Source organism: Schistocerca piceifrons, chromosome 3, assembly GCF_021461385.2.
Source record: "Schistocerca piceifrons isolate TAMUIC-IGC-003096 chromosome 3, iqSchPice1.1, whole genome shotgun sequence".
NCBI classification, from domain to species: Eukaryota; Metazoa; Arthropoda; class Insecta; order Orthoptera; family Acrididae; genus Schistocerca; species Schistocerca piceifrons.
In genome coordinates, this window is record NC_060140.1 from 532,212,094 (window position 1) to 532,284,182 (window position 72,089).

Here is a 72,089-nt window from a genome sequence, read left to right on the forward strand (position 1 = left end):
CTTCTAGCCTGTGATTTCATTGTTTGTGTATTCGTATTTCTTTGTGTGTATGTACAAATGTGTTTGACTAGCAAGGACTTCTGCAATAGGAGAATATGAATATGGAAAGAGGAAAAAAATAGTTAGGTCCTCAAAAGAGAAGTAAGAAAGGAAAAAAATAGAAATGGTTGCTAATATTGAAGAAGAGAAAGAAGACAGCCCCAAAGACAGGAAACCCTTCTCACTCCCCTTCCCCAGTATCCCTACCTCACCAGTACTTGAGTGAGAAGCCAGAGCAGATATGGTGTTAAATTGTACCTACAGAACGGGCATTCCCACCTTCACCCTTGAGATCCCCAAAGAAAATCTTAGCAACCCTATGGAGATGGCAAATGGTGAAGAACCAGTGTTAGCCATGATTTATCTGTTGGTGTAAATCATGCTCTTATTTACATTACCCACCCCTTTCAAAATTAATACAAACCCTCCCATCTACATCACATCTCATAAATGGTATAAAATATTGTATACAAAATAGAAAATTGTATGCTATAGTATCATCATATTGTAATTACTCATCCAATATTATATGTCCTGCTAACGTAATATTCACTTCTGTTCATTAAGACAAATATGCGTTAGGAAATATAAGTCTGAACTCTGGGCCGACTATGGCACTACATTTGTCAAAGAATAATGCAGGTGTCCTAAGGCCAGCTTAGCGAGGACAGAAACCTCGTGCAGAGCAAAAAGGCAAAATCTGGCTTGACTATATTACATTCTGCATGAGAATAGTATTCCCATGACCGAGGGAGATAAGATTAAGAATTGACCAGGCACCTAATATATCCTGTCCCAAGGCTATGCCAAATGACTGAGATTGGAGACAACATGTGTGCAATTCTCTGGCTCATGCTGCAGCCGAACAAAGTCGGGACATCTAACTGACTGGAACCAGAAAATCTCTTACCAGGAGCAATTTTGGGTGATGTAATAATAAGAATTGACCAGGCACCTAATATATCCTGTTCCAAGGCTATGCCAAATGACTGAGATTGGAGACAACATGTGTGCAATTCTCTGGCTCATGCTGCAGCCGAACAAAGTCGGGACATCTAACTGACTGGAACCAGAAAATCTCTTACCAGGAGCAGTTTTGGGTGATGTAATAATAAGTGCTTGCTGGTATGTTTCTCTCACAACCAAGGACGATGCAACCAAAAATTCATAGGAAGTTAGAGCTTGTTAGTAGCCTAAATGACAGGAACAAGTAAATCTCTTACCAGCACCAATTTTGAATGATGTAATAACAAATTCTCCCTGGTAAGGTTTTTAGCAGTACCTCTAAGTGTGGGAGGATAGAATAGTTTAAGAGTTTGGGGGAATTCAGTGCAGGAAAATTATTGCAGAAGAAACACTGAAAACAACTCGGGACCTGACGGTCATCACTCCATCCGTTAACTAAGAATGTTAACGTCCCTGGGGAATATGTGACTCCACCCAGATCCCTTGGATCTGATATTAAATTCACTTGATCAAGTGCAGACCAGTACTTCTCATTACATTTTATTTGAAAGTCTCCCCAGTTCAAAACAATCAACACTTCACTAGGTAATACAGTATTAGGTGAAGCTATTCATTTTTCTACTTGTTCCTGGATAAGTTTGACTTCCCTCCAGAGTTCGTCTATGCTCTTCCTGGTATCAATACATTTGGAAGAAACAAGAGGCGATGTGTTCCTGGATGTTATTCTCTCCGTGACTTTTCGATCTATAATTCCTTCAAATTGTTCTTCCAGGCTACTTATATTTACTGTATCAGAGTTAGCTACCCTCTCTTGGGAACTCCTTTCTACATTTTCTACTCATGTATTAACGACTGTAATTTTCGATTGGATTATTGGTATTAATTCGCCATTCTTATCGCTCCCTTTTAAAATATGTGGTCTCTGTTTTACATCATCAAACTTAACATAAAACAAATTTTCAAATGATCCTAACCTTCCACTAAGTTCAGATTCCAGATTATTACATTTATCTTCAATATCAAATTCTAATTTTTTTTATCAAATCCTGAATTTGATCATTCTGTTTCTGACTAAAGTCAGTGAACAGTTGATTTACATAAAGGGTTAAATAGTTAGTTACTTCATTCTTTAATTTTAATTTCAAATCCTTTACTTTATTATTTAAATTGTCAATTTCAATCCTTCAAGCCCCCATGCTTTTGCATTGACTACCAGATTCTTTGCTTTCAACTCTGATTTGACATTTAACAAATTTAATTGAGAATTTACTGAGCCTCATTCTTACTTAAGGTTTCATTTTGAGCAGCTGAAGCTGCACTCCGGGCATCCAATTTAGCATTTTGAGCTTTGATTAGGTTTATTAATTCAGACAAGTCTGACCTTTGTTTACTAATTTTCTTAGCCATGCCTGGTACTGACATTTCTCCAATTTGCTGTTCCTGATCCATATTCTTATAATATTTAGACCTAGTAATCACTTTACAAAATTCAACTCTGAGTATAATAACTACACCAATAAAAGGCACTCTTCTGTTTGTTTCACTTCTTGCTAAGGTACTGAAGTTCTGTTTTGCACTCACCCAGCGTAGAATTCTTGCAACGCAGATAAACTGATGTGATGGCAAGTCAGCACCATTGAACAGCAAGCCAGTGGCGTCAGACATTGGTGTCGAGGTCAGCATCGGTAGACAGCTGTGGAAGCAGGTCAGCACCGGTGAACCACAACTGGTGCCGGTGGTGTCGGATTTTGTTTCCATGTCAGCATCGCCGCAATGCGTGTGAGAGCTGTACACTACCACCACTGCATGTTCTTAGTTGAATTATTCAATTCTTAGTCTAATACGTCGAGGGCTTCTCTCCATCCTTTTACCATTAATTATTTCCTTACGTCTTCCCTTTTGTTGCATCCACAAATTTTTCAATTTGATTTTTGGACTAATCCAATTACACAAAACAGTTCTCTTGTCTTGTTATATCTGGTTGCTATGGCAGCACATCATATCTTCTTCGATTTCTTCTCAAAATTCCCATTTTTTCGAGTCCTTTTCCCTGGTCGCCAGTCTTTAAGGCTTTTTGACAATAGAAAATGTGGAGTAAATATACAAACTTTACGTTTTCACCAATTAACGATGTATTGTATTGTGCAGAATAACATTCTCGCATTTCACATGTAAATACCTCCGTCTTCTTGTATTTCACTCGTATTTTGAGCTTTAGAAAAGTATTAAATTGATATTCATCAGCGAGTTGGTTTAAGAACGACTCGTAATTTATGAACATGTCTTGCTTCTAGCAAGTCCAACACGTGAATTACTTAAAAGTCTAATCTCATTTCTTCATTTGTCCTTAACAATCATCACAGTCATTAAAATCACAGAATAATACATTAACACTCCTTGATCTACTCTACACATACACTGAAACTCTATGGATGGTACAGCAGGTACCTGTCAGCCTCCACGTCCACATTTTGCTCGTGACTGTTTTTAGACCTGCACACACTAACATGCAATGTGCAGTAGGTTGGATTCGTCTCTCTCACACTTCTGTTTAAAATATTGTGTGTTCAAGATGGAGGAAGGCCAAGTGGTTCTAGAATTTATTCAGAAATTCTTGAAGCACTACAGTTGTTGCACAGAGTGGCACGGTTTGAGGGCCACACCAGTAGCGCCGCACTGCACTGGACCTGTTTTCTTGGTTTTGCACCGCTTAACAGAGGTGTTAAAAAGCAACGTCCTCGTAGAATCATGAATAACTAATGAACTGTAATACAGTAGTACTGTATAGGCTCTTTTCCACATTATAGAATGAATTATTTAGTATATTCTATGATTTACTTTCCGTTTCCGCATTAGGCACGTTCCGCTTTATACAAAAAATCAGCATATAAAAGTGCACTGAATGTGTCGGGACTGAAATATTTGTACAGTTTGGGTGGATTTCAAAATTATACATGTGGTGATTTGAGCAAGTTTTACTGTAATATAGAGCAACTACATGGCAAACTTCGTAAGGACAAGCTGAAACAGATGTTAATTGAAAGATGTTTATATGCAGTTAAATAATTCTGAGCTACAATACAGATAGTTCTACTTTTATATGTTGCAGTGTATTATTAGTAGTAAACATTTATACAAGAGTATATAACTTGATACTTGATGTGTAGGATAATTATATGTGTGGCATGATATCATTGCTATAAAAGCACGAAAATTATAATGTCCAAGACTATAAAGTTAAGACAGATGAATAAATATTATTATTATTATTATTATTATTATTATTATTATACGCTGCTACTCACGTATTTGACTGTGTGTGGGATGCCCACCAGGGATTTTGGATTAGGTTACGAATAATGAACCAGAATTATAAGGATCTTTAATCAGTAGTAGATTACAATACTGGTCTAATTTACAAAATTTGTTATTCCATTCTTTTTTTTCAGCTATGCCTTATCTAAAATTGCAAGTCTGATGTTCAAAAGGGGAGCTGATAGGGTCAATGTATTGTCTGGAAATATTTATTTCAGTGTTTCTCTGTTCCAGGTCTGCTGGAATGCTTTAGTATACCATTTTTATATTTGATTTTAAAGAAGTTAATTATCCTATAAATTCCATTACTTTCATTTGACCACAATTGACATATATTTTGCATTTTGCAATACTTGGTTACTTAATTTCTTCATAACATTTTCCTTTCAATTAAATCAAGAACTATTATAATTTTCCATAGATATTAGCCACGTAAAATATAAATGTTTATCAATATAGCAATGCGACATACTCTGCAAACCTTCCAAAGCTATAATTCAAAATTTTGTTTAATAATGTATAGTTATCTTTAATTGTGCAAAGTTTACCAAACTTAAGTGTTGTGTCTTCTTTGTTATATTTCACTTATGTACATAGAAAAATATGTACAAAAATTACTTTGATCTTTAATTGGTTCTGGAACAATCTCAAACTCCAAGCTGTAATATATTGTTGTGATACATGGCCAAAGCAAGCCAGCCGATGCTTGGAGTTCAAGTAGCAGAGTCTTTGCTGCAGGCAAAAGTAGGACAGTTTTTGTTTTATAAGTTTCGTAGTATGAGTTGTCCTGGTACCGCGGAAAGAGTATGCATCATTTACAATTCTTTTATTGAGACTGTGATTTACAACTGAAACTGCATGTGATATGTGTTACAATGATGTCAACTGGAGGGCATTGTTTGTCCCGAAACCTATGGAATTTGGGGAAAAACTCTTTTTAGTAATGAGCAAAAATGGTGGTGCCTGAATTTCATTGTTTGCTATCTTCAGATTGGAATTAAACCACAATGATAAGACAATCTTTGCTTAAGCTTTAAAATCTGTACCGAAACATCATCTGCTAGATGACAAGAAGATGACATGTGGAGCTATGAGTATATCAGTGAAAACTCATTGCAACCATTTGAGAATCGTTTTTCTATATTACTGTTTCCCACAAATACAATTATGCATTTAAATAGCTGTTATTAACTAGCTGAAGAACTGCAATACGTTCTAATCAAGTTGCATAATAACGACTTTTGAATAGAACATAGGGAATGGTAGTGTTAGAGACTCTCCATCTAGACTAGCTAATGATAGCTGTAGGAGCCATGGAAGTACCAGTATAAGAAACAAAGACATGGCCCCATAGGCAAGAGGTAAATCCTTGTAGTTGACTGCCAAATTATTCACAACAAAGTTCAAGAACTTGAAGTGCTTTTAAAAAGCAGTGAATCTCATGTAAAACTAGGTACAAAAAGCTGGTCAAGACTGGAAGTTGACCTAGTAAGATTTTTTAGGGAACATGTAAGTTTGTATTGAAAGGTTTAGGTTAATGGGAAATCACGAGATCGTTTAGGCAAGACTCAGTGTGAGGGATGTGCATAAAATTATAATTGGGTCCTTCTATCAACCACCAGACTCGCCTCCTGATACAATCTAAAACACTGGAGAAAACCTCAGTTTGCCAATTATACTGTAATCACTGGAGGAGACTTAAATCATTCGACAATCAACTGGACAAATAAAGTTTTATTAGTGGTGGGCATGACAAAACATCCTGTGAAACGTTACTGAATGCCTTCTCTCAAAACTACCTAGAATATTTCTTTCAGAACCCTACCCATTATAGAAATATATTACATCTAATGGCAATAAATTTACCTGATCTCTTTGGGATGTTTGTATTGAAACTGTTATCAGCGACCTTGAAGCAGTTGCAGCATGAATGCTTGTCAAAGTAAAAAAAGAATGTAGATGTAAATGATAAGCAAACTAGATAAAGAAGCATTAATGTTTTATCTCAAATAGTACCTTGAAACTTTAATTCAGAACAGGAGCATGTATAGGAACTATGGCTCAATTTAAAAAAAATTAATTGACCAAACACTGAATAGATATGTACCCAGTAGAACTGTTGGTGATTGGGGGGACTTTCATGGTATACAGTCACTGTAAACAAACTCCTAAGGGAACAGAAACTACTGCACACCAGCCGTAAGATAACCCAGAAGGCTATAAATAGAGAGATGCTGAATCAAGCGTGTTTGGCTGTCAAGAAAGCAATGCGTGAAGCCTTCAATGAATTCTGTAGAAGAATATTGGCAAATGATCTTTCACAAAACCCAAAGAAATTCTGGTCATGTGTAAAGGCTGTTAGTGGCATGAAAGTTAGTGTCCAGTCACTGGCGAATAAAGCTGGAATTGAAATTGAGGGTAACAAAGCAAAAGCAGAAGTGCTTAACTCCATTTTCAAACGTTCCCTTAGAGAAAATTCTGGACCGAGCTGCTGGAGTTGGTTGTCATGTATGCTTGCGGTGTGCTTGCTTCTGTATATGAGTGGAGGGTGCTTCTCTTTTGCTGATGAAGGCTGTGACTGAAAGTTTTGTATAAGTGTCTTTTAACTGTGCCTGTCTCCAACTTAACCTACTTTTTTTATGGTAAGTAGCAATCTATCTGTTGTGACAGTGCCACGAGATTTAAAAGTGCTGCTACGTCAGTACACGAACATGGCGATAGAGGCGATCCGCAGCTCAGCTGAGCGCGGGAGCGCCACCTGGCTATGAACGGCGCTGGCCGCATGTCACGGCACGGCAGTCGAATGACAGATACAAAGTTAGTAGCATGTAACCCGCTATAGTTTCTACTTTTGTATATCCACGCAATTTTTTAGTGATTAAAGGTTATAACACTTTTTGGCGACGAGGATGGGATATTTTTTTTCCTGCGTTGTGGGATTGTGTGTTCGTGTCGGGGCAGACGTGGAACAGCTTCTGCAGGCGCTTATTGAACAACAAACACAGCTGACGGCTGCTATTCAGGTGTTGTTGACGTCGCTTACTCATCATCTGTCTTCCTCTTCTCCGCCTCCGTTCCCTCCTTACGACGAGGCCGCTGAAGATTGGGAGGATTATGAGAAGCGTTTGCGGCAACACTTCTTGGCTTTCGGCGTTGTCGACACTCCTATGTGTAAGTCGTTATTTCTATCTTGGATTTCTCCACGGATCTATCAGCTGCTATCTCAGTTAGCCCCTCTGCAGGAACCTGCCTCTCTGTTCTTCCAGGAAATGTGCGACTTATTGTCTAACTATTACCGAAAAAACACCCACGTCGTGGCTGCCCGCGTGGCATTCTACCGGTGTCGTAAACAGCCCCATCAATCTTACCGGGCTTGGGCGGCAGAACTACACGGTCTGAGTAGGAAATGTCAGTTTGTCACGGACACTCATCATGAGTCTTATGCTAATTCAATGGTTCAGGATGCTATTCTATGGCTTGCTCCTGATAAAGAAGCTCAGCAACGTGCCTTACAACTGCCAAACCTGTCATTGTCTGAAGTTCTCAGCATCGCTCAATCTTTTGAAGTGTCTCATGCTGCTGGTGCACAAATAGACGCGTGGTGTGATGTAGGCGCCATACAGACCACTTTCGACGCAAACAATTTGCCTGTTTCACAGGGGAACGACGATGTGGCGGCAGTTACCTCCAGCGAAGGGGCATCGCCAATCATGGTGGTTTCTAAACCAAACGGGAGTCTGCGATTGTGTGGTGATTTTAAAGCCACTGTCAATGCTCAGAGCCTCATTGACACTTATCCTCTTCCCTGTCCTGAGGAGTTATTTACCAAGCTCGCTGGGGGCCAGTTCTTTTCCAAACTTGACTTATCGGAGGCGTACCATCAGTTGCCGTTGGATGCGTCTTCCAAGGAATTTCTCGTCATCAACACTCCTTGTGGGTTGTATCAGTACCAGCAGTTACCATTTAGCGTCGGTAGCGCGCCGGCCATTTTTCAGCAGTTTTGGAACAGCTCACGGCTTCCGTTCCCGGCTGCATCAACTACCTGGATGACATTGTTGTCACAGGGGCCTCCACTGAGGAGCACCTTCGCAATTTGCATTCACTGTTTCGGGTTCTGCATTCAGCTGGGTTGAAGTGCAATCTGGACAAGTCACAGTTCTTCCAACCCTCCATTGCGTATCTTGGTTTCCACTTGTCCCGTGAGGGTATACGTCCTCTACGACAGCACGTTGCGGCCATTACCGCTCTACCCCGGCCGTCTATGGTCAAAGAACTTCAGGCGTTTCTAGGCAAGATTGCTTATTATCACAAATTCATTCCATCCGCAGCGGCGGTGGCTCATCCTCTGCATCAACTGTTACGCAAAAGCGTTCCTTTCTGTTGGTCTGACGAGTGTGAGCAGGCTTTTGTCCACCTGAAGGCTCATTTGCAGTCGGTGCCTTGTCTTGCCACATTCCGTCCGGGTCAGCACTTGGTTCTGGCGACTGAAGAGTCACAGTATGGCCTAGGGGCTGTTCTCGCCCATCGGTATGAGGATGGGTTGGAACGACCCATCGTCTACGCTTCCAAGACCCTCAACGATGCCCAATGGCGTTACTCTCAAATCGAAAAGGAGGCGCTCGCTATCATTTATGCTCTAAAAAAGTTCAGTGTTTTTTTGTATGGTTCTAAGTTTCACCTCAGCACTGACCACAAGCCGCTGGTCTTTCTGTTCAGCCCCTCGGTGTCGCTTCCGGATAAGGCAGCTCACCGCCTGCAACATTGGGCCTTATACTTGTATCGTTTTCACTATGAGATCCAATATCACCCCACGGCCCAGCACGCCAATGCTGATGAGATGTCGCGTTTGCCGATGGGCCCCGACCCGGTTTTCGATCGTGATGAACTACTCTGTTTCCACATTGATGAGGAAGAACGTTGTGCAGTCAAGGGTTTTCCACTTACAGGTTCGCAGGTCGCGTCAGCTACTGCGCGGGACCTGGTCCTGCGTCAGGTGATTGGTTTTGTTCAACAGGGTTGGCCGGACAGGACCAAGGGCCGGGCATCGGATCCCCTTCACAACTACCATGCCTTGTGCCTTCGTCTGTCTGTTCGTGAGGGTGTTGTTCTGCTGGCCACGGATGGCGCATCTCCACGGGTCGTGGTGCCAGCCTCTCTTCGCAAATATGTTCTCGAACTATTGCATGAAGGCCATTGGGGGATTTCTCGGACTAAGCCCCTGGCCCGCAGGCACGTTTATTGGCCCGGTATTGATTCGGACTTCGCCCACATGGTCGCTGCGTGTGGTCAGTGTGCTCAACAACTGGCTGCACCCCATACAATGCGCTCTCCATGGCCTGATCCGGTGCAGCCGTGGGAACGGGTGCACGCTGACCTTGCCAGCCCCTTCCTCGGCACTTATTGGCTGCTGTTGATTGATGCCTTCTCAAAGTTTCCGTTTGTTGTTCGATGTCCATCGCCCACCACTGCGGCGACGACACTGGCTTTGTCCAAAATCTTTGTGCTCGAAGGTCTTCCCTCCACAATTGTCATGGACAATGGCCCTCAGTTCCCTTCACAGGCCTTCTGTGATTTTTGTACTGGACAAGGGATTCATCGTGTTACAGCACCGCCCTTCCATCCGCAATCGAATGGGGAGGTCAAGTGCCTTGTCCGCACTTTCAAAAGCCAGATGAAAAAATTCCTTAGTGATTTTTCCACAGATGATGCTCTGTTGCAATTTATGAGTTCTTATCACTTCCCGCCTCTGGGTGATCGCAGCCCTGCTGAACTCTTGCATGGCCACCAACCGCGCACTCTACTGCACCTGCTTCACCCTGTCAGGCCTTGTACTGTGTCCCCTTGTGCGGGAAAATACTCGGTGGGCGCCGACGTGTGGGCACGAGGGTATGGATCTCGACCTAAATGGATTCCAGGGGTGGTCCAGGCTCTTCGCAGCCGCCGGCTTTGTGAAATACGTACGGACAACGGCATGGTTGTTCGCCATTAAGACCAGATACACCCACGAGTGGTGGCCACGCCGGTGCCACTGCCCCTTCCTTTGCCTTCACCAGCCCGAGAAGCCAGTCCTGTCACTGCTGCGGATCTTCCGTGCATGTTGCTGCAGCCGATGTCGCTCCCGCTTCCGAGTACGTCGGAACCGGCCCCAGTCGCGACGCCGCCTTCTCCGTGATCCATCTCGCTGGAGCACACCCTCAGGTCCACGACACCTATGGATGCTGCTCTGGAGTTTTCACCCATCATCTCGTCCAGGAGGCACGTTCCACGCGCAAGCTTCCGTCCTGGACATTTTCGACCATACTCTCGTGTTTCTCCACGGGATCTTCTCGGGGCCTCCCACGAGGCCATGGATGTCTCCGCACTGTCCGTGTATCCAAGGAAGTGAGTGTTTTTTTTTCAAAGGGGGGAAAAATGTTGTGACAGTGCCATGAGATTTAAAAGTGCCGCTACGTCAGTACGCGAACACGGCGATAGAGGCGCTCCGCAGCTTGGCCAAGCGCGGGAGCGCCACCTGGCTATGAACGGCACGGCAGTCGAATGACAGATACGGAGTTCGTAGCATGTAACGCGCTATTGTTTCTACTTTTGTATATCCACGCAATTTATTAGTGATTAAAGGTTATAACACTATCTTTTCCTACATTGTAGATAGATTTTTGGATAATAGTTGTAAGATGCAAAGCTCCTACTGGCCACCAAAACTAATGGAAACTTCCACCTACAGAATAAGGAGAAGCAGTCTCTGTAGGACAACAGACCTTTTGTGTACGAAGCCTGTTCAACTCACGGGCATGTGCCTCATGCTTAGCTATGCTGAAGAGGTACTGTTCATGTCATAAGCGTCACTGGGCCCGTAATTTGTTGCGCTCAGCCTCTGCTTCACTCTGTGCACAGACCCTGGCAGCCTCCTCCCTGCGTTCATGCACAGCCTGAGCCTCCTTGCGGAGCTGTACCTCTTTCAGACGGCGCTGCCACATCATTGTGTGGTACTCATATGCTGCCTGGGCTGATCGCTCTGCTTGCCACTTGACAGCTTCTCGCTTTTGCTGTCGCCGAGTTACTCGCAACTTACTGTGCCACTGTATCTCTTGCAGGTCCTCTGACTCCTGCTGCTCACTCTTCACTTGCATGGCATAATAATAATAATAATAATAATAATAATAATAATAATAATAATAATTTTATTGTCGTTCAGCTGATTACAGCAATATACAAAGTCAAGAGCATATATTTCTACATAAACTACTATATCGAAGTAAATTGGTTTACATAAAATAGGTGCACGTTAGAATACAGTATTTTCATCTTCAAAGAATTCATCAATGGAGTAAAATGGATTGTTCACTAGTAGCTTGTATAATTTAGCTTTAAAGGTATTTACAGACAGTTCTTTAAAGTCAGCACTTAGTCTATTAAACATCCTTAGTCCAAGAACTAGGTAAGAGTTATGCGATTTTGATAATCTATGATATGGTACGTCTACAGATGTTCTGTTTCTAGTATTATGGCTATGAATATCACTTCTCAACACAAAATTAGACACATTGTTTCTAATGTACATTAAAACATTGTAGATGAATATAAGTTTACTACTGTAAGACACTGCAATTTAATAAACAGAGGTTTACAATGTTCTGTTTTATCAGAATCCATTCTTATTACTTTCTTCTGTAAAAGTAAAATGTCATTTACATGACAGCTACTACCCCACAATAAAATTCCATAAGAGATGATGCTTTGGAAGAAGGCAAAATATGCTGATCTCACATAGTCATTGGGAACATGTCTTTTCAAATTTCTAATTAGATAAATAACTCTTGAAAGCCTAGCCAATATATTTTTAATGTGTGGTTCCCACGTCAATTTATTGTCAATAGTAACACCTAAAAATTTAACAGTTTCTAATTCCTGGTAGTTAGGAAGCTCTCTGAGGCTAAAGTAAAGTGTCTGGGTTTTGTTTTCATGTAGCAAGAAGCCATTAGCTTTGAACCATAATGAGGACTGAGCAAGGGTATTTTCGGTCAGTGTTTTCAGTGTACCTAGATCAGAGCTTTTATGTAGAAAAGTTGTGTCGTCAGCATACAATATTGTATGAGAATTTATGAATAAGGGCAGGTCATTAATCATTAGTATAAACAGTAAAGGTCCAAGCACCGACCCTTGAGGCACTCCGTACCTAACATTAACCAAATTTGATTTCTCCCTACCAATGCACACAACTTTTTGACGGTTCTCTAGAAAAGACCTGAACATATTTATACTGTTGTCATCAAAACCATAGTAAACTAGCTTATTCAGCACAGTGTCATGCTCTACACAGTCAAAGGCTCTGCTCAGGTCACAAAATGTAGCCTGGGCATAATCCCTAGCCTCAAACACATCTAGGACTAATTTTACGAGGGAGTCCATTGCATCTGTTGTGGATTTACCTTTCCTAAATCCAAACTGTTTATCACTAATTATATTTAGTTTACCCATGTAGGCACAAACTTGTTCATACATAACCGTTTCTAAAATTTTTGAAAAAACTGGGATCATGGATATAGGTCTGTAACTAGCGGGACAGTTCTTTTCCCCTTTTTTGTATATGGGCACAACTCTAGAAATTTTTAGTATGTCGGGGAACTTACTTTCAACTAGGCATTTGTTAACACAAAAGGTTAAAGGATAGATCACACAATCAATAACATCTTTCAACAAATTACATGACATATCATAGTAATCAACACTAACTGAAGGTTTGAAATTTTTCACTATTTTTAGGATATTATTTGGGCTCACTTCTGTGAAAGTGAAAGTGCTTGGGGGAAGCTTTTCAAAGCAGCTGTCCATAATACTAAGTGCATTTTCAGGTGGTTTGATTATTGAACTACTAATTTCTTCAATGGACTGAATGCAATATTTATTAAATTCTTCTGGGGTAATGGCAATTTCCTCTTTGTGTTTAGTGTGTGCAATGGAGTTTATTACACTCCAGGCCTTCTTGCATTTATTGTTAGATTTTTCAATGTTTACTATGTTATGCAGTTTCTTTGCTTCATTTATTGCCTTCCTGTACTTGCATTTAGCTTTAGCATACAGGTCTTTATACAGTTCTGATTTACTGGTTTTGTACAGACTAGAATACAGCATAACAGTATTTTTCAGTTGCCCTAGCTGTGGAGTATACCATTCCTTCGTTTTCCTTTTCTTGTAATTACTACTAATATTCACTGTACATTTTTTCAGAGGGATGCTATTTTCAAATACATTTAAAAAGATGGAGAAAAACTTTGTAAATACAATATCAGCTGAACAGTGTTGAAGCCTAATAAGACATATTTCCAAACTGAAATAAGTGAGAGCATGTCTAAACCTATCCATCCTCTCTCTGCTCACTGGTCTAGTAATCACAGTTTTAGATTCTGGTTTGGTGCAGTCTGAAGTTACATTATTAAGACTAAGATATACTGCATCATGGTCTGAGAAAGGGAAACTAATTACATCAGTAGACATACAAGTTCTCTTAATATTTGTAAATATATTGTCTAGACAGGATGAGCCTCTGGTAGGTTTGCAGTTAACATAGTACATGTTAAATTGTCGAAGCACATTTTTGAGCTCTGTCACAGTTTTTCTGTCCTGCAGGACATCAAAACTTGAATTGATATCCCCTCCAATGACAACATTGTATTTTTTCCATTTCGGTATACATATGTACATTAAGAGTTCCTCCAGAGTTTCTCCAGAAACATATGGGGGTCACCACTAGGTGGCCTGTACGCTACTACTACCATTAGCTCAAGGCTCTCAATTACTAGACCTGACATATCAAAATGCATTTCATCACAAAGGGTATTGAGATCTATCCTGCCACAGTTTGGTGCAAGAGGTGTTTTTGCATATATTGCTACCCCACCACGTAAGTGCTGTTTTCTGCAATAGCAACTAAGTAGTGTGTAATCATCCAATACTTTGTGCCCAAGCATATTGCTTGGCAAGCTCTTCTTGCCTCTTCCTCAGCTCATCAAGATCTTTCCATTCAAACCAATCACTAGAATGATTTTGTTCCAAGGCTTTTCCATATTCCATAATTTTGCCTGTAAAAGAATAGGTGACACAACTGACAGTAGGGTTTCAAAGTATCAATAAAGAAAATAAATTTAAAAGATTAAAGAACAGGTGATTATTTGTCTCAAATTTCTCAGTCTTTGTTTGTTGTTGTTGTTGTTGTCATTATTATTATTATTATTATTATTATTATTATTTTTATTTTTAAATACTGGTACCTAGGATTTGACATTCATTTTTTCTGCTACAGACATAATACTCTTTGCTTTATTGATGTGGCTTTCCTTTGCATTTTCATTATTATTGTTGCATAGTTGATCCGCTTCCTTGGACAGATAGTAGATCAAGTAAAGCATTATCATATAAAGTGACAGATAATTTCCAATAGCCATTGTTTCCAGTCTGTGTGGTGTAGCTTCTGCAGGGTGGCTCAGTTAAAAGTAGCCTGTCTCCCCTTTGAATGCAAATGCAATATTTTGACTTCTATTTCAGAAAAAACAGATACAACAATGGAAAGTTTTATGCAATAAACAATTGTTAGCATTCTTCTGCAAACATTTCAGTTTATTTCATCACCGACGTTAGATGTTTTTTCTCTTTGTGGTCTGCAAAACGACTTTCTTGATAGAAGAAAGAATTAAAATTGTGGAAGCATATTTGTTTGATTAAGGAAATTTTCGGGGTCAAGTATGCAGATAGAGAACTACCAGTAAAAAGAGAGGCTGTATAAAAATTGGCAGACCTATGTATCCATGCAAAATGTAAAACCCAAAGAATTTCTTCAGTTCACACGCCATAAGTCATTACAGACAGAGTTATTCAGAGCCCAAAGAAATCTACTTGCAAATTCATCCAACAGGTGCAAGTAACAAGGAGAGGTTACCTATGGATACTTAAAGTTACTGCACATGGCTTCTGAATAATAGCAACAATGGTTTGTTAGACCCTTTCCATTATGTCATGAGTGATGAAGCATGGTTTCATCTATCCAGTCATGTGAATTCACAGAGCATGAAGTACTGGGCAATGGAGAACCCTAACACTGTATATCAGCAACCACTCCATGACCAAAAAATCAGTGTTGGTGTGGTGTAATAGGAATGCACATCATTGGACCGATATTTTTTGGCACTACCCTCAACACCGTTGCATATATGGAAATTTTTGATACATTTTGTGCTCAACTCATTGAATATGAAAGACAATATTGCTTCTTCCACCAAGATGGGGCAACATGCTACAGGTCTAAGTTATCCCTGGAATGAGTTCACGATATCTTCACTGAGGAACGAACTGTCAGCAAACATTTATGGTCACCATGTTCACCACATCTAACAGCAAGTGATTTTTTCCTGAGAGGGCGCTTGAAAAGCAAGGCCTATGAAGTGAATCTACACAAAAACGGGAACTTGAAGACAACAAACATCAGGTGTAAAGTTGCCCCCATCAATATCCGAACTGTACATCGCCTGTATATGAATATGCTTAGAAATTCACAGCTGCGCATTGATGTTGCAGGGGGTCGCTTTCAACATCTTCTATAAACGTATTTTTCATTGTAAATAATTGGTAAGTCCATTTCAGCTCTCTGTTTCTGTAATTTCATTTCATTTCCTTTATACTTACACAGGCTACTTTTTTCTGTGCCATCCTGTGTTTTTATGCCTAAATCTGAGGTTACATAGTCTTATTGCTTCAACAGCAGCAATGCATTTTTGTTTCATTATCCCTCCTAGTACAATTATGATAAACATACAGCTAAATTTGCATGAAAATGCTATGAGGGAAGCTGCCATTGGAAGCACTTTAATAACTTCCAGATGTCCTGGCCACACTTCATATTATTTGCAAAATTGCTCACGCATCCCAGCATTCCCTCATCTTCAAAAACTATTAAATACGACACAAATGTGGTATCAAAATATACCAAATATGTTACATCTTCATCTTCATCTATGTCTACATCTACATGGTTACTCTGCAATTCACACTTAAGTGCCTGGCAGAGGGTTCATCGAACCATTTTTATACTACTTCTCTACAATTCCACTCTCGAATGGCATGTGGAAAAAAGTAACACCTTAATATTTCTGTTCAAGCTCTGATTTCTCTTATTTTATTATGATGATCATTTCTCCCTATGTAGGTGGGTGTCAACAAAATAATTTCGTATTCAGAATAGAAAATTGGTGATTGAAATTTCGTAAATAGATCTCACCACAAAGAAAACTGCCTCTGTTTCAGTGAGTGCCACCCCAACTTGTGTATCATATAAATGATACTCTCACCCATACATACATACATACATGCATTAATCCTTGTTCCATAAAGCATGAATACGACATTTCATAATGATGTGGAACGTGTCACTTTAACATAAATTTTCTTTACACAAGATAATTAAATAATTAATTAATTTTTTTTTTTTTTACAGTTACTACTTCATATCTAAGAATTCATCTATTGAGTAGAAGGAGTTGTCATTCAGAAATTCTTTTAATTTGCCTTTAAGTTTTGGTTGGCTATCTGTCAGACTTTTAATACTATTTGGCAAATGACCAAAGATTTTTGCGGCAGCATAATTCACCCCTTTCTGTGCCAAAGTGAGATTTAATCCAGAATAGTGGATAACACGAAATGAGCTGCCCTTATTTGCATTTTTGCGATGTCCTCTGTCAATCCTACCTGGTTTGGATCCCACATCATGCAGCAATATTCCAGCAGAGGATGGACAAGTCTAATGTAGGCTGTCGCTTTAGTGGGTTTGTCGCATCTTCTAAGTGTTCTGCCAACAAAGCTCAGTCTATGTTTGGCCATTACCACAATATTATCTATGTGGTCTTTCCAATTTAAGTTGTTCGTAATTGTAATTCCTAGGTATTTAGTCAAATTGACTGCTCTTGTATTTGTGCAATTTATTGTATACTCAAAATTTATCTGATTTCTTTTAGTACCCAAGTGGATGACCTTGCACTTTTCTTTGTTTAGTGCCAATTGCCACTTTTCGCACCATACAGAAATTCTCTCTGGATCATTTTGTAATTGGAATTGATCATCTGATGATTTTACTACATGGTAAATTACAGTGTCATTTGCAAACAATCTAAGGGGACTGCTCAGATTATCACCTAGATCATTTATGTAAATCAGGAACAGCAGAGGGCCTATGACACTACCTTGCGGAATGCCATATATCACTTCTGTTCTACTCTATGATTTTCCGTCTATCACTATGAACTGCAATCTCTCTGAGAGGAAATCATGAATCCAGTCACACAATTGAGATGATACTGCATATGCACGCAATTTGATTAATAGTCACTTGTGAGGAACAGTATCAAAAGCCTTCTGGAAATCTAGGAATATGGAATCGATCTGAGATCCCTTGCCGACAGCACTCATTACTTCATGGGAATTGTTCACCACTGATTAGAGCCGTAGTATAGTGAGTAGAATATGGTTTTTTGGCTTAGCAAATATAATGTCATCACTGAATCAGTGAAAATCATCAAATGATAAATTGTATCTTGTCAACATTCTTAACCAAGAGACATATGCAAACTGCTATCAAGGAACAAGATTCAAACTAAATGGACCAAACTGTTAAGTGGTGCTAGATACATGGTACATGACCCATTTCTTTGCTCACAAGTATGTTTTTCATCATTACAATATATAAAACAATTCCCATCATGAAAATTTACTTTTCAATGTTCATCACAGGTTTTTTTAAATTTTTTTTTATTTTTTTTTATGTAACAGCTTTGAAAGCTTGAAATGATACAATGGAAGAAGATACTTGGTGGTGCTAGGGTACAATGAGGCAAATTGTCTGTTAACAAGCATAATTTTTAACTAAATACAATGTATAAAATTGTGCTAACCTTAATCCTATTCTCCTCCCACCCCCTCCCTCGACCCACCCACCTCTATAATTTCTTTAATTTTGATTACAATGTATAATATAATGATTACAATGTATAATTATATGCATACAATTCCAGCATAAGTTTTATTGTATGGTTATATGTCTTTTGTTAGAGTTTCTTAGATTCATACAAGAAATTGCAATATGAAATATGTTTGAATTTTCTTTCTGTGTGGTATTTATGCATTTGCTCCCATTTCACTGGGTTTTGCTCTTACTGACAGAGATGGCAAAACGTGGACACCACCATTTCTTCCAAAAGTAATTGCTTCATTCGTCTACCGATATTTCAATATTTTGCAAAACTTTTTAATAAGGATATTTATGAAATTTTACTGATGCAATCATTTCACATGTCATAATTAGTTAATAATTATGCTTGTTAATGGACAATTTGCCTCACTGTACCCTAATGCTGCACAGCAGCTTCTTCCATTGTATCACTTCCAAGCTTTCAAAGCTGTAACACGTTGTTTCGTTAAACAAATAGATGAGGTAAACCTTAATAAAGTGAATTTTTATGAATTATTTACTGATGAGAATTGTTTTATATCATTTAAGTATGAAAAATATAGTTGCGAACAAACAAATCCATTGTTACCACAGATCTAGCACTGCCCAGCAGTTTACTCCAATTGGTTGTAATCTTGCTCCTTGATAGCACTTTCCACTTGTCCCTTGGTAAAGAATTTTGGTGCTATGTATTATACTCTTTTCACAATTTTCTATGTTTCATATGATGCAATAACATTTAGTAATCCAAAAACCATATTCAACTCACTGTGCAATGTCTCTAATCAACAGTGAAAAAGTAATACAGAGTGTATCAAAAAGGATCATCTGATTTAAAAAATCATGACAATTATGTTATTTGAGATATGTGCATGTACAACATATTGTTGGAAACAGCAAACTCTTGAATTTTACATGGTTCCCACTAGATAGCAGCAGTGTATGTGTAGTTCAGTTCTAGTAAAAAAGGTGCCATAACAACAGAAAACGTTTTTTATTCTACATTTTGCGCAGTGCGGATCAGTAGTAATTGATCAGCATAACTTTCGTAGTAAGTGTGGTGTAGATCCTCCTACAGCACAAGGCATTAGATGATGATATGATCATTCTGAGAAACAGGTTTGTGTAAAGGCAAATTGCCGGGCCGTCCCCAAGTGTCTGACACAGACGCTGAATGCGCCTGCCATAGTTTTATAAGGAGTTGCATAAATCCTTTTGCCGCGCAGCTCGACAGCTCAACATGCCCACCATGTTGCGTCGACGTTTACACATGAAACCACACAAAATTCAGCTACTGCAAGCTCTTCATGTGAGTGACAAACAATGTGTGGAGTTCTGTAATTTCGTTCTTGTCAGTATGGAGGATGACAGTTTTCTTCCACACTTAGTGTTTGCTGACAAGGCAACACTCCATTTAAATGGAAAGGAGAATCATCATAAAGTGAGAATGTGGGGTATGGGACAACCACACGAAGCTGTACAACATGAGAGTCCAAAATTTAATGTGTTTTGTGATGTTTCATGGGAAAAGGTGCATGGTCCATTTTTCCTTGCTGAGAACACTGGTGCAGGACGCACATATAATGATACGCTTGAGAACTTTCTTTTCCCGCAGTTGGAGACTGATTCGAGTGACTTCAGTTACCAACAGGATGAGGCACTGCCACATTGGCATCTGGAAGTGCGGGAATTTTTAAATCACAGGATTACTGAATGATGGATTAGTCGCAGTGGACCAAATGATTCAGCCTTACGTTAGTGGCCAATTTATAAAAGACTCTGCTCATGTGCCTCCTTTACCAACAACAATGAATGAACTGAGGCATCACACAACAGCAGCTGTGGAAGCTGTAACTCAAGACATGCCCACCGCAATGGGGGAAACAATCTGAATACCAAATTGACATACCCCGTGCATCTCAAGGGGGCTACTGAACACCTATGAAAACGTATGAAAAAAGGTTTTTGACTTTCCTATTCATCAAAATACAATATTCATTGCATGTGTTTATTAGTGTCAGAAACATAGATGTGTCAAATAGGATGATTCATTCTGATATCCCTGTATATTTTGTATCTTTTGATATCAGTTTTGTATTGTATTTTATAGTCTTTGAAAATTATGGAATACTGAAATGCTTAAGACAGTTTCAGAAATAATAAATAAATGTAGCAGGACACCTAAAAGTTATAATATGTTATGTATATTTGCAATTCTTACAACTTGTCAGCTAGTTGTAAAATTAATTTCTGAACCTGGAAAAACTTTAGTTCTATGCAGAACATTGGATTAAGATGGAAAAAGAACAGCAGAAAGAAAGAAATTTGTTTGAGGACATTGCTGCAGTTTATATGCAACCAGAAGCGCAACTGAAAACGGAGGGGTATCTGTTGAGAGGCCAGACAAGCATGTGGTTCATAAAGAGGGCAGCAGCCTTTTCAGTAATTGCTGGGGCAACGGTCTGGCTGATTAACTGAACTGGTCTTGTAACATCAACCAAAGCAGCATTCTTGTGCACAAAGCCAACACCCACTACAGCAATACAAGTTTAAATGCCAACTAGCTTTGCAGATGATGAAGAGACTGAAAAAAATGTATAATGAGATAAAATATATTATTCAGATAGATTAGGAAGACAAAAATTTAATTGTAATGTGGGATTGGAATTTGATAGTAGGAAAAGGAACAGAAGCAAAAATTGTATGTGAATATGGACTGGGGGGAAAGGAATGACAGAGGAAACTGCATGATACAAATTTGCACAAAGCATAATTTTATCATCGCTAACATTTGGTTTAAGAATCACGGAAGAGGGTTGCATATGTGGAAGAGACTTTGAGAGACTGGAAGTTTCCAGATTGATTACATAATGGTTAGACAGAGATTTTGGGACTAGATTTTAAATTGTAAGACGTTTCCTAGGGCAGATGTGGACTATGACCACAATTTATTGGTAATGAACTCTAGACTGAAGTTGAAGAAATTGAAAAATGGTAGGAAATTATAGAGATGGGACTTGGATAAGTTGAAAGAACCAGAGGTTGCTGAGTGTTTCACAGGGAGCGTTAGGTAATGGTTGGCTAGAACGAGTGAAAAGAATACTGTTGTTTGGGGATGAGATAGTGAAGGCAGAGGAAGATCAAATAGGTAAAAAGACAAGACCTAATAAAAATCATTTGATAATGTGGGAAGTACTGGATTTGAGTGATAAACGAAGAAAGTATAAAAATGCAGCAAATGAATTAGGTGAAAGGAAATACAAATTCTAAAAAATGGGACTGACAGGAAGAGCAAAGTGGCTAAGCATGCATAGGTAGTGAACAAATGTAATGATTTAGAATCATATTTCATTAGAGTAGAAACATACAGCCTACGAGCTTTTGGAGAAAAGAGAAGTAGACACATGAATATCAAGAGCTCAGATGGAAAACCAGTACTAATCAAAGAAGAGAAAACTGAAATGTGGAAGGAGTATATGGAGGCCCTATACAAGGGAGATGAACTTGAAGGCGATACTATAGTACTGGAAGAGAACGTAGATGAGATGGGAGATATGACAGTGAATAATTTGATAGAGCACTAATGATATTCTGTCAGATCTACTGATAGCTGTGGGAGAGCCAACCATAAGAAAACTCTTTCATCTGGTGTGCAAATTGTATAGTGTGCCAAAGCATGATGGTGCATTTCCTTTTTAAAAAACCTAATGCTGAAAATTCATTTTTGTTCTCTTTTTGACGCAAAATATCAGTATCTCCTGCTACAATAATGACACTTTTGTATTTTGACATACCCCTTTTGTAGAATTTTCAGACTTCTCCTTGAAATAAAACATATTCTGGTTATGTTCACAACAATTACATTCCCTCCTTCTGTCATTCCTGACATATCACCAAGTAACAGGGTTTGCAATGGAACATTTGTTCTGCAGTTGGATCGATACATTTGCAAAACCCACCACACCCATAAATGTAGTGCAAAAACCTGTAAGTCAGTATTTCACTAACATTTTAATGTATAAAATACTCACAGTTTTCAGTCATTAATATCAAGTAGTTAATTATTTTTTACTTGCTTTTAAAAAAAGAAATGAAGTCTTTAACTTAAGTAGTCTGGACAGAATGAGTTTATCACGATTACGTCAGTTTCGCTTATCATGCAGTTAGTGGCTTTTGCATCTGGGCTACTCAGCTGTACTTTGTACTTTGGTAATCATTGTTGCCATAATCACGTCACGGTCACTGATACCAGATTCGATGTGGACATCCTCAGAGAGGTCAGGTCTATGTATTCCCATTAGATACACTATATTTCCATTACGAGTGATGTTCCTAACTATCTGTTCTAGGTGTTTTTCAGAGAAGGCATTTAGTAATATTTGCAGGATTTCTTATCACGTCCTCCACTAACAAAATTGTAATTTTCCAAATTAATTGTTGGATGATTAATGACTCCAACAAAGATTACAGCATGATTTGGGAGCTTACATACAAGTTAACTGTGGTTTTCTCTAAATTTTTCAGTTACATTGGAAGATGAGTCTGGAGGGTGACAGAAGGATCCAATAAACATTGTATGCTCCAAGGCACTCCCTTGTTCCCAGTGTCATCAAAGTTCCACTGTTGTCACAGGAAAACCTCTTGAACATGAGGTCACAATAGGCCAACGATGTTTACGGCATTCGATGCCCCCACGTACTGTCTACCATGTAACTGCAATATTGGCTCCTAATGGCAAAAGGGGGCAGGACCGAAGGTATCCAGTGGTGAACACAGCACGAGGCTATCGAGCCCAGTTGAACTGCTTAGTTGATGCGTAACTCACAACAGTGCTACATTGCTAGTGGTATTGATACAAAGCAAAGTTATGGAAACAATAAACAAAGCTACCATAGCGTTACATCTGCAACAACTGGGGCCAAAGTTGACATTCCATAATAAAGGAACACAAGGAATTTCGCAGAGTGAGACAGAAGTGGCAGATGAGTCAGTATGATGTGTGGTGTCATATATGGTCGACTATGTGGACAATGCACATGAAGAGTACAAAGGTGATTATGATGCGTGCTTAGCAAGTGAAAGTGATACTGGAACAGATGTCAAGCCACGTATTCATCATACTTGTCAGACAGGGAGCTATAAATCCCATCTTGTGGCGATGACGGATTAGAGGGCATAGCAAAATGTGACAGTTTCATCTGAAACAGCACCTCTCAAACTTCGACTGGGCTAGAACCGACCGTGTTCAACTACTCGTACTGAAAATACTCCCATCCATCTCCCCTAAATTTTAAGTTGACTGGAACCAGGAATAGTCTACTTTTCTTTGATTTGGCTGAACATTACACTTGCACACGCAATTGATTACCCAAAAACTGCTACAATTCGATGATCACCCACTAGTCCAATCCAAACAGGTTAGCACTGATTAAATATTCTCCTAAACAAACTAAATAACTCGTGATATTTTTCTACCTAATAATGCAATGGAGAATAATGCATAGCGCGCAAAATTCATCAGCAGAGCGCAATATTTCGCGTCAGACCACATGCGAGACGTCAAACGCACATGCAGATCAACACCTACGAAATATATAAACAAAGAAGCTTTGGCAATTAAAAGCAAATGAAGGAACTTTCACCTCGTTAGTATTCATAGCAATTGTTTGCAATAACACGGACTATATCGTAAGTCCATCAATTCGCAATATTATTTTGATTATGGAAAGAAATAAGATAACCGACGAAATCACGTTTTAACTATTATTTTGAAAGCTTTTACTGAAAAGAAATCAAAATAGCAAGGCAATATGACAGTTTACAATTACGTAAAATTAATCACCATGAGAAGTTTCTCTTGCTGATGCATATTGAGCTTTTACATCACTGATTAGCTTCGTGGTGTCTCTTAGTCAATGTTCCTTTAAAACAGTTTCCATTTAGCTGATGCTGTCGACAAGTTTTCGACGTTCACCTCGTTAGTCCATGATGCTTGAGCGTGTAATCCAATGGGCGCCTGCTACAGATCTACCAGGAAGGCACGATGAAACTTCTGGGCGGATTAAAACTGTGTGCTGGGCCGAGACTCGAACTCCGGATCTTTGCCTTTCGCGGGCAAATGCTCTACCATCTGAGCTACTCAAGCTCGACTCACGTCCCGTCCTCACAGCTTCAGTTCTGCCAGTACCTCGTCCCGAGTTCGAGCCTCGGTCCGGCACACAGTTTTAATCTGCCAGGAAGTTTCATATCAGTGCACACTCCGCTGCATAGTAAAAATCTCATTCTAGGAGCGCTCGATGTTTGCAGAATTAATTCCAATCTGCATACAGCGACAAGAATTAAAGACGCTTCTTTCCATTAACGCGTGACGTAGTCTGACGTAATAATGTGGATTACATACTTCAACTACTGTTTCCAGATTTATGGTTTATGATCACGACTAGACACTTTTCAACGTACATCAAGTCGATTGTTCTGTAAACCATTAGTCCGTGGTTAGCTAGAGCAATAAGTACTGTGTGCAGTTGTCAACGCAATTACTTCGACTACGCGGCAATCAGCACATCATACATTCACAGTTAAAGTTTTTCGTATCGATATACAACACGATAATGTTGTAGCATATTTTATGTTTCATTTCACAGTCTGTCGCATGCACTAAACAGTTTGTGCTGTCTGCAGTCGAAACAGTATCTTTACTGCGTGCATTACAGTAATGTGATTATTTAAGAGTGGATACCTAGCTGAACGTGCCGCACGGTTTATAACTCCCAAGGAGTTCACCTTCAATCTTGATGGTGTGAAGCTTTGTTATCACTGTGGCGTGCCATTTTTCATTCGGTGTTCATGGTGCATGTTAATGGTTTGTTTTGAACATTTCTTTAATGTTGAGGACGTCCATTTTGTGACATGCAATACACACGACTCATAGATGGTTGATATCTGCACCACCTGGACAGTGATTTTCTGCCGCCCTCCTGATACACATGGTGAGTCACTACAGCTAATATTTTTCCTGTCCTAATCGTTAACATAGTAGTTTCAAATGAGCCTTACTAATGACTGAACTTGCAACCTCACACTCTAGGCGTTCCTTGTCAGCAGCTGGTGAGAAGTGGAGTGGCCATTCCAAAACCCAAACTGTTCATCTGGTATGACACTCTCACGTGACGTGTAGCATCAGTCGCCTGGCGTACAGCCTCTGAAAACCTTCGAGAAGGACGGGAGTAGGCTCCTAATATTCAGCGGCCAGAGTGGAACTGGGAGTTCTACCTACCTCTGTAATCAGTTGAAAGACGTCTTCTTCTGCCCTGGAAGTAAGGGAGGTGAGCAGCTGCTCTTTAACCTGATGGATGTGGTTCTTGTACTATGCACCGGCAATTCGTGCTGGGGCCATGTTTATAACTGATGAGCGTGATCTTACTGTATGTAGCAGTAACTGACGATCTACATCGCCTGAGATAACCAGATGATGCCCTACCCAGGTGAAAAGTGACATTTCTGAGCCATTAAAGAGCATTCTGCAACCTAGGACTTCCTTCTAATATTTATTGTTTGGTTACTCTAGTAGGAAAATTTACAAGTGAAGATATTTCATAACAGTACAGGATATTAAAGTAGGAATCTGACTTCATTGTACTGATATTTATTTCCCCACAAATGATTATATTTGTTTTTGGACAAGATACCGGAGCTAGTGTCTGGTTTAGTTTTGAGAAAAAGAATCTGTATCACCACTGTGGGATCGATACACTCAGATTACGATTAATTTTTTTGACATGCTATGTTCTCATACTTCAACAGGTGATAGCTCGAAAATTTATCAACACATAATGTAATAATGTCATTTCTGACTTTAAATGAAATAACTCTTTTAATATAAATACACGAACTCCAACTTCCATGAAGCCTCTACTGCCAAAACAAGTTCATATGTGGTTAAAGATAAACAGAAAACTGGATTCTCTGTGCCCCAATTATCAGTAGGACATACAGTTGAGCTGTCTAGTGTTTGTGAATTTACTTCTAGCACCTAAACTTTGTTCTTTTGGATTTTATATTTTCGTGAAAGACAGTTAAAAATTTAGTTATACTTTTCGTGGTGGCCTCCTTCTTGTGCTTGAGATTAAAAAATCCTTTAGATGACATAGAGGCACTGTTTTCTACCTGCTTTGTACTTAAAGTAGCCAACACACCCTGTCCTAACATTAGCCTGGCCAATCTATGGTCTAATCATAAAATAGTTGGAGATAACTGGTTTCTCTCCAGTGGAAGATGTGACAGAACTGAAAAAGAAATAGTGACATGAGTTGGTTCTCATTGGAAGAACAAAGGGAAAATTCCATCGGCTTCTCTCTCTAAGAGAAGTGATCCAGAAGGCTATGGCTACACAATTGACATCATTGCGTTGTCGTACATTCTTAAGAAGTGCAGGGCAGTGACAAGGTTATCAAACATGCATTTTTGTTCGACAGTAGGTCCGGATACAAAAAGCCAGCAATAGTTGTGGTTTATAATCTGACAAATGGAAGAGTGGATTGGGCAGATACGAAATGCGCAAACTACAGTACAAGTCGCCGCATTCGTAGGTATTCGTATTCATTGACTACGTTTCATGCCACGTTAGACATGGCTATATTGAATTCATTTATACTCCTTCAAAGCAACGAAGATCACATGAATACGGTATTGAAAGAAAAACCTTCATGAAAGATTTGGCAATGAGACTTGTACTTCCGCATCTTCAGCAAGCGGCGTTCGTCACACCAGAATACCATTATCACTAAGAACCCTAATTCGCGATAGCTTGGGAGAGGAGTGTCCATCCGAACCTCAAAATCACAGAAGTGAGGAGCAGCCACCTGTTCAAGAGCCTAAAAGTAGACAGGAAAACGTCACAATATTGTAATAAATATAAAAGACTTGATTGTAGTGTCTCCAAACAATTTGCAAAGGTTATGTAGAATGAGGAAAAAGCTTTTTTTCCCTTGTTGTTACCGTTTTATATGTAAATTACAATATTTTGCAGAAACTGGTGAATGTTATTATTAATGTCATTATTATTATTATTATGCAGTCTACTTTCGAATATGAAAGGAAACATGTGCAAAGGTTCCGTATATGTGTTACCCATTTCATCATTTCCCAAGCTGTCGTTCGTGAACCACCAGTGGGTTTGCAAAATATTTCAAGTGGTTCACCAAAACTCTTTTCCATAAAAATGGCAGGGTTCATGGTTACGCCTATTAATGTTTTCTTAGTTCCTGCTGGATTATCATAATAATATTAAATTAACTCTATAATGTCCCTTGTTACATATGTGTAACATTGAAAATTTATCACATTATTACCATAAAAAATTAATATTTACTGCAAATGCCTGATCTACAGTAATATAACAACGTTAGAAATGCATTTGATTTCGATACAATGGAAATTTAGTCTGCCAACATTTTTGTGTTCTAACACTGCTAACTGTACGGCCCACTAAGAAATGGTTACATGGTGGTCAGGTCTTTGATTTTCAACACTAGCCTACTTTTCCTTTACTTGTGCCAAATGCAGTAATTTGCCTGTTGTATATTAGAATCGTCTCCGTTCACAATAAAATCGCAAGTTAGTGTTGAAGCTATCGAGTGGAAAAATGATTTAATTATGTCTGTATCTGCTGCAAACAATGACAAACCTCGTTCTGTATCTGAACACTTAGTGCAGCCACATAGTACAGCTTCGAAAATCTTCCACAGAAGAGTCAATATGGTATCATTGTCCGGTGATATGATCAACCGCCGAATTAACGACAGTTCGTGCCAGTCCTTCGTTTGCGACACAACTTGACGAATCGACTAATGATGTCGATTTAGCCGTCTTGTTACTTTTCGTCCGTTATATTACTGGGGAATCTGTAGAAGGGGAACTACTGTTCTATAGGCCCTTAAATAAAAAGGGAGAATTGCAGGAGCAGCTATATTTAAGTTAACCGACGAATACTTCGCGAAAATTCAATAGCCTGGACTCGCTGTGTAGGCATTTGTTCTGATAGTGAAATTGGTAGCACCTATCGCTTCTTACACACATTGTTGCATTCATAGGCAGGCCCTTGTTTCTAAATGCGTGCCCGATGGATCGAAATCTGTGACGTTGCCGTGAAAATAATTAATTTTATTAAGGCTCACCCTACAAACTCCACATCTTTGTAGTGCTTTGTGAGTGTTTATTGTCTCACACCGAAGTTAGGTGGCTATCTCGAGATTGAACTATTTCCAGACCGTATGATCTTAAAGACTAAGTTTACGTTTTTCTCGCCAGCCATACCTTTCACAAAGCAAAATGCATGGAAGATGAAATCTAGCTCCAGACTTAAGCTTATTTGGCAGAAATTTTCTCAAAAATTAACAGTTTAAACTTAACTCTTCAGGAGTCAACTATAAAAGTTTATATTCTGCAAGACTGTATCGAATCATTCATTACAAAAAACTTAATTTTTGGGAAACGTGTTTCATTTCAAAGCAAGTGCTTTGATACCCATCACGACTTCCTGATGGAAAATCATCTTTCTTTGGGTGAAAATGTCAAGAAACTGGTCAAAAAACTTTTGAAGGAAAACTTGGAAAAACCTTCAGAGAATATTTCTCTGCTATGTCCAATAACAACTCGATTCGCAATCCTTTCGAAGAGTTCACAGTTTTAGAATTTGCATGAAGCATAAATAAAAAGAACAGCTCCCTGAAATATCCACTGAACTTCATTCACAGCGAAGTTATAAACCTTTGCCATTAATTAGTTTTTGGTTAAGTTTATCCCAGTGTTAGAGAATACAGCCATATCGGCGTTTTACACTTTTCATCTACATTTTTGTGCGAAAAGTCGTTGTCTTCATATGCCTATTTAAAAAATAAATACAGACACAGACTTGTGCTGAGAATGATTTGAGACTTCATTTGACGTCCGTGGTTACTGACTTCAAAGCTCTGTGCCATGGAAAGCAGACGCAACCTCCTCATTGAATTCCAAGGAAAAGGTGAGTTAAACACTATGAAAACCTGTATCTATTATTGCAACTATGGATAGACGTTGTGTAACTTTTAAGTCTTAAGTAGAGTAACCTCAGGTTTTAACCGTTACGGGTTAAGTTAATTTAAGGTTATTAAACCTTTTGCTTTGAATTAAATTTTACGCACGTCTGTTTTATGTATATCAAAAGTCGGTGTTTGGGTTTTCGAGACGATTTAAGTGAGTTTGAACGTGGTGTTACAGTTGACGCACGAGCGATGGAACACAACATCTCCGAGGTAGCGATGAAATGGGTATTTTCCCGTGCGACCACTTCACGAATGTACTGTGAATATCAGGAATCCGGTAAAACATCAAATCTCCGACATCGCTGCGGCAGGGAAAAGATCCTGCAAGAACGGGACCAATGATGACTGATGAGAATAGTTCAACGTGACAGAAGTGCAACCTCTCCGCAGACTGGTGCAGATTTCAATGCTGGGCCATCAAAAAGTGTCAGCATGCAAACCATTGAACGAAACATCATCGATATGGGCTTTCCGAGCCGAAGACCCACTCGTGTACCCTTGATGACTGCACAACACTTAAGTTTTACGTCTCGCCTGGGCCCGTCAAAACCGACATTGGACCTTTGATGACTGGAAACATGTTGCCTGGTCGAACGAGTCTCGTTTGAAGTTGTATCGAGCGGATGGATGTATAGGAGTATGGAGATAACCTCATGAATCCATGGACCCTGCATGTCACCAGCGGACTGTTCAAGTTGGTAGAGGCTCTGTAATGCCGTGGGACATGTGCAGCTGGAGTGATATGGAATTCCTGATACGACTCTCGACAGGTGACAAATATGTAACCATCCTCTCTGATCACATGCATGCCTGCATGTCCATGGTACATTCCGACGGACAAGGGCAATTCCTGCAAGGCAATGCGATACCCCCCACGTTCCGAATTGCAACAGAATGGGTCCAGGAACACTCCTCTGAGTTTAAACACTTCCGCTGGCTACATTTTTGAGCATATTTTGGTTGTCTTGCAACATGCTGTTCAGAAGAGATCTCCACCATCTCGTACTCTTACGGATTTATGGACAGCCCTGCAGGATTCATGGTGTCAATTCCCTCCAGCACTACTTCAGCCATTAGTCAAGTCCATGCCACGTCGTGTTGCGGCACTCCTGTGTGCTCGCGGGGCCCTACTCGATATTAGGCAGATGTACCAATTTCTTTGGCTCTTCAGTGTATAGTGGGTATTCACTTCATTCAAAATTCCCGAAATGAACGCGTCAATAGCGGTAACCAAGAAAGTATGAATATGGTGTGCCAGGGGGTCACCATCAGTTAATGAACTAACTGGACACCTAGCACATACCGGAATTGTAAGTTTCCAAAACATTCAGTCGCATGTCTACCATCGTTGTTTTACTGTCATCATGCTGCTATTTTCTGAATGTTGTTGATAGCTTCTGCCCTCCTCTCACCCTCCGGACGACTGCAACTTCTCTTGACACAGCAATTAGGACTTCCAGTGGATGCCATCTCGCGCACGGCCCACTACTTTGTTTTGTGCATTCGTCTGTTGTGAGAAACAAATTGCAGAGGTCAGATGACTTTTAGGTGTCGACATTCTCTATTCATTTAGTCATAGGGAATCCTATGGTATAAATAATTTATAGAATGTCGACCATTGTTCTGAAGCATTTCAATGCTACCACATAGACACAAGACATGCTAAGATTGTTGAAGCACAGGGGGTGGACAATAATGTGGAAACACCAAAAACAAAACATATTAGCATGCCTTATACGGTTGCATTCAGAACAGTTTCCAACCAACTCGGAATGGATAAATATAGGTTCTATATGATTTTAAAATAATCTTATACCATTCTTCCTGCAAAATAGTGACAAGTTCAAGTAATGGCGACGGAGGTGGATGGTGACCAAGCATCCTTCTCTCCAAGGAAGATCACAACAGCTCAGTAATACTGAGGTTAGTGACTGTGGTGGCCAGAGGACAATTCATACTAGTGCTCGCAAAACAAGTCCGGCACGATGTGAGCTGTATGAACAGGGGTCTGGTCTTCTTCAAATACTACAGCGTCACCATTAGGGAACAAACATTGTACCATGAGACGGACCTAAATCTGTCAGAATGGTCACATCACCCTTGGCAGCAATTCGACCCTGCAGGGTAATCACGGGGCTCTGGAGTATCATTATACAGCTGCCCAAATCAACACCAAAGCTCTTGCTATGTTTCACTCTTGGGATGTAAACTTGGACATAGCTTTCTTCCATTGCCCTACAGTCCAGGTTTTATGGCTTTGGCACCACGTTGTCCTGTTATAGACGCTTGCATCACTGATGAGTGGTTCTACAATCCCAGTTCGACCAGCAATTCCTTGCTTTTGGAGCCACCTTCGAGGTGTTCCAGTGTTGACAGGGCTCGCGAGTGCGACATTCAATTCTGCAGTGACTTTTGCACCTGTCGTTCTCTAATTTTTCGCCATAATCCTCTTCAATAACCATTTGTCACGATCACACAACACTTTCGCCCACGTTGTGGCTTAGCAATATAAACCGACGTGACGCGTCCCGAAATACCAAAGCTTCTTTACCTTTACCCACCATACAAGAACCAACAGTTTTTCCACGTTTGAATTCACGTAGCTCTGACATAAGACACTCACAACCACAAAGAACACTGATTTGACGATGACAGGCATTTGCAACGTACAGAGGACACTGCGTTGGTGCCGTTCATTGTCAAGTACAACAGTGCAGCCTGCACGCTTGGCTGGCATCTGCATTTATATTACAGCATGCATTTCTCGCGGCGTGTCCAGATTTGTGGAATTTGTTGCATTATTAGTTAATATATTTACCGAGATAAAAATCAGGAGACATTAATTGCTGATTGACGCAGTAAAGAGCGGAACGCGATGCAGCTGTAGGTTGCACCTTACCGTTAGTATCGAGAAGGGTTCGTACCAGCTTCGCCCTTAGGATGCTCAGATTGGAGGGGTCCGTAGTGGATGCGGGGCGCAGGCCGGTGGTGTGGCGGGCCGCCACCGACGCGAACTTGCTGCTCAGACTGCCGGACAGGAGGAACACCGCCGTGACCACCTGCGCTTTACAACTACTGCCGCATTGAAAAGTCTAGTTTAACGCCTAGCCAGACAGAAAGCTGCTGCAGGTGTGGCTCCCGCCACAGCAGACTGTGGCGGGCATTCAGCGGCAAGGGACGCCGAACAGGCAAGAGCAACTGGCCTTAGGCCGGTATTACACTATCAAATTTCTTTGTCCAATTTCTTTGTCAAAGAAATTTGATGGTGTAATAGGGAATTTTGTCAAATGTCGTCAAATACTTGATCAAATCTAGGGTCTCGCTGTAGATTTGATCAAAGAAGTCGCTTGTCTTCTGTTCACTACAATGTGACATGTTACCACGTGGAACAATACCATCGCTGCAGCGTTCTCTCATCTGTAGTGTTTTTATAAACATTGCTGGTAAGTACAATTGGTGTGTACCGACAACTACAAAATTAATAGAGATGTATGAAGCTGATGAGGCGCTTTACAACGTGAGGCACCCTGAATACAAAAATAGATTAAGAAGATTGGAGACGTAACCTAACCTAACCCTCTCCTGTAGCAAGGCACCGGAGTGTTACAGTGAGCCTGTCTTCTGCAGATGTAGCAGTTCTTAAGTGAGTATTGTGCTTTGTGATATGAGGATACACTTCACTGAGCACATACAGAAATGTATGCTCATCCATTCTTCAGTAATTGATGTACGACTTGACGTCCTCACTATAAGCTCATGTAACAAGTTTTGTTGAATGCTTTTATCGTGTCATCGTAAAACCCACGGCTTCACCTGTTTCCTTTTTTCCCCCCGCTTCTCTTCCGCATTTGCACACACTACAATTGTGGTACATGCAACTGCTGTTGACAACAGCTATTTGTTGTCAGCCATCTTGAACTTTGACGAAAAATATGATGACAGTGTAATACCCCTTTTTAGCGCCACGTCAACGATCTTTGTCAAATATATTTGATGACATCTTTGATCAAATCTTTGACAAAGAAATTTGATAGTGTAATACTGGCCTTATCGGCTGCTGTTGCTGTGTCAGCTGTCACACCGCGGAAGCAGCCGAAACTTCATTAGCAGTTTGCGCTTGTAACACGGTAAAACAGATCATCTTCCCGCCGATGCCGCCAAACAGCAACCAAATGCGCCAGCAAGTGCTCACTGCCTCTCCGACCTGCGGTGAGTCTGTATTCTGAGGCAATTCTGGGCCGGCCAGTGCGGCAGGCCAGTTTCCGCTGCGACAAAGTCGCACTCTGTGTGACCGGCACTACGAGGTGCATTCAAGTTCTAAGGCCTCCGATTTTTTTTCTAATTAACTACTCACCCGAAATCGATGAAACTAGCGTTACTTCTCGACGTAATCGCCCTGCAAACGTACACATTTTTCACAACGCTGACGCCATGGTTCCATGGCAGCGGCGAAGGCTTCTTTAGGAGTCTCTTTTGACCACTGGAAAATCGCTAAGGCAATAGCAGCACGGCCGGTGAATGTGCGGCCACGGAGAGTGTCTTTCATTGTTGGAAAAAGCCAAAAGTCACTAGGAGCCAGATCAGGTGAGTAGGGAGCATGAGGAATCACTTCAAAGTTGTTATCACGAAGAAACTGTTGCGTAACGTTAGCTCGATGTGCGGGTGCATTGTCTTGGTGAAACAGCACACGCGCAGCCCATCCCGGACGTTTTTGTTGCAGTGCAGGAAGGAATTTGTTCTTCAAAACATTTTCGTAGGATGCACCTGTTACCGTAGTGCCCTTTGGAACACGATGGGTAATGATTACGCCCTCGCTGCCCAGAACATGGACACCACATTTTTTCAGCACTGGCGGTTACCCGAAATTTTTTTGGTGGCGGTGAATCTGTGTGCTTCCATTGAGCTGACTGGCGCTTTGTTTCTGGATTGAAAAATTGCATCCACGTCTCATCCATTGTCACAACTGATGAAAAGAAAGTCCCATTCATGCTGTTGTTGCGCGTCAACATTGCTTGGCAACATGCCACACGGGCAGCCATGTGGTCGTCCGTCAGCATTCGTGGCACCCACCTGGATGACACTTTTCGCAACTTCAGGTCGTCATGCAGGATTGTGTGCACAGAACCCACAGAAATGCCAACTCTGGAGGCGATCTGTTCAACAGTCATTCGGCGATCCCCCAAAACAATTCTCTCCACCTTCTCGATCATGTCGTCAGACCGGCTTGTGCGAGCCCGAGGTTGTTTCGGTTTGTTGTCACACAATGTTCTGCCTTCATTAAACTGTCGCACCCACGAACGCACTTTCGACACATCCATAACTCCATCACCACATGTCTCCTTCAACTGTCGATGAATTTCAATTGGTTTCACACCACGCAAATTCAGAAAACGAATGATTGCAAGCTGTTCAAGTAAGGAAAACGTCGCCATTTTAAGTATTTAAAACAGTTCTCATTCTCGCCGCTGGCGGTAAAATTCCATCTGCTGTATGGTGCTGCCATCTCTGGGACGTATTGACAATGAACGTGGCCTCATTTTAAAACAATGCGCATGTTTCTATCTCTTTCCAGTCCGGAGAAAAAAAATCGGAGGCCTTAGAACTTGAATGCATTTCGTAATATAGTAACGAACGATCAACAATGCGACATGGTCGTCACTGCCGCAGGCCTCACCGCCAGGCTGCTTTTTGTCTGGCCAGGCCCAGTAAACCCAAACAAACGGTGGCGAACACAAGCGAACCCTATTCGACGTGTTCAGTTCGCATTCGCAGGTGCTCACTCATCTTTCGCCGCTTGTCGGTCTTTCATCAAACCGTCAGAGGAAGTTCGCGCCCTCCCCGCTTTGGCGCTCGCATAACAGACCAGTCACCTGCCGTTTTGCGTACCAGCTGCTTTTGCTGTTGACGTGAGTTGCGTGAACGATGGAGTGGCCCGAAGAGAAAGTAATATCGCTGGTAGTACAATATAGACGTCATTGGTGCGTGTGAGATCCAAGTGGCCCACTGCACAAAATGCCAAACAAAATAAAGTGCTGAAACTTCCTGGCAGATTAAAACTGTGTGCCCGACCGAGACTCGAACTCGGGACCTTTGCCTTCCGCGGGCAAGTGCTCTACCAACTGAGCTACCGAAGCACGACTCACGCCCGGTACCCACAGCTTTACTTCTGCCAGTACCTCGTCTCCTACCTTCCAAACTTTACAGAAGCTCTCCTGCGAACCATGCAGAACTAGCACTCCTGAAAGAAAGGATATTGCGGAGACATGGCTTAGCCACAGCCTGGGGGATGTTTCCAGAATGAGATTTTCACTCTGCAGCGGAGTGTGCGCTGATATGAAACTTCCTGGCAGATTAAAACTGTGTGCCCGACCGGGACTCGAACTCGGGACCTTTGCCTTTCGCGGGCAAGTGCTCTACCAACTGAGCTACCGAAGCACGACTCACGCCCGGTACCCACAGCTTTACTTCTGCCAGTACCTCGTCTCCTACCTTCCAAACTTTACAGAAGCTCTCCTGCGAACCATGCAGAACTAGCACTCCTGAAAGAAAGGATATTGCGGAGACATGGCTTAGCCACAGCCTGGGGGATGTTTCCAGAATGAGATTTTCACTCTGCAGCGGAGTGTGCGCTGATATGAAACTTCCTGGCAGATTAAAACTGTGTGCCCGACCGAGACTCGAACTCGGGACCTTGCCTTACGCGGGCAAGTGCTCTACCAACTGAGCTACCGAAGCACGACTCACGCCCGGTACCCACAGCTTTACTTCTGCCAGTACCTCGTCTCCTACCTTCCAAACTTTACAGAAGCTCTCCTGCGAACCAAGCAGAACTAGCACTCCTGAAAGAAACGATATTGCGGAGACATGGCTTAGCCACAGCCTGGGGGATGTTTCCAGAATGAGATTTTCACTCTGCAGCGGAGTGTGCGCTGATATGAAACTTCCTGGCAGATTAAAACTGTGTGCCCGACCGAGACTCGAACTCGGGACCTTTGCCTTGCGCGGGCAAGTGCTCTACCAACTGAGCTACCGAAGCACGACTCACGCCCGGTACCCACAGCTTTACTTCTGCCAGTACCTCGTCTCCTACCTTCCAAACTTTACAGAAGCTCTCCTGCGAACCATGCAGAACTAGCACTCCTGAAAGAAAGGATATTGCGGAGACATGGCTTAGCCACAGCCTGGGGGATGTTTCCAGAATGAGATTTTCACTCTGCAGCGGAGTGTGCGCTGATATGAAACTTCCTGGCAGATTAAAACTGTGTGCCCGACCGAGACTCGAACTCGGGACCTTGCCTTCCGCGGGCAAGTGCTCTACCAACTGAGCTACCGAAGCACGACTCACGCCCGGTACCCACAGCTTTACTTCTGCCAGTACCTCGTCTCCTACCTTCCAAACTTTACAGAAGCTCTCCTGCGAACCATGCAGAACTAGCACTCCTGAAAGAAAGGATATTGCGGAGACATGGCTTAGCCACAGCCTGGGGGATGTTTCCAGAATGAGATTTTCACTCTGCAGCGGAGTGTGCGCTGATATGAAACTTCCTGGCAGATTAAAACTGTGTGCCCGACCGAGACTCGAACTCGGGACCTTTGCCTTTCGCGGGCAAGTGCTCTACCAACTGAGCTACCGAAGCACGACTCACGCCCGGTACCCACAGCTTTACTTCTGCCAGTACCTCGTCTCCTACCTTCTGTAAAGTTTGGAAGGTAGGAGACGAGGTACTGGCAGAAGTAAAGCTGTGGGTACCGGGCGTGAGTCGTGCTTCGGTAGCTCAGTTGGTAGAGCACTTGCCCGCGAAAGGCAAAGGTCCCGAGTTCGAGTCTCGGTCGGGCACACAGTTTTAATCTGCCAGGAAGTTTCATATCAGCGCACACTCCGCTGCAGAGTGAAAATCTCATTCTGGAAACATCCCCCAGGCTGTGGCTAAGCCATGTCTCCGCAATATCCTTTCTTTCAGGAGTGCTAGTTCTGCTTGGTTCGCAGGAGAGCTTCTGTAAAGTTTGGAAGGTAGGAGACGAGGTACTGGCAGAAGTAAAGCTGTGGGTACCGGGCGTGAGTCGTGCTTCGGTAGCTCAGTTGGTAGAGCACTTGCCCGCGGAAGGCTAAGGTCCCGAGTTCGAATCTCGGTCGGGCACACAGTTTTAATCTGCCAGGAAGTTTCATATCAGCGCACACTCCGCTGCAGAGTGAAGATCTCATTCTGGAAACATCCCCCAGGCTGTGGCTAAGCCATGTCTCCGCAATATCCTTTCTTTCAGGAGTGCTAGTTCTGCTTGGTCCGCAGGAGAGCTTCTGTAAAGTTTGGAAGGTAGGAGACGAGGTACTGGCAGAAGTAAAGCTGTGGGTACCGGGCGTGAGTCGTGCTTCGGTAGCTCAGTTGGTAGAGCACTTGCCCGCGCAAGGCAAAGGTCCCGAGTTCGAGTCTCGGTCGGGCACACAGTTTTAATCTGCCAGGAAGTTTCATATCAGCGCACACTCCGCTGCAGAGTGAAAATCTCATTCTGGAAACATCCCCCAGGCTGTGGCTAAGCCATGTCTCCGCAATATCCTTTCTTTCAGGAGTGCTAGTTCTGCATGGTTCGCAGGAGAGCTTCTGTAAAGTTTGGAAGGTAGGAGACGAGGTACTGGCAGAAGTAAAGCTGTGGGTACCGGGCGTGAGTCGTGCTTCGGTAGCTCAGTTGGTAGAGCACTTGCCCGCGAAAGGCATAGGTCCCGAGTTCGAGTCTCGGTCGGGCACACAGTTTTAATCTGCCAGGAAGTTTCATATCAGCGCACACTCCGCTGCAGAGTGAAAATCTCATTCTGAAAATAAAGTGCTATTTATAGGCGCGCTGGATTAGCCGAGCGGTCTAGGGCGCTGAAGTCATGGACTGTGCGGCTGGTCCTGGCGGAAGTTCGAATCCTCCCTCAGGCATGGGTGTGTGTGTTTGTCCTTAGGATAATTTAGATTAAGTAGTGTGTAAGCTTAGGGAGTGACGACCTTAGCAGTTAAGTCCCATAAGATTTCACACACATTTGAACATTTTGCTATTTATAGAGAATAGCCGAAGCACTCTCAAAGGTTCAATTGGGAATATGAGAAAGAACATACTTTCATTAGATACATTCGTCACGTGGCAAAGGAGTGAATAAGCACAAACCTTTTTATATTGTTATTGAAAAGGGACAGCGAGATAAATCTCCTTAAAAGTAAACAAATACGAAAATGTATAAATTATGCCAATTAAAATTAAAACTGTATGAAAGACCTGATCATTATCTTTGCTTATATTCATAAAGGCTGTAGCTACATCACTGATGAATCACTCTCATTTTGTAGATTTTTTTTTTGTAATAACCGAATAAGTAAAACTCATTTTCCCACAGTCACTCTCTCTCCCCTCTGACAGCCTGCACACCCTCATACGGCGAGAGGCGGGAGTACGTAATGTGCTCAGGACCGTTGTCCAACGTGATTGCTTTTGGTGGTTGAGCTATATGCTGAGGGAGGCATAGAGTTGCATGGGTGTACTGACCACAAATCTTTGAACATGGTACACACGGCAGTCAACGTTATTGTATAACGTACTCCTTCCCCAAACGCGCCTTTTCAACGGTGAATTCGGCCCTGACACCATTTTAACGGATGACGATGCGCGACCGCATAGAACTGCGCAGGTGGAGGAGCTCTCGGAACAAGAGAAAATTTGGTGAATGGTCTTGCCTGCCCATTCTCGCAATTTAAAGTCTATTGATCAATTGTGGGATGCTTTCGAGAGACGTACTGCAGCATATCCACATGCACCGACTAGCATCCCAGCAGTTGACATCCGCGCTAGTGGAGAAATGGAACGCCTTATCATAAGAACACCTTACCAGCGTTGTGGCCAGCATGGGATCACATTGTAGAGCGCGCCGCGCAGTGCTATCCGTGGTGACTACACACACTATTAACCCTCAAATGGAGCTATGACTTCTTTGTATCATAAATGGCGTTACAGGGTCCAAAAGGATACCCCCTTTATTTTATCCATGAAAGGTAATTTACTGTACTTTCTGTTGCTGTTGTTGCTTTATGGCGCAAAACAGCTGAGGTCATAAGTTCCCGTATCATAACTTTAAATGGTCAATGACCGGATTACATTGAAGTCGATAATACTCAGAGCCTAAAAGACTGGAGTAGAGGGACAGCTGACTGGAGTAGAGGGACAGCTAAAAACAATCACTTCCCTACTGAGGTCGACGCTCAAAAGGTTGAAAATTATATTTTCTTCGCCATATTAAAGGCAAACCTACGTTTCTAGCATTTGTAGACTTAGAGAAAGCTTTTGACAATGTTGACTGGAATACTCTCTTTCAAATTCTGAAGGTGGCAGGGGTCAAATACAGGGAGCGAAAGGCTATTTACAATTTGTACAGAAACCAGATGGCAGTTATAAGAGTCGAGGGGCATGAAAGGGAAGCAGTGGTTGGGAAGGGAGTGAGACAGGGTTGTAGCCTATCCCCGGTGTTATTTAATCTGTATATTGAGCAAGCAGTAAAGTAAACAAAAGGAAAATTCGGAGTAGGAATAAAAACCCATGGAGAAGAAATAAAAACGTTGAGGTTCGCCGATGACATTGTAATTCTGTCAGAGACAGCAAATGACCTGGAAGAGCAGTTGAACGGAATGGACAGTGTCTTGAAAGGAGCATATAAGATGAACATCAACAAAATCAAAATGAGGATAATGAAATGTAGTCGAATTAAGTCGTGTGACGTTGAGGGAATTAGATTAGGTAATGAGACATTTAAAGTAGTAAATGATTTTTGCTATTTGGGGAGCAAAATAACTGATGATAGTCGAAGTAGAGAGAATATAAAATGTAGACTGGCAATGGCAAGGAAAGCGTTTCTGAAGAAGAGAAATTTGTTAACATCGAGTATAGATTTAAGTGTCAGGAAGTCGTTTCTGAAAGTATTTGTATGGAATGCAGCCAGGTATGGAAGTGAAACATGGACGATAAATAGTTTGGACAAGAAGAGAATAGAAGCTTTTGAAATGTGGTGCTACAGAAGAATGCTGAAGATGAGATGGGTAGATCATATAACTAATGAGGAGGTATTGAATAGAATTGGGGAGGAGTTTATGGCACAACTTAACAAGAAGAAGGGATCGGTTGGTAGGACATGTTCTGAGGCATCAAGGGATCACCAATTTAGTATCGGAGAGCAACGTGGAGGGTAAAAATCGTACAGGGAGGCCAAGAGATGAATATACTAAGCAGATTCAGAAGGATGTAGGTTGCAGTAGGTACTGAGAGATGAAGAATCTTGTACAGGATAGAGTAACATGGAGAGCTGCATCAAACCAGTCTCTGGATTGAATACCACAACAATTACCACGACGAATAAAAATTAAAACGCAGTCTATAGCTTTTGAGTAACTGCTAAGATATCTGATAAATCAGATGGCAAACATACATTCAAATGTAAGCGGTTATAAAACTGGCGATGGATCAGAAAATGACTCACTGTCAATGGTTGGTTGTAGTACACACAGAATGATGTGGGTCTCCACTTAACAAATGACGGTGATTGAAACGACAGTGCCCGGTACGCAACTGAGCTAAAAGTATCTCCTCGCGGCGAGAGGAAATCGTCAAAGCCGTCGGGAGGTGTTTAATTTACCGGAGTTTGTTCTCAAACAGCGAAGACCAGTGTTAGGACTAGAGGGACATAATGTTCCGACGTGCAGCAACACAGAGATCATAAATTTCCTGCATGTCATAAATTTCCTGAATGTAGGAAAATACTCAACATCAGTTTAGCACCCAAAAAACTCCAAATAAATGTCAAAAGGAAAACATTTTTATGTAACCCTGCAAAGCAGCGAAGTGAAAAGAGACATAAAAATTCAAATTAGCTTAGTGCATTCATTAGAAATAAGACGAAACAGTAATAGATTGCTGTAAGATGAACATAAACGCCGTGAAAATTAGCAGCATACAATGAACTTCACCTTTGAACCGATACACAATTTTTCACAAATGTTTAACATTCACCAAAATTCTGTTTTCCACACTCGTTACATATCACTCACTGAACGACAGGTCTGGCAAACTGGACGACTGTAGCAGACACAATATTGGTTGGTCCTTTCCTTGGGGACACAGCGCGCGTTGTTTGCTCATTGAATCCAGAAATGGTATTCGTGGTCTTGGGAGAGGTTTCTTCTAAACTCATGAGATTGTTGTTCGAAGTCCAGAAAATTTGATTCAGTCACTGATCTACATGAACGAGAGTTCGAAACTAGTGACACCGAAACTAAATGAAAAAAAAAAAAACGAATTAAGCCTAAAAAAAATGATATTTAGTTGACAAGTAAACTTGGACCATATAGAAAACAGAAATACCGTCTCGTATTGTCAATCATGGTACCACACAAACTTTCCAGCTGTGCACTGAGGAAGCGGACAATGCTTAAAGTTTGTCAGCAGGTCGGTTATCACCTGCCGACAATAGATGTGGAAGTGCCGACAGTAGAATAACCAATAGAGGAAATAGAAGGGGTACATAGTTTCAGTGGTATCGAAAAGGACCGCACAACTCCATTTAAGTATTAAGAACAGTGTCCCGCCTTTTCTAATGTCCACCTCCATTATAAAACGCAGTGACTTCAAGTTTATTATTGCGATTGAATAAAAGCGTCGTTTTTGTTAATCTCATATGTGTTTCTTTCAGTTACCGTCTGTACTATACTGTCCCACTTCTTTCTATGTGTGGTCCGGATATCATACAGCTATGTTACTTGCCAGAGAGTCCTCAAGTGAATTTACTTTTGTCCTAAAGTTTCGCCTAACAGTATAGAATTAGTTAGTGACATGTTCCATACATCGTCCGAACGACTCTTTTATGGAAGCGTCAGTTTACAGGATATGTTTACGTGATTAGTATTAATGTTAATGAACACATTATTTTTTAATCCTACTCATGCAATACACTTAATACTGTTTTCTAAATCAGGCTACGAGTTTTCAAAAAGAAATTCGTCTAGTGAGGCTTCTGGGATCCAAGTGATCAAGTGATCCACTGAAAAAAAAGAAAGATTGGTCGAAAATTGCCGAAAAACTCAAAGGTTCACCTGGAAACATGAGAAAAATGATAAATCCATTAGAAGCTTCCATCGGGCGCCATTGGAGTGAAAAATCAAAAATTTGGTAATTTTTTTAGAGAAAGCAAGAGCACGCTAAATTTCCTTGAAAGTAATTTAATGCGAATATATGTATATATTAAGCCGATTGAAATTAAAAATATACCAAGGACTTGATCATTCCCCTTGCTTACGTTGATGTTAAGAGGAGACGGAGGGGGTTGCGGGCGCTCGACACAGAGTTTATCAGCGACGCTGATGGTAGCTGTAATTACATCGCTGAAGTATCAGTGTTATTTTATAGGGTTTTGATGCAATAACTGGACAAATAAAACTCGTTTTCCCATGAGCACGCTCTCGCCTCTCTAACAAACTATATCTCGATTTTTTTTCCGTACCTGAAACAAATAATGTGTCATCTCATGAAGACTGCTGGCTGAAGGAGGTGGGTTGGAAGTACAGGGAGCCGCGCGGAAACTTTCTTATTTGAAACGTACGTCACACAGCGACCGTTACTCATTGTTGTGTGAGGTTGAGTGCATTAGAAAGCACAAGACCAAACGTTTTTTTTTTAAAGTTAGTGTAGTAGCGATCATATAATGGACGAGAGAGGAGCGCTTACATTCACCGTGGCGACTTACTTTTCCAATGGCATACATTAAGGGAACACTTTAATATCGTGCCTACAAGTCGTATTCCTCATCTGGAATCGATTGTTATGTGGGTCGTTTGCGGGTAGTGGTAGTCTGCAGTAAAAGAAAATCGGGACCTTCAAGAACTACAATGACACCAGAAAATGTAGAGAAAATAAGGCTGGCGATTTTGAATTCCTCCAAGCGGTCTGCAAACGTGCAGCTGCGCTTGCAATTTCTAATCGCACAGTGAAACGAATTCTTCATGAGGACTTGAAATTCATCGATATTACTGGCAGTAGTGCAAACACTTCATCCACGCGATTTTGTTTCACGAAAAAATGCATGTGAAGCCTTGATCGAAAACCTGCCTCATGACGCATTTGTGGTCTTCAGCGAAGAGGCACTTTGCGTTTTCCTGGCTGCGTGAAAAAATAAAACATGCCATACTGGAGTGGCACGAACCCCTGACAAATTCTTGAGTAGCCCCTGCATACAAAACGCTTGATTGCTTGGTGTGCAATATGCAAGTTTTGCCATTATTGGGCCACGGTTTTTCGAAAAGAGCGTGATTCTGAACAAAAAACTTCAAATGAAATTGTGTGCAGCAGCGGCGTCGGCATAGAAGGAGTCTGCTGAGCTGGCTGGACTTGCAGGACAGCGTGCGGGCAGCACGCCGACACTACGCTTCGCACATCGAGTATTGTAAATTATCTGAATAAACCAATGTTACCGAATACCGCTGTATCACTCTGCACTGCCCCTTGACGCTCTTGAACTTGCTCGGCCTCCTGACAAAATACGACACAGTGGGTCCCAGCTTCAGCTCTGCCATCTTGAGTCCCGGGTTGGACACACCGACCCCGCAACAGTGGTGTCGGAAGTGAGGGTTTCTGATGAAGGTGACCTCGATAGGGAGGATTTAGAGACGTGCCATCAGCAAAAGTCGAGGTAGCGCAATTAAGGGGAAAATTACAGATTTGCAGGGAGACGATAGGGTCCGTTGGAGGAATTGTTATTGACATTTAGCGATTTATTCCGAACGGGGGGTAGGTTACCGGTAACACCGATTACGAAGCATCACATACCAACGGAGGATAATACACCAGCTTTTAGGAAACCATATAGGATAGCACGTCATATTCAACCACTACTAGAGGACCTTATAGAACAACAACTACGGGATGGTGTCATAGAGCATAGCGATCGTCCAGATTGAAGCAATGTTCTTCTCGTACCTAAGAAGTCGGTGGATGGTACAAGGAAATATAGGTTTTGTTGTGATTATAGGTTTCTGAATGCGAAAACTATTTCGGGCGCATATCTGATCCCGAATATCACAGACACATGGGACAATCTGGGACAATGTAAGTATTTTACGATGGATTTATGGAGTGGATGTCTTCAGTTGGAAGTAGCGCCAGAGGATAGGGCAAAGACAGCTTTTACTGTCCCTGGGGGACACTATCAGTATATACGTATGCCATTCGGGCTGAAGAATGCACTGGCAACTTTTCAGTGATTATTAAATGGGATTTTAAGCGGATTGAAACCAAAGACATGTATGGTTTACCTAGATGACATTATAGTATTTTCGAAGGATATGCCAGAACACGTATACACAGCTGTTTGAAAATCATGGGCATCAGTCACATGTCCTTCATCACCTGCACTCATATGTGAACACAACAAAAGCGATGTTAGGCAACGTAGTGTTCTGACCATTTCAATGCACACTTCCCCTGCAAGCACACGTTGTTTACTTCACGTCTCACAAGGGAAACCCCCCTCAGATTTAATGGTAAAATGGCCCGTCAAAACTGAACGCAGATCAAGCATGAAAACGGGAAGGTGTACTGAACTGTGAAAAAAAAAGGCAAAATAAAAACTGTGAACTGTGAACGGTCCAAGCTTAGCAGGTACAATAATCAAGTGAAACTGCACAACGCGGCGTCGTAGTTATGTGGTCACGGTGTTGCACTGCCAAGTGGGCGAGCCGTGTTCACAACTCCCTCATGCCACTTTTTTGTTTTTGTTTTTCACAACATCATGAATTGTCCGTCCGATCATTGAAATGTTTGTTCTCTTTCTGTAGCCTTGGCAGTTGTCACACTATACATTAGTTATAGAATATAAATCATGTGGTAAGAATACATTACTGTCGCAAGAAAATGTGATGAATAGTGAGAGCAGGCGAGATACCACATGGACGTCTCACAGAAATAAAAATAACAAATCAACAGGTGTGAACTATGTTAAAACAGAGGAATTCAAGTGTCAAACCGTCCAAAACGGAACGCAACATCAAAAACGTTAAAAACATGTTTTGACAGAGAACATAGAAACTGTGTGATTGTGGAACAGTTGCATTCATTTTTTCCAGCTTATGTGACAAACTAATATTTTTTCATCATTTCCTTGGGAGTGATCACATTCATATGCCCTCCTAAACCCGGCAAGAAGGCATATCTGACTCACTTAACAGGCGTACAAATTAGGTGCGTCGATAAGAGATTCCTCACGTGCTGTCACTAGTGTCGTACAGGTCTCACCAGACGTGTTTTCCGGTGGCGGATTCGGTTGACTTGAGTAGGAGGACAACCTATGTGTCACACCACTCGCCATTGTTGCCAAATTGATTGAAGATGGCGGCGATGACGTCATCCAAGATGGCGGCATGTAGACTTGGCAACAGCGCATGACGTCATCCCAGATGGCGGCTTTTGGCGGGAAAATATGTCAATTGTGCTACGTCCACTAACCTAACCTCAAGCAAAAATGGCGGGAAGTTTGAATTTTGGTGGGAAAATAGTCCAATTGTGCTACGTCCACTAACCTAAGCCTCCAGAAGAAAAAATATGGTGGGAAGTTTGAATTTGAACAGGATAATGCATGCAAAGACCGTATTTGTCTATATTATTATTATTGATTATCATTCATTAACACTGATTATCATTTATCATTTATTATTATTTATTATTATTGACCTGCCTCCAATAGAAATTCCCTCCAAATTCAAATTCCAACACGATAATGGCTGCAAAACCTAACTTTTGTTTACTAGTCATCATTTATTAACATCATTATCATTCATTATCATTTATTATCATTCATTATCATTTATTATTATAGGCCTACCTCCACTAGAAAATTGCGCCAAATTCAAATTCAACACGATATTCTCTCGAAAACTGTACTTCTATGTATTATTATCATTTATTATTTACTCAAGATGTCCGATTTTCTCGGTGAGAAAGCCATTCTCCTTACATCCATAACAAAAATCTATCACAAGTTCAAATCCCCAACACCATAATTGATCACATGTATGAGCTTTCTCCGTCACTTATCTTTTTTTTCACTGGTAGCCTCTCATAATCGCGTCAAATAATAAACTGCACTTATAGTAACGAAATTCACGTCCTTTTATTTTGCAGGGGACAAGGGACTGAAGACTTTATTTCAAGCAGCACGCTCATCACTTGTTCTCCAACAGTCAGCACACACATCTTTGATATCGCAGTGCAGTCACCACAACGTCCGCACTCTAAATGAATTAGTTCAAATCCTCGCCACCCCCTGGCCAGCACGCAGAGACACTGCCTATGTCTGTCACGTGAGGCGGCCAGTCACAAGCCTTGTCGAGTTTGATGTCACAGCGGCCCCTTGTCCGCGAGGCGTGCATGTGCAAAGAGATACAGAAAACAGAGCAAGCGCTCTCCGAAAGTGGAGGTGACCGGATACACTTTGGTTACATTTAGGGACAATTTTAGAACACAGAACGATAACTTATGACGCAGTCGCATGGATGGATCTGACATAAAATCGAAATAAATGCGAAAACTGATTAGCGCATAGATATAAACTAACCTAATATAGACTGAAATGTGGTGAAAATGAGAACGTACTTGTTTATCTTCTGGTTCGCAGGAGGGAATTTGTACATGGAGTCAAGTATGCGGCAGCAAGAGGAATGCAGGAAAACGATGACTTCGAAGCGAGCCAAATAAGGAAGGCAGTCAATCTTTTCTCGTTGAGTTCGTATTATCGTGTATGTCTACTGAGGTAGCAGTGATACAAGCGAGTTGAATACTGCATTTGATGCTTTTCAGGAGGACAGAGAATCATTCACGTCTAAACTTACTCACATCTGTGTTAAATCATAACAGAGGGTGTACGGGATGATCGATTGAGACCGAGCTGCAACTAGGTATGATTCAAACGTTGACTCATTTATTCTAGAGAAGGACAAGTTGTTGAAGGTAGATTTTTTTTCCAGTATTCTATTTGGATGCTTTGGTCACGTGATATAGCCAGCGTTCTAGTCATATGCGGCTACGTGTTTGGTATGTGGTTTAAAGCTCTGTCTACTTGCGATCGTTAATGGTGAACCCGTCGGTCATCAGAGGACTTCCCTCTCATGTGTGATGAAGGTTGATACATTCCTCTAAATGCACTTTGATTTACGCGATCCCCACCCTGTCGCATGCTTAGTGTAAAATCGAGACTTCAGCGTCATAACCAAGTTAGCTGTGGGTATTTGTGAGGGCCTGTAATCATTTTGTACACACTTACCCGACAGACGGGTGTTTACAGAGTCGGTGACGGGATGACTTTTAATTTTCACATGTTGGACGCTGCTGTTATACGTATCTGTTTGCTTGGAGGATGTAACGGCTGCTAATAACTATCATTTTTATATAGACCTCATGGAGTAATAGTATTATTTCTAATAATAATAATAATAAATGATAATGAATGATAATAAATGATAATGAATGATACTGAATGATAATGAATGATAATGAATGATAATAAATGACAATGAATGATAATGAATGTTAATAAATTATAATGAATGATAATGAATAATAAACAAAAGTAAGGTTTTGCAGCCATTATCATGTTGGAATTTGAGTTTGGAGGGAATTTTCTATTGGAGGCAGGTCAATAATAATAAAAAGATGAGTACGGTCTTTGCATGCATTATCCTGTTGGAATTGAAACTTCCCGCCATTTTTTCTTCTGGAGGCTTAGGTTAGTGGACGTAGCACAATTGGACTATTTTCCCGCCAAAATTCAAAATTCCCGCCATTTTTTGTAAATGCACTTTGATTTACGCGACCCCCACCCTGTCGCATGCTTGGTGTAAAATCGAGACTTCAGCGTCATAACTAACTTAGCTGGGGGTATGTGTGAGGGGCTGTAATCATTGTGTACACACTTACCCGATAGACGGGTGTTTACAGAGTCGGTGACGGGATGACTTTTAATTTTCACATGTTGGACGCTGCTGTTATATGTATCTGTTTGCTTGTAGGATGTACCAGCTGCTAATAACTATCATTTTTTATATAGACCTGATGGAGTAATAGTATTATTTCTGACTCGTGATCTGGTGTGATCATTGGGCACTAGACGTGTCCGCAGGACTATATTGGGCTCGTATCATAGAAAGGAAAAGTTTTACGATTGGGGTAGAGATAGCTCAGCGTAAGGTGACCGGGGAAAAGGATGTATGTCTGACAGGATGGAAAAGTACACGATCTAAGGTTATTGCCCGTTTTTAAGTGCTGAACGTTCTAGTCTTAGGAGTGTATGTGTGTTTATGTTCTCCCTCTCTCTCTCTCTCTCTCTCTTTCCTACCGGAACCTTCGATGCACCAATCATGGACTCTAAAACAATACTTTACACATGATAGATTGGATCATTTGCTTAAAAATCTATCGAACTACGTTGTGTATAAATATCGGTCCGTTCTTGTTCTTCTTAACTGTATGCTATTAAATTAAGGCGCTTTGAGATCTGTTACTATAGATCGATATGGTGTGATAAGCTCCAAGACTTGGTTACATTTCGAGAAATGTGGTGCACTTAGATGGATTAGGACTAGGAAAGATCTATTCAGTCAACAGAGGTGGAGTGTAGCTGTATTCGTCTGCTCGGTTGAGGAATAATTGGGTAGCGATGTTGCGGGGTAGGTAGGTCAATTCCGAGGTGAGTATGGTCTTTTAACGTAAGAGGACTGGATAGCTCTGTGACCGCCATACGCAGAGAGATTGATCTAGTACTATGCGCGAGGTCTTAGAAATATGTATAGCATTGTCTGGTATAATTTGATCGTCTTTATGTGTTCGAGAATTAAGTGTGAATGGACGTGTTGACCAGTCATCTATGAATGATCGCAATGATACTTGCAAAGTAGAGGATGTATGGTTTAGCTATGATACTGAAATTAAGAAAACAAGCTGTCACATGATTGGCCAGTGTTGGACTTACTGTAAAATTTTTCGCAATATCAGCTGTGATGGATAATATTACAGTGCATTGGGTACGACATAATGATTGACTGACAATGCTTGCTTGAGTTGGGGGAGAAATTTTGGTTGATGAACCGCAACTTCCAGGGTTGCTAGCACCGAAAACGGTGATTCTGTACTTGTGTGCAAAAATGACCAATCACTAGAAATTGAATGCAGAGTTATAAACTACTCGGTCACTGCGACATATGAGTTTAAATTTAGAGGTGGTCAATCACTTTCGAGGGAAGTGGCTACAACGCCAGCAGGCTCTTCTATTTTCCTTGTGTTGTGGGTGTCCTTTATTTAAAATCGTTCAATGTTATGCTATCGACTGTAAGAATATGATTTATAAGGTGTAAGGTATAGTTTCCTGTGAGAGACCGTGCATCAGTCTGTGCTAATGTCTGTTTAGAATCAGACAATGACTTCGAAGTCGTGGCAGAAAGACGAAATGCTCGGCAGTGTGCAAAAGCGTGTTAGAAAACACTGTTTGAACAAGAGCCAGAGGCAGCTTCTCATTCGCTTAGAGTATGGGTGATCAAACTTTAAAGGGCTCTCTGCAGCGTGTGTGTATATTTAATATGATCTTGTTCATATAGGCATTTGTAGTTTGAGGTGTTGGATTTGGTGAGCTGTTAGGAATTCTTGGATGGTTGCACTCTGAGTTATTCGGGGGGAGTATTGTGAATTCCGTTTGTCCACACTGGAGGTGGATCGCATTGGTGCCTTCATGACTTTTTCAGTGTTTGATGGTAGAGGATAAAGATGATAGGGCGTTGAGGATCTGTTGTACTTGTACCTAGTTTGAGGCATACAACATTGCGCGCATTTCCGGCAAATGGTCAAAACAAGGTCCTGTTGTAGTAACTGAGATCGTTCTGTTTATAGACAGGTTGCAGAAGGTAATAGATATCTCTTTCTCTGACTTAAATTGCAGAGATCAGGGACCAGGCCTTGAATATTGTCTTATGTGCTTGATGCTTTGTATAAAAGTTTGAATCTTTAATTGGGTTTGGTATTTCTGGGTGTGTGTAAAATTAATTTTACTGTTGACAGTGCAAGAAAGATGAGTTGATTGGTGTTTAGATAGAGGCTACGTTTGCAATTCGAAAAGAGGGGATGAGAATGGTAAATTGATTGATGGGCATGGTTTGTGGGGTGATATACGAGTGTCAAGATAGGGTTGAGGACGTTTGCGTATGTTGATGGTGGGACGGGTGTGAGGTTAGGTGTGATGGGAGGTGTAAATTAGATCTTATTTTTTTTTAAATGTTGTAAAGTAGGAATAATATTGAGAAGGTTTTTAGATGGCTGGTCACGCGATGAGGCGAGAGCAGGGATGTGTAGTTATGTTTAGTTAAAGGGCCGTGTAATGTCTTGTAAGGAGCAATGTGCAGTGTGCTACCGTGTCATAGGAGGTAAAGATATGTGCTTCTATGATGTGTCTAGCATATGGAGGCTGCGCTTTGGAATTATGCTACATTGATATAAAGTTGACTTTCACCCGCGTTAGGTGGTCACGGCTCGGGTTCGCGGTACTGGACGGACGTATGTGTGTGCTTTGACCGCTGACCGTGCCAACTCACACTTACGCAAGCCGAGCAGGGGCTGTGCAAGGTCTGAAATCAGACGGATGGGTGACTTCACGATCCAGTGGGCAGGGTGCAGAGTGGGGGTACCTGCACACGTCTGCTGAGTTATTTTGCAAGCGGATCTGCAGGCTCTGCTATGCGTTATTAGGATAGTTTACGAGTACTGAGCGTATCTACACATCTGTGTGCTAAATTATTTAGTAGCAGTTTGCTATAGTGTATACTGAAATTATGATTGGGTGCGTGTCTGTGGGCTGTGCAACATGGTCCAGGGCACAGCTGGGATTGGTGTTTTGCGATAGTGTGATAGATACACTGTATGGTTAAATAAGTTGTTCAAAAAAAATAAATAGTGTTCTCAATGATTACACGCGCCTGCAGCGCAGATCAGAGTGATTTGGTTTTTCCGTCACCATTTCGGTTGCATGTGAGTAGTAAATGTTTTCCCGGCCGTGTTAATCGAGTGTGTCAACGAGCTATGAGCTATTCTGAAAATAGACGTGAAGGCAGGTCCAGACCTGAGACTCCGGCGGTATACATGAGAAGAACAATGCAGCTTTCACATGTGTTGGCTGTCACGAGCGCTCGGAAGATGAACTTGGCTGGAGACTCTGGTATCCCCTTCCCCGCCGACCGCAAGCGCGTGCGGCCTGCCTTGGAGCATAATCTAAGGCGCATAGGCGATATCAATTTCTCTGGTGATAGGTGCGAATGTGACTGTGTTGAGGTCATGTTTGGGGGAGGCCGAGCAGAGACTTTTGGTCAGTTTGGCAGCTGGTGGTGTTTGGGCGCGTCTGTTGCACTCTTTTGCGAGCATGTCTGTGCACTATGCGGTGCTTTATTTGGAGAGTTTAAAAGAGTACAGAGCTCGTCTGCTGACATTTTGTACTGCATTATTTAAGAGCTGTTTGCTATTGTGTGGTGAAATTAGGAACTGTTTATGTGTTTGTGTCAGATGACCACAGTTGGACAGTGCGGGTGTTTTGTGACAAATATACTCCACGACTAAATAAAAGGGCTCCAAGTAAATAGAGTGCAGCAGTTCCTTACTTCCCCGAGCAGCACAGCGCAGTCTGAGCTGCTTTTGTGCAATATCAGCAATCTGGTCAGAATGTGAGTGAGTAGACAAATAACTGGACAAATTTATCTGTAGAGGAGTTATAGGTCTGGAATGGAATGAATATCTTGATGGGTGTGGTTGTGTTGCCAAGTGTAGTGCACTACTGGAGTTCAGAAACTGCCTTATGTCAGCCTTACATATCGAAATCTATGAGAAGCAAAAGTTTCAAAAAGATATGTAGGAAATAAATAAAGTACACTTGTTCTTTCTTCCATCAGCCTATGCACTGAAATTATTTGCGAAAATTAGCAGTTGTTTGGCTATTTGGAGGTAAATGTTTTGCATTATTTAAGAGTGGTTCGTATGTCTGTAGGCTGTGCTATGAGTTATTTTTAACTGTTTACAATTAGCAAGCGTGTGTCTAGAACATTATAAATGAGTTATGTAGGAGTGTTTTGCAGGTCTGTATGATGTGGGACATGTCGGTGTGATATATATACTCCATTCCTAAATAAAGTAAATTCGTTACTCGGTCCATTTACCAGAAACGTGTAGGAAGAGGTTAAGTGCTGCTGGCTTAGTTTGAAACAATTTTCTTAGGCTGGTGGCGGAAGCGCAAGTGAGCTTTGTTTACTGGTAGATTTCAAACTTGGCGCTGGTTCCTAGGAGGAGGAGGTGGCGTTCTGGTTCTCGAAAAGTAGTTTATATTAGGGAGTTGAACACATTTGCATACGTATATGAAATTGTTAATTCAATTATGTAATACAGCTGGGGTGGTCAGAGTGAATTAGCAAGCGTTCTCGCGACAAGCAAACGCGCTGTTATACAGTCCTGGTGGATTCCACTGTTGGTCAAACTCTGGCGCCAAACGTATCCTTTGTATGGCACGCGGTCGACAGGTTTCATCGTGTCCGGTGTTAAGTGCTCGCGGGCGTGGCCGACCGCTTGTGGCGGGACTCTCAGGCGCTGCTCGCCACCGCCTACCTGGTGCGCTAGCCGTGGAGGTGTGCTCGACGTCAGCGGGCCAGGGAGCAGGCTCAGCCGGCCACGCGTACATCAGCTGCGCTCTGGAGTTTTGCTGTGTGAGCATGGAGAAGTCAGTTGGGACACACCTGCATGACCGTAATGTCTGAAATAAAGAGTCATTTTCCATGTATTTAAAGAAGGCTATGTCCATTGTGTGTATGGAGGCTGTGTGACGTAAGCGGGGCGGCGGCGCAGTGATTGTACAGTTATTACGCAGGCGCGCGAGAGCGAGTCAATTAGCGGGCGTTCTAGTGTGGTCCAAAGGTGCTGTTATATAGTCATGGCGGATTCCAATGTCAAGCAAACTTTGCCACCAAAAGTGTAGCACTGTGTTCTCGCTCGCACAGGGACACGTGGCGAATGGCTGTGTGTGGTCGACATCGACAGGTTTGAACGTGCTGCTGGAAGTGTTGCAGGGAAATGGCCGACCATTGTGCGATTCAGCTCTGAGGCACACAATTTTGGCGGGAACGTGTGGAGGCGACGAATGCACGTGGTGAGCGGACAAGGGGCCACTGTGACGTCAAACTCGACAAGTTCCAGCGTGTCCAGCGAAAACATGTTTATGACGTGGGAGTGATCGCTGGGCTCGCCCCCCGCACTAGTGACTGGCCGCCTCACGTGACAGACATAGGCAGTGTCTCCGCGCGCTGGCCAGGGGGTGGCGAGAATTTGAACTAATTCAGTTAGAGTGCGGACGTTGTGGTGACTGCACTGCGATATCAAAGATGTGTATGCTGACTGTTGGAGAACAAGTGATGACCGTGCTGCTTGAAATAAAGTCTTCAGTCCCTTCCCCCCTGCAAAATCAAAGGACGTGAATTACGTTACTATAAGTGCAGTTTATTATTTGACGCGATTATGATAGGCTACCAGTGAAAAAAAAGATAAGTGACGGAGAAAGCTCATACATGTAATCAATTATGGTGTTGGGGATTTGAACTTGTAATAGATTTTTGTTATGGTTGTAAGAAGAATGGCTTTCTCACCGAGAAAATCGGACATCTTGAATAAATAATAAATGATAATAATACATAGAAGTACAGTTTTCGAGAGAATATCGTGTTGGAATTTGAATTTGGCGCAATTCTCTAGTGGAGGTAGACCTATAATAATAAATGATAATGAATGATAATGAATGATAATAAATGATAATGAATGATAATGAATGATAATGAATGTTAATAAATGATGACTAATAAACGAAAGTTAGGTTCTGCAGCCATTATCGTGTTGGAATTTGAATTTGGAGGGAATTTCTAGTGGAGGCAGGTCAATAATAATAAATAGTAATAAATGATAATGAATGTTAATGTATGATAATCAATAATAATAATAAAGACAAGTACAGTCTTTGCATGCATTATCCTGTTGGAATTCAAACTTCCCACCATTTTTTTTCTTCTGGTGGCTTAGGTTAGCGGACGTAGCACAATTGGACTATTTTCCCGCCAAAAGCCGCCATCTGGGATGACGTCATGCGCTGTTGTCAAGTCTACATGCCACCATCTTGGATGACGTCATCGCCGCCATCTGGAATAAATTTGGCAACAATGAAGAGTAGGGTGACACATAGGTTGTCCCCCTACTGACTTGTAGCCTTGTCATCAAACGTTTGCGGTTCCAATGCGAAAGTCACTTCCTTTCGGCTGCTAATAGAGTAGCTGGACAGAATCAACTGTCATTGTAGGTCCCCATATTACTTCTCGATGTTGCAAACGGACCACCACGGCACAGACACAAATTTGAATACAACAGAAAAAAGGGCACGGTTCGTTGCAAGTCAATGCCGCAATAACTTTTTTTAGTTCTTTTGCATTTTGTTCGTTACTGTTCATTGTATTTGGTCTTAGTGGACGTTACATGACATCCGTTGAAGTTCGTTGTTGATCCCTTCACTCAGATAATTTTTTTTTTTACTTATTTATTCGTTTATTTTTTTTTTTTTTTTTTTAGAGCAGACAACGCTCTTACCGAACACCATAAAAATGAAAGCTCATTGTTCTGCAAAATGCCACAGGTCTTAACATATGACATGATCTTGGTTCACGGTTTTGTAATGAGAATTTCAGGGCCACTGTTTGCGAATACAAATTCCGGGGAGCATGGTATTTAACAGTGTGTTTGGCAGATTGCGTGAGCATGGTACGCTTCCCAGAGGACATTTTGTATCTGAATGTCCCGTCCAAACAAGTTCTTAGTGAAGCTGAGAACATTCTTGAGAGGGTAGAACACAACCCGGTTACCAGCTCTAGAAGAATTGTTGCACAGCTTGGTATTTGTCTGATGTAATCAAATTTTCCTCGAGCTCGGTATTTCACAAACAACAAGTGAAAGCATAGTATAGAGCCGGGTCTGCATCTGCATCATCAGCAGAGCGTGCAACATCTGCATTTAGGAGACGATGTCAAACGAAAGGAATTCTGTAAATATGTCGTTGCCAATGAACGCTGTATTCCAGGTATTCTGCTGACTAATGAATCAACATTTACCCCCAACGGCGTCAATTACACACATTGTGGGCAGATGGAAATCTGCCCCCTACTGTGGAACCAAACTTTTCAACGACGTTTCTCAGTGAATGTGTGGTGGGGTATTATTGATGGCCTACTCATCGGTCTAGCAGGTTCGGATAACCATCTTAATGGAGTACTGTGTCTCGATTTCCCTCAAAATGTGTTACCACAATACCTGGAGGATTATGAAGTGCATTCGCAAACTGCGAATAGGGTCGTATAACTGTTACACGATTTACTAGTAATATATGAAAATTTGTGCTGGACTGGGGCTCGAACCTGGATTCCCCGCTTTACGCGAGCGGTCGCCTCGACCATCCGCATCCGAGCACGACTCCAGGTACGACACAAACTTTCATACTAGTGCCTACGTCGCATAGTGCTCGCATGGAAATAGTATGATTCCAGCAAAGAGAGAGACGTTGTTTCGCTCGTCAGATTTCCTTGCTTTGCCACAAAATACAGTTGGGCAGTGTCTGCATTTTACAGCGTATGCAATGTTCCTTCGGGCATGTCTGAATGTAGCGGTATTCGGTTATAACAACACTGAGATAAAGACAAATGGTTCAAATGGCTCTGAGCACTATGGGACTCAACTGCTGAGGTCATTAGTCCCCTAGAACTTAGAACTAGTTAAACCTAACTAACCTAAGGACATCACTCACATCCATGCCCGAGGCAGGATTCGAACCTGCGACCGTAGCGATCTCGCGGTTCCAGACTGCAGCGCCTAGAACCGCACGGCCACTTCGGCCGGCAATGAAAGTTCATTAGGTTCCGAGAGTCGTTGCAGTTTCTGCACCACTTCGTATAAACAGCTAGAAGACAAAAGCAAAGGACTTCCATGCATAGTAGAAATGCCACAAGCAAACATCACAGTTCGAAAAGGCGCACAGGCAGATTTCCCAGCTCTCCCCAGACTCGTCGAATGCAGCAAACGGCGCTGGGGACGTAGCCACGACCATTCATTGATGTGGTTGTTGCTGCTGAGAAACGAGCTGCAGGAGAACGACCTGCTGTTCTTTCTGCTGTTGCTCTTGAGCCGCAAACTGTTGCTGTTGGCGTGACAGCTGTTGCTGCCAAAGTTCGATAAACTGGGGTCCATAACGCTGGTACTTGATGTGCCGAAAACACGAAAGGTAATTTTAACAATTATAGGGGTGATCAAAAAGCTTCCGTTAGAAGGCCGCACGGTCCATGCCTGCCAGGCAAAATCGCCACGAGCATTGAGGCAATCATGCCACAGACGCACCAGTTTGAAAATAGCTGTTTGCAGCTGCTCGCTCCGTCTGACTGGAATCGTCGATCCTTCAAGGTCTCTTTCAAAGGAGTGAAGGCGTTATAATCCATGGGGGGTGATCAGGCCTAAAGGGTGTGTGTTACAGTGTGTCCCACTTGAGTTTGCATAACTTCTGTGGTACATCATTTGCGATGTGGGGACGTGCGTTATCATGAAGCAGCAACACCATTTGTCGCAGTTGGTTTTCGACGGACATACTGCCCCGTATACATCCTTCATTCTCCGATGGAGGTCTGCCGATGTTTGTCCTTCGGCAGCCAAGAAAAAAGTAACAGCTCATTGGTCCTGTTTGGATGTATTTGGTAATAACGTCACCTTTAGTTCACGTTTCCGCGTTTACCGGACACGTGTCAGAAACACACAAATGCCTCACTAATCCTTTGATTACATGTCGGCGCTTGTACACCCGCATATGAGTCACGCTACTTTGCATGCACCCTGCAGCAGCGTCATCAAACGGAAACTTTTTGATCGCTCCTTATAATTTTCACTCTGCAGCGGAGTGTTCGCTGATATGAATCTTCCTGCCAGATTAAAACTGTCTGCCGAACAAGGAGTCTAACTCTCGTGATTTGTAACTATACGTACGGAGTATTATCCGGGATTGTCACGCGGCCGCTCGTCTAGATCCGAGCTGCTATATCTGTTCTCGCCCACGTGACTTTTAGCTGCCCTTAGCTTTCGCTAACTGTAATGCCTCCGATCTGCTATCGATGAAGTTCGCCGCTGAAAGTTTCAAGACTGTATCTCATAGGAAAGTGTCAGTGCTAAACGAGTACCTTCCGTCACACACCAGACCAAGGATGCGAGTTTTTCGGCATCTAATTCTGAGCCATGATGAAATTTTCGACTCTCCAGCTCATCAGAAAGTTAGTTTAAAATCAACTGTAAATTTTGTATTAAACAGACACAACGAAACCAACCTAATAAAATCGTATCAAAAAAATTGGCTGAGTGCGAGTAGGATTCCCGCTCTGAAAGTTCCATAAAAACTTAATTATGTATGTAGACAGTTCATCCACTACAGGGATCACGAATCTCGACGATTTTCGCCTGTTGTCGACATTGATACTAGGAAGATATCGCGAATTCTAAGACTTTCGACAATGCTTTAATTTTTAAGTTTGAAACAGGATAACAAATCATAAAAGCAATATTTTTTCGTTTGTTATAATTACAGATAAATAATTTTCGGACTTTTTTCCATTACTTAGATTGTGAACGCTTCTTATTTCCAACTGTTATAATTCTAGGACAATGTAAAGCACCCCGTAGGTTTTAATGAGTGTGTTTGCGAATATCAAAATATGTGACATAAATGGCAATATCTTTTGACTGTATTGACTTAGAAGCTTACATTTATTACATCGCCAAGCGACCATAGAGTTTAGTATGTGACATGAATTTCAACTTGGTACGTCAACTTCTTCCTGAAAAAAAAGGGGTCCTAAGAGACGGACAGACAGACAGTCGGATACCAAATGATAAATATTTTTCGGTGATCTAATTACAAACTAACAATTTCCCGTTTTTTTCCTTTAATTGAATTGCTTTAGCTGCCAAATTTCATGACTTAAGGTGAGCGGGTGGTACCCCATAGGCTTATATGAGGGATTGTTATGAATAATAGCCAGATACACTGCTATGAAAGTTGTTTATATTTTATATCGTTCACGATGAGCCCATTTTGACATATTACCATCGTCACGTGCTCTGTGAATATATAAGTAAGCGATGGTATTAGTATAATGGTCTTGCAAATATGTTCTGAAAAGCTAGATACAGCATTAGGTGTTTTTACCTCACATGTGACATCGTTGCTGTCGTGTCCTGTCTTTTTTAGAACTATTACTTTTTCCTAGCTGTACACTGGAGATGTACATCGCATTTTAGTTGGTTTCCATGTATGTGGATGGGTTGTTTTCACTTTCTGTGGTCACCACCCATCCACATTTTTCAACATTTACAAACAGACAAACACGACGTTAAACCGATAAACGAAGCACTAGAAATCCTCCATATTAGGCCGAAGGGAACATTCATGAACATCCTCGAGGAAATAGAGATATATTCACATGCATATAGCAACCCAACAAATTTACTGAACGAGTAAACCGACCTAAAGCACAAACAGTATACAGAAAACTTTATTCACATTAAAAACCAAGAAAACAGGTAAAGTAATAAATCAGAGACGCTCAATAACATGTTCATAATAACAGCGATAACAACATGAAGGGTATTAAACAGAGACATAACACCAACATAAATCATAGGCAATAACAAAATTATTACGAAAAAATTAAAACTGTAAAATAAAAATCTCATGTAAAACTAAAACAAACACTAGGCAAAAACATAATTAGAACCAAGACTATAAAAATAATAAAAAACAACTGAATTTCACAGGTCACTTATTTATAGCGGTAACTATATAAACATGTAATAAGCTGATCCACTATCATCCACACTGTCAGAAAAGTAGCATACAATGAAACCAGTTAAAATCCGACAAACATCTCCAGTGTACCCCTAGGAGAAAGCAATAATTCTAAAAAGGACAGGACATGACAGCAACGATGTTACATGTAAGGTAAAAACACCTAATGATGTAATATAGCTTTTCAGATCATAGTTACAAGACCATCATATTAAGACTATCGCTTACTTATGTATTTACAGAGCACTTGACGATGGCATTATGTCGATATGGGATCATCGTAAATGATAAAAAAAATAAACAATTTTTATAGCAGTGTAGCTTGCTATTATTCATAATAATCATGTCATTAAAAGATATATTTTGCACTGCGGGCCCCAAAACAAACGTTTGATGAGGAAATTTGCGAGTATCAAAATATTTATTTATTTATTGCTTATTTAGCCTGGCCAGATTTGGACCTTAAGGACCTCTCTTACATCTGACCAGGAACAACACATACAAAGAAATATTACATAACAATCACAATAATAATAATATGCATCATTATTAAAAATGACAGTTGGCAATAATAATACTAATAGTAACACTAATAATGATGATAATATAATGGAGGAATTAAGAATGATATTGATTAGTTATTAATGACTAACTCAATAACAATAATTTGCATTATTAACAAAATAATTTGCAGTAATAATAATAACAATAAAATAATAGTGACACTAATAATAATAATAATAAAGTAATGGAGGCATTGAAAACGATATTGATTAGTTTCGGACTTCTGAAGTCTTGTTTAGTGTTAGAAGAAGTGGAAGGGATAATGAAAGAGGAGAGTATTGAAATGAAAGTAACAATGGTTTCTAGGAAAGAAGAGAATTTCAATAAAGAACTCTACAGAGAAGGGGAAGGAAAAGTCGTGGGGAGGTAGGGTTGACGAGAGTGAGCTGCAAGAAGAGAGAGCTATTGTGATACAAGGTCACCCATTAGCTGTCTTCTGAAGTCTGACAGGATTTCAATTGAGTAAGAGTGTTCCAAAGTCAGGCTCCTAATACTTAAAAAGATTCAGAGAACATGGCTGTTTTATGCAGTGGTACAGAGAGGATTCTGCTGTGTTATTAACGAGTATTTCAGTTGTGTTGTTCAGATAGTAGTGTAAGGGTTGAAGATAAATAGGAAAGAGTGCAATGATTCAGAAGACGATACAGCAAACAAAGCTTATCAGCATGTAGCGATGATGATCGTTCATAGGCAGGAGTGATATGGTTGAAAGAGCATACATCGCAAAGGTATTGCACACAAGCATTCATCGCCAGTTCCAGCTGATGTGAATACTCATAATACGAAAGTCCTTGGAGAACAGGATCACCATGATCAGGGATGGGTAGGATTAAGGACTCTATGAGTTTCTTTTTTTTAAACTCGAAAGGAAATAACGTTTTATATTTCTGTAATGAACTGCACTTGTGTGTTCAATCAAGTCTAGGTGATGGTACAGAAATATCCCCAAATTCTTTGCACAAGAAGAAAAGGTAATTTTTGTGCTGTTTAGGATTCAGGGAGGAAGAGATTCTCTGAACTGACTAAGATTACTGCGTTTTAGATGGGTTAAGTTTCACACCTATGTTCTGCACCCATTCTGGTAAAGCAAGTAAGTCAGCACTTAAAACGTTAAGCACAGCTTTTTGTGCTTGTACTTACATATAACTGACGGCCATCAGTGTATTAATGGAATTTGCAATGGGAGATAAAAGTCAGTACATCATTAACATATAAGGAGACAAAGTCATGGGCACAATACTGATACTTGTGGTACCCCTGATACTACAGTCTTCCATTGTGACCTCTGTATTCCGATCACTACACAGTGTTGGCTTTATATGAGGTATGAATGGAATCATTGTGCAGTATTTGCAGAAAAGTGTTGACTTTTCAGTTTAGCAAGCCCACAGTGCCTAAAGCTACGCTGAAATCTAAAACGCACATAATAGTTGCCTCCTGTTTGTCCACATCTTGTTTCAGTGGATTCACTTTTATAAAAGCAGTCGCTGTGCTGCAATTTTTCCATGAGCCAGAAGTAGCAGGGTAAGGGGGGCACAAAACTACTTTTTATCCCAAATTGATACACAAATTAATTAAATTGATATATTTATCACCCCCTGACCACGCCCACCCCCACGCCCATATGACATTATTTGTTTTCATCAGCCTGAAAGTGGGTCCCAGCTCCCTCCCCACCCCCAACTACGCTAGTGGCGGGAACTTCGAATTTTGACGGGAATTTCGAATTTTGGAGGGGATTTCTTTGCCCCAGGGCTGAGCTGACGTCCCTCCATGGGAAAGCCCAAGAAAATCCCCCCCCCCAACACAATTATACCACCAGAAGCGCTTGAAATTGGCAATAGCCAATAGGAACACAGCATCCGATCAGATCGATGATATAAGGTGGGCACAGCAGTTCTGCAGCGTCAATTGCAGTCAGTCAGCCAGCATAAACTGCCAGCCAAGATCATGAAATGCTGCCAAGCCACAGCAGCAACAGAATAGGAAGAAGCTGCGGAGGAGTAAGCACACCTGCTTACTGTCTCTCTTACTGCCACGTGACAAAATAAAATCTTTGTGCTCCTATCATTGGTTGTAACAGTTTTTCTTCTTTGCTCATCAGTGGATGCGATGCCCTCCAGCCTGTCTGGGGCTACAACAATGATGTGTCCCAGCCTGTCAGGACCCACAGCAGCGACACCACCCTGGTAACCTCTCACGCAATTGGTCAGCTTGATGGAGCAGGACAATCAGCTATTATTGTCCGTTGAAGACACCCAGCCAGCCCCTGACTTGCTGAAGTGCACCGGGGATTCCTAATCAGCACCCCTTCATAACGGACCCCATCATATGTGCCATCACAGAATATTTCAGTGATACTGCATGGGCATAGCGAGGGTGTAGTGGATGAGAAGACGACAATTAAGTCCTGTGAGTATTGGGACTAAGTTCATACAAGCGCATTTTGTTAGTGTGGGTTGCCTACATCAGAGGCAGGTATGGACTCAGGGGCAAACCTACTGTTTCTTTGATTGACGGGTACTTAACCTATTGTTCCCATTTGATTGACAGGTAATTAATCTATCGTTCTGCTAAAAGGATCCTTCCTTTTGATTGACAGGCACTTAACCCATTGTTCCCTCACCCCCTCCCAACCCTCTCCCCATCAGGAAACTTCACCCCTCGCTGCTACAGGTACACTTCACTCTCACTCTTATCAATTTAATTGACTACTTATTTAACCTCTCCTTCTCTGGTAACTTCCCCCTCCCACCCCCCTCTCCCAGAAAATGGCGGGAAGTTCAAATTCTGTTAAAAACAATGCAACATACCATGGCTACCTCCACTAACCTAGGAAAATGGCGGGAAAAAGTGCACTTGGGCTATGTCCACTAACCTAAGTCATCCCACCATCACCTCTTCCTAGGAATTGGCGGAGAAAGGACTCAGACTATGCTGGACATGTCTTTATTATCAGTCTTGATTGAAACAATTAGAGGCAGTATTGCCATCAGATGTGTTCACCCCAAAGTCCGGAGTACACAGTACTGTCACCAGAGGGCGCTGTCATCCCTTCCGTGTCATAATCCTAGATGGCGGTCTGCTGGTAGAGAGGAAGGATCTCATAACAGGAAATTCAAGGGTATATTGTTTATTTGTAAAAGAATTAGTTTGTGAATGTTGGACTTCTCTTGCTCATCATGCTCTGCTGTTTGGAAAAATGTAGGTCTTGTAAGAAGTAATTACATGGAACAAACATGCTGCATAACCTAAAGTTCAGCACTGTACTCAGGGTGTCTTAACCTAATGTTTGGCCCTTTGTCGGCACTTTGCCTATTGTTCTGTTAAGTGGTTTTCCATGTCACCCCCATATCCTTAAACTATTGTACCACCTTTGATAGCAAATTAAGTAATTAGCTATGTCCTCCCACCATTGTCTGGTACACTTTTAGAATGTCACATGCTTTTGAACGCCATTTCTACCGCATTCTTCTTCGTCATCCACCCCCTTAAACTATTGTACTGCATTTTACATAAAAATTATGCAAATTAACCAAGTGTTCTCCACTTAATCTACTGTTCTGCTCCACGTCATCCAATCATACACACTTTGCCCTTAACTACAGTACTGCTATTTATCAATGAAATCGATGGAATATAGTTTAAATAGAAGATCACTAAAAAAAACCACATCCCACCACTCGATGCCCAATGCCAACACCGCAGACTCTGTAGAGGTGTCCGTTCGTGTCCCGTAAGCATGAGGCAGTGGCATCTCTTTCATATATCACACCCGAGAAATTCCTGTCGAAATATGTGTTCACCTAGGCACTGTTGCTGGCGTGATGATGCATAGCAGCGGTGCAGGTCCAGCACTGAGAGAGATTTTCCAATGCTTCCCAGACTAACACAGGGTGCATTGTTCCTAGCAATCCTAATGGGACAGCCCGTCCATCACAGAATTTACCCATCAAACTGCTGCTGCTGCTGGGGGTGTGGGAGCACTGTCCACCACGGATTTCTGCAGACGAGACTTTCAGCGCCAAAATTATTTTGTACAGATCACTACAGTGCATTGATAGTCAAACCCCATAAAAGTTGTCTACAGATCATCAAATACATACAAGACTCACAATAATATTGGGAAATAGGAACATATTTACCAGTGTAACTACAATTAAAGAAGACGATTGCCGCTGCAGTCTGACACCAATCGATGTACAGGTAATGTCTCCTCTTGAGGGCTGTGGTTCTGGAATGAATCTCGGTATCTAAAGCACATATAATTTTTCACGTAAAAATCTCTCTCATACCCTCGTGGTTATCGATGTATTGAACCTTTACATCCCTCACAATAGGACACACACTCATCTTCTCTGGTCATGCTACAACATAAGCCACAGTAACATTACACTGTGATATACTCGTATAAACATTTTGCACAAACAGTACAGTTATCTTTCATATCTGTACAGCACCCAAAAAAATTATGGTATGCCTACACTCACACTGGCTATATGTCTCGATTCCCTCAGTCCTAGGAAATTATCTAAAAAAAGTCTTCGAATCAGCGCTTCTGGAATGTGCTGCATCTTGCCAAGATTCTCTCAAAAAATTGTTAAGAAGGACAGGCATTTGGCTCTATGTGTGACAATGAATGCTGCACCCACAGATGTAATGCTTGGAAAGACATCACCGATGCAGGTACTGTATTCAACATCACTCTCTGTAGAACAACAAGGAAAATCCGAGGATACGCTTAGGGGTGACAATGAGGGATGTCCTGCAAAGTGGCCTACAGATTGTCAAATACGTAAAGACTCTTTCCCAATTACACTGGTTTGCCACTGAGGCAGGTGATTGAATACTAGAGTGTGAAACAGATCTCCAACCCGGCAATACACCACCTTGTACCATGTCAATGTAGTAAACATATAATTTGTATCCTACACCATACATCATTTATATAGCTTTCGACTGCCAGACACTCGTACATATGCCGCGATGACAGACAGCATAAGCACAGGCACCATAGGCATACTCCTTACTGCAATAGATATTTCCCGTAAGGTCATCCACTCCCAATGCGCAACCAGAGCCCTGTCAGTGGACCGAAGTCACTCTCAGAACTGTTCCACAAATTTGGGGTCAGCACAAACTCGTTACAGTTTCTGTTCCGGACCTGCTTGCTTGCTTTTCTACAGCCATCTCCAGACTCTGCGATTACAAGAACACATGTATTTTCGCATGGTTTGCCATAATATTATACCATTTACGAAATACATCTCGATATCAAGCACATAGCAGTATCCTACCGATCGCTCGCACAGCATAACTCCGAAGATATGGACTGGAAATTATTTAATTATTTCTCTACAAACCTGAAATTTTAGCGTGATGGAGTGTGCTGTAAACTACTAAGTAACTGGAAATTTATCCCTTCTGTGAGGAACCTTTACGCGAGAATTGGGAAAAAATAAAAGAAACTGATATATATTTATAAAGCCAGTGTAGCTATTAACATTGATACTTGTGTGCATCTTTAGAACCAAGACTGCTTATGATGGTAATATGGTTGTGTGAGTGTGTGTGTTTTTTTTTAAATATAGCTGTTTTAAGACGATTATGCCTCACTTTCTAAGACACAGTGATAGCACTCACGAGAAAACCTTATGAGACAAGTCCACCCATATTTGATTTTTAGTCAGTATTATTTCGTGTCGCCAGCAATCAGTTATTGGTTAAGTATTATACTTAGTGGTACAGGGTGTGTGATAGGTTCGATTTGAGTATCAGGAGATAAAGTATGTGTTTGTGTTCTGATATGCACAAAGGAAATGACTATGTCCAGTCATAAGGAAGGTATGGATTTGACGTGGAGTACTGTGACAGCAAAGGAAAAGTATGTCAAGTCATAAGAATGGTATGGATATTTCTATTTCTAGAGCCACAGCCATCAGCAGGGTGTATATCTGATACTTCGCTCATTGTCGAATGTTGTTCAACTGAGACTCCATTTTTTAGAATTCTCACGTAAAGGTCTTTGCAGATAGGATAAGTTTCTAGTTACTTAGTGGTTTACAGCACGCTCCACCTCACTAAAGTTTCGGGTTTGTAAAGAAATAATTTCCAGTCTATATCTTCAGTGTTACATTGCGCGAGTGATCAGTAGGATACTGCTATGTGCCTGATATCAAGATGTGTTGCTTAAATGGTATAATGTTATGGCAAAACATGCGAAAATACATGTGTTCTTGTGATCCCAGAGTCTGGAGATGGGTGTAGAAAAGCAAGCAGGTCCAGACCAGAAACAGTAACGAGTTTGTGATGACCCCAAATTTGTGGAACAGTTCTGAGAGTTACTTCGGGCTACTGAGAGGCCTCTAGTTAAGTGTTGAGAGTGGATGACCTTGTGGGAAATATCTAGTGCAGCGAGGAGTTTACCTATGGTGCATGTGCTTATACTGTCTGTCACTGCGGTATATGTACGAATGTCTGGCGGTCGATAGCTACGTGAATGGTGTAAAAGGAATGATTTTGTATGGTGTAGGATACAAATTATCAAATTATATGTTTACTAGATTGACATGGTATGTGGTGGTATATTGCCAGGTTGGAGATAGGTTTCATTCTCTAATATTCAAGATCCCACCCTCAGTGGCAAAGCAGTGTAATTGAGTAAGAGTCTTTCCATATTTGACAATCTGTGGGCCACTTTGCAGGACATCACCTCATTGGGATCCCTAAACGTACCCTGGCATTTGACTTGATGTTCTATCAATAGTGATGTTGATTACAGTACACCAACCCATATCAGTGATGACTTTCTAAGCACTATGTCCGTGGGTGTGGCATTCATTATCACACGTAGTGCTGCATGCATGCCCTTCATAACACTAGTTTGAGAGAATCTTGGCATAATGCAGCCCATTCCAGAAGCACTGATTCGAAAACTTTTTTTGGATAATTTCCTAGGACTGAGGTGAATCGAAACATATAGCTGGTGAGAGTGTAGGCATACCATAATTTTTTTGGGCGCTGTACAGATATGAAAGATAACTCTACTGTTTGTGAAAAATGTGTGTATATTGCAGTGAAATGTTACTGTGTCTTATGTTGTGGCAGGACCAGAGAAGATGAGTGTATGTTCTATTGTGAGGGATGTATAGAATCAGCACATCGGTAACCATGACTGTATGAGAGATATTTTTATGTGGAGAATTACGTGCACTTTAGATACTTAGATTCATTCCAGAACCACAGCCCTCAAGAGGAGACATTACCTGTACATCAATCAGTGTCAGACTGCAGCAGCATTCATCTTATTTAATTGTAGTTATGCTGGTAAATATGTTCCTATTTCCCAACATTATTGTGAGTCTTGTATGTATTTGATGATCTGTAGACAAATTTTGTGGCGTTTAACTATCAGTGCACTGTAGCGATCTGTACAAAATAATTTTGGCGCTGAAAGTCTCGTCTGCAGAAATCCATGGCAGACAGTGCTCCCACACTGGCAGCAGCAGTAGCTTTTTGATGGGTAAATTCTGTGACAGATGTGCTGTCCCATTAGGATCGCTAGGAACAATGCACCCTGTGCTATTCTAGGAAGCATTGGAACATCTCTCTCGGAACTGGATCTGCACTGCAGCTATGCATCATCACACGAGCAATGGTGCCTAGGTGAACACGTATTTCGACAGGAATTTCTCGGGTGTAATGTATAAAAGAGATGCCACTGCCTCACGCTTACGGGACCCGAACGGACACCTGTGCAGAGTCGGCGGCTTTGGTGTCAGGCATCGAGTGGCGGGATGTGTTTTTTACTAACGGTCTTTTGTTTAAACTATATTCCATCGATTTCACCAATCAGTACGATATTGCAAATTAAAAGAAAGACTACCCCATATATATGAAGAATATTGATTTAATTAATTTTCATATTTTTTTTATATCAAGGTGGTGTTAACAGTACAATAGTTAAGGGCAAAGTGTGTGAGAGTGGATGACATGGAGCAGAACTGTAGATTAATTGCAGAACACTAGGTTAATTTGCATAATTTTTGTGCAAAACGCAGTACAATAGTTTAAGGGGGTGGGTGAAAAAGAAGAATTCGGCAGAAATGGCGTTCAAATGCACGTGACATTCTAAAAGTGTACCAGAAAATGGTGGGAGGACATATCTATTTACTTAATTTGCTACCAAAGGCGGTACAATAGTTGAAGGAAATGGGGTGACATGGAAAACCACTTAACAGAACAATAGGTAAAGTGCAGACAAAGGGCCAAACATTATATTATGACACCTTGAGCACAGTGCTGAACATTAGGTTATGCAACATGTTTGCCCCATGTAATAACTTCTTACAAGACCTACATATTTCCAAACAACAGAGCATGATGAGCAAGAGAAATCCAACCTCCCCAGACTGATTTTTTTTTATAAATAAACCAAATAACCTTGAATTTCCTGTTATGAGATCCTTTCTCTCTACCAGCAGACCGCCATCTTGGATTACATCACGGAAGGGAAAACAGCACCATCTTGTGGCAGTACTGTGTACTAGGTCAGTTGGACTCCTGACTTCGGGGTGAACAAACTTGATGGCGGTACTGCCTCTAATTGTTAAATAAAGACTGAAAATAAAGACATGTCCAGCATAGGGTGAGACCTTTTTCCCGCCAATTCCTAGGAAGAGGTGGCGGTCGGATGACTTAGGTTAGTGGAAGTAGCCCAAGTGCACTTTTTTCCCGCCATTTTCCTAGGTTAGTGGAGGTAGCCATGGTATGTTGCACTGTGCTGATGGAATTTGAACTTTCCGCCATTTTCTGGGAGAGGGGGGTGGGAGGGTGGAGATTTACCAGAGGGGGAGCGGTTAAGTAAATAGTCAATCAATGTGATAAGAGTGAGAGAGGGTATGGTTCAAAAAATGGTGCAAATGGCTCTGAGCACTATGGGACGTAACATCTGAGGTCAGCAGTCCCCTAGAATTTAGAACTAGTTAAACCTAACTAACCTAAGGACCCCCACACACATCCATACCTGAGGCAGGATTGGAACCTGCGACCGTAGCATTCATGCGGTTCCAGACTGAAGCCGCCTAGAATTGCTCGGCCACACCGGCCGGCCTGGGTGGGGTATTCAATAACTCAGGCCTGAAAGTGTACCTGTAGCAGTGAGGGGTAAGGTTTCCTAATGCGGAGGCGGGGAGGGGGGTGGGAAGGGGGGGGGGACAATAGGTTAAGTGCCTGTCAGTCAAAAGGAAGGGTCCTTTTAGCAGAACAATAGGTTAAGTACTTGTCAATCAAATGAGAACAACAGGTTATGTACCTGTCAATCAAAGGAGAACAATAGATTTGCCTCTAAGTGCATACCTGCCCCTGATTAGGCAATCCACACTAACAAAATGCGCTGGTACGAACTTAGTCCCACGACTCCTGTGCACCAATACCCTTCACTTCAGTGTATAATTTAACTGCTAGTGGTTTAAAGCATTCACATTTTGATATAGAGGCAGCTGGAGACAGAGACTGGCATGTTGTGATGGAGATCGAGAGTGAAGATAAAAGTACTAAATTGCGGTTTACAGAGGTGGAATGGAATAAACTTGTCATGGAAAAGCCTACATCAAGCAGTGATTGACCACTGAGCATCATCCGAGCCATCCTCCTCCAGACATTTACTGTTCTCCTCTAACTTTATCCATTACAACAGTCTACAATGATTCTGCGCTCCATTTATCTACTGCACTCCACCATTAAAAACTTGTTCAGTCTGCAGATTGTGTTATCCATTGCGTTGGAAAGACTGAACAGATGGTTGCCTTTTGGTAAAGCTGTGTATAGAAACATTGCAGAGTATCTAAGTATGAACAGTGTGCGTGCAGACGACTTTGCACAGTGGGTCAATGTGGCGTCAACGAAAACCAATGTAGTGCCAATTAGTTTGAGGAAATACACGCTGAATTCTGTGCTTACAAGAAGGCTTTATTTTCTATATTCACACTGGTGTTAAGATAAAGAAAGAACCGGTTGATGTAGTGCATCCTGTGTATGATCACTGAATAAAAATGTATGTAACCATGTATGTGTTTTTTATCTCTTACCTCTCATTATACTGCAGGTCCAAAACTATTGCCACCAGCATTTTCACTGCAAACATGCGACAGCAGAAAATTACGTCATTTAACTAAATTCTGTGTAAAAGCCCATTGCACGCCAGTACCTGACATAGCCGGTATCATGGACGGGTATAGTGGTCATTATTTTCTATAAAAACCATTTGCACACCAGTATCTGACATAGTGCGTATCATGGCAGGGTGGGTGAAGCACCAAGACGTTGTAAGCGGCTGGAGCTATGACAGTGTGGAAGAAGACAGGAAGAAGAGTGGCATACTCCTTCCCAACAACGTACATGCAATAACTGTAGGTTCATCCAACTGCAACAAGATAAATGTCTCATGTCGCTGCTAACACATCATACTTTGAGCAAGTATGTGTATTTTCAAAAACACTGTTTCAACCCAAATATTACAGGAGATATTGCAGGGTGTAGATGGTGTGACATACACGATATTCAGTGAGAGCAGTGATATCCCCCACTGAAAAAAGTGAAGTCAAACACAATGTTCATATTTGACGATGTTGGTATGGATAACCAAGATCAAATTCGGTGAGATTTCTGTTTTGTTCAATGGTGTTGTAAAGATATGTACAGATTGCTTAACTCACTCACACTATGGATTTCTCGCTGTTGATAAAACAAGATGGCAGGTATAGACGGAATTTCCAGGAGATCCTACATATATAGCCACGTGAAGAGGTGGGTACCTCAATATACGCATCACCATGGATAAATTCGCACGCATGGCGGAGGCTCAGTTTGATAGAATGACTGTGCATAGACAAAACATTCGCTTGTACATAGACGCGACAATTCAAACTCTCGAACGGAAGGTTGGAGGTATACGCAAGGAACTAGAGACGTATTGTCTTACCCTTTTGAGACTGAACAATACACTGAATGATCAGGTTAATGCAGTCGAGAAGAAAGTAAACGACTTAACTGAAGGGGAATTAGCTGTTATTGAGAAGGGCACATTTTATAAACAGGTTACCGTAATTGAAAACAAAGTAGACGACTTAACTGATGGGAAAATAGATGTTACCGAGAAAGGGGAGCAGCATAAGAAGAAGAAGTAGCAGAGCGGATACGTAAAACCTCACGCTGCACACAAGTCCGATTACTATACAACGAGATGTCGTCTTAGCATAAAGTCATCGAGGCATGGAGGGCCGTTCGCGAGAATGGTTGCTGAGGTTAGGGCATTTGAAGTGGGAGCAGACATTACGAGAAAACTTGAAACCAGTTACTGAATCTCTCAATGAACTCTCAGCGAAATTCCACAACGACGGCGATGACGCTATTACCGATTTCATTAACTGTCACAGCGACGCTTGGATAGACAAAACAATTGGTGTCAGTGATGAAAAACGATACATGATGGGCACGCAGCCTATAACTTTAAATGAAAAGAACAATATAGATCGGCGATAAACAGTTTCAAAGAACACCCGGTCTACTGAAGTTTACTTTCCTAAGACCCACAAAAACCGTAAATTATTCGTCTAAGGATCTGGAAATGTATCGTGAAATATTGCTTTTGACTGATCTAATATAAGAACACCAAAAGCCGAAGCAATGTGAAATACAAATCCAGTATAAAATTTATACTGTATGGTGAAAAAAAACAGCGGACCACTACCACCCCAGTAGCATAACATGCGTGATAGGAGACGCATTAGAGGAGGAGGAGGTATTCTCGACAAATTACCAGTCGAAATACACATTCCTGAATGTAACTACTGTGGACCTGGAACAAAACTTCAAAAACGATTAGCATGCGGTGATAGGAGACAAATCTGCTCGACGAAGCGTGTATGGAACACAATACCGCATACGCAGCTATAAAGATCGTCGTGCCTCCGATAGAATTTTAGCTGAAAAGCTGAAGCAATACATGAGAGAAGGGACATTGGTATAGGTCAACGCATTGCAGCATTTGCAGTTAAAAAACTATGCGTCGTAAAACTAAATTAATCTTGGGTGCGAAAAAGTTCAGTCAAGTTATGAGCGCTGCAGGTAGGGCGCTAAGGAAGAAGATGAC

General features: G+C 41.5%; 3 non-coding genes across 3 annotated transcripts; 1 reads left to right on the plus strand and 2 right to left on the minus strand.

Annotated features, from left to right (window-relative positions):
* Positions 1 to 35,451: 35,451 nt before the first annotated feature.
* Trnap-cgg lies at positions 35,452 to 35,526 on the minus strand. The gene has a single exon. It is a non-coding gene; the product is annotated as a tRNA-Pro (tRNA).
* An 827-nt stretch (positions 35,527 to 36,353) lies between these two features.
* Trnaa-cgc lies at positions 36,354 to 36,428 on the minus strand. Its single transcript has one exon. It is a non-coding gene; the product is annotated as a tRNA-Ala (tRNA).
* Positions 36,429 to 37,756: 1,328 nt separating this feature from the next.
* Positions 37,757 to 37,831, plus strand: Trnaa-cgc. The gene has a single exon. It is a non-coding gene; the product is annotated as a tRNA-Ala (tRNA).
* The last annotated feature ends 34,258 nt before the right edge of the window (positions 37,832 to 72,089 follow it).